At 32.6% G+C, this 72089-nt stretch overlaps 1 protein-coding gene across 1 annotated transcript; it reads left to right on the top strand.

Annotated features, from left to right (window-relative positions):
* The first annotated feature begins 30216 nt into the window (after window positions 1-30216).
* LOC126881080 (protein suex-1-like) lies at window positions 30217-71256 on the top strand. The gene is made up of 4 exons (XM_050645119.1): window positions 30217-30313; window positions 44533-44581; window positions 51285-51455; window positions 71079-71256. Exons 1-4 carry the CDS (start codon window positions 30308-30310, stop codon window positions 71090-71092), a joined length of 240 nt encoding a protein of 79 aa, XP_050501076.1. The 5' UTR covers window positions 30217-30307; the 3' UTR covers window positions 71093-71256.
* Window positions 71257-72089: the final 833 nt, after the last annotated feature.

Raw genomic sequence — 72089 nt, 5'->3', positions numbered from 1 at the left:
TTATTCAACAAATGGCTCATCTGGAAGAAAAGTGTCGCAATTCAAAAAACAATATTTTTCAGGAGAGACAAAAATAGATTTTTGTAGATCCTAATTTTACTGTCAGTTTTAAATGGTAACTGCTAAAATTTTTAAAATAAAAACGAAGTATATGGATAAGTGATTGTTTCTAATTGTGTAAGAAGCAAAACCAAAAAAACTATAACATCAGATTTAACAATGAAAAAAAGGTCAAATTTTGAATTATGTCACTTTTATTTAAAAAATTGGTCACCTTTTTAAATAGTAACGAGGCATTTCTAGGACACTTCTCGAAATACAACGGTTTTCGTGATGAATAACTGAATAACGATATGTTGACGTCGAACGTCAGAGCATAACCTCAAAAGTGTCATTATTCCGGAATAAAAGTATTTATTTTACCACCAAAGGAATAATGACACCACCGCCATCTTTTAAAGTTGGAAGTAAACATATACAGTATGTCCCTGTAAGTTGTATCCATATGGAAAACTTTTTTATTATTAATTTTACTCCAAAACCTAAGATTTAACCATCAAATATCAAATTTTTTGAATATTATACGAGGTATGTCAAAAAGTTTGAATTTCACTCAAGAGTAAAGTAGCTTTATTTTTCACAATATTGAAAATTGCTATTATAAAAAGTTGTTTAAAATTAAAAACTGTATTCTAATATGCAACTATGCACTTCCATCTTTCTAACTGAAATTTTTTTTTGAAAAATTATGGATAACTAACATTATTTTCAGTTATTTCAATTCAGATAACTCTTTTATTATTTAAAATTAACATGAAGTAAAACTCCCTAGTGTAGTTGGTATATTTAATAAAAATTCTAAAAATTTTTAAAAATCCAAACGGATTACGTTCAAAACGTTTTCGGACTTATCAGTCCATCATCAGTGAACCTAAAAGTAAGTAATCTCACTTAGTAGTAAAACATTTTGGAAAAGATCAACGAACGAAGTAAAGACCCAAGCGGCGAATAGACAAATAGATAAGGTCAATGATTTATGAAGAGAAAAGTAGGGTGAGAAAATGGCAAAGGGTGAATTAGTTGTGTTGGTGTTACTGGGGGTTGTAGAGTAAATGATTAGTATGAAAGGAGATTTTGGAAATAGAAGGAAGTGAAGTATGAAAAAGAATGAAAAAGAAGGTTAAGTTAAAGGTTTTATGGGTGAGGTCAGGAAAGTTGCTAAGTGTGAAGGATAAATTGAAAAAACAAGGAATTTAGGAAAAAAGTTGACGGTGAATGGGAGTAAAATTGCGATTAAGGGAGGTTTGTCTATTCACACAATTGGGACTGGACCTCAAGTCTCGGATAATCTCCAAATCCTCATACAAGTTCAATCGGAGTGTGTTTTTCTGCTGTATATTGTGCACCAACTGGACACCCTCAGGAATCTTAAGTTCATGTCTATTGACTTTAAGGTGATGTGAGAAAGAGGAAGTAGTATCTCTCTTACTATGTTCTAGGGATCTGGTGGCAAGAGATCTACAAGTTCTACCGATGTAGGTAGCATCACAATCTGAGCAAGAGAGTTTATATACACCACTACGGTTCATGTAGTTGATTGGATCCTTAGTATTGGTCAAACTCTTGTTAAGGGTGTTATTAACTTTAAAAGAAATTTTTAAATTATTACAGGAGTTGGTAATAATGTATTTAACTCTTTCAGATAGATTAGGGTTATGGAAAGGCAATGAAGCATAAATCGGAGTTGTTGTAGATGAAGTAGAAGAAAAAGCTGACTGTTGAAGTAATCTGAGCTCTCTTTTATGTTGGAGTTTATTGATGATATCAGGGTCATAACCATTGTTTATAGCAATCTGTTTAATGATGTTTAATTCTTTGTTAAATTCTGTAGATGAAAGAGGAATATAATTTAATCTGTGGGTAAAACTACGGAATGAAGAAAGTTTGTGGGAAAGAGGATGATTACATGATGAATGAATTACCTGATCTGTTTGAGTGGGTTTACGGTAGATCCCAAAGCTGAAATGGTCATCTAGTCTGGTGATAGAAAGGTCTAAGAAATTAATGGAGTTAGAAGTTTCTAGTTCCATAGTGAAAGTGATTTTTGGATGAATTTGATTTATTTTATGAAGTAAATTCTGTGCTAAGTTGGAATCGCCTGAGATCAGAAGTAAACAATCATCTACATAACGGAACCAGTGTAAAATCTCAGTATTTTTTATGATATAGTTGGATTCTATAGTTTGTCTATTCGCCGCTTGGGTCTTTACTTCGTTCGTTGATCTTTTCCAAAAATTTTTACTACGCTATTCATTTAATTCTCCTTTTTCATACAGGTCCTTTTTCCTTTTTATTTTATTTTTCTCTGTCTTTTTCTTTTTATTTTTCAATTTTAAAAAAAATTTTTTCTTAAAAATTCAAAAATTTTTTAATATGTTGCATTTAACTTTCTAGCCACTCTAATCTCTAACTTTACAACTTTATTCTTATTTTACTATTTTTAACTTTTAATTATTTTCCAAATACAGTTTGTGTCTTGTGCATCCGGTTGACGCACTTCTTTTGAATCTTTTGTTCATTTACACATTTTATCAACTTAGTTTTAATTTAACAATCAAATAATTCCATTTTCTTTTATATGCATAATGTTATAATACTTCCTATATTTTTGACTATAACTAACACATTTTCACATTCCGTCTATTATTTATATTTTTCACTTAACAATCTTATATCAGTTACCTCAATTCTCACCAATTTTTTTAATTAGTTAATTTCATACAGAATCAATATCTTACTAGACTTATACAACCAACATTACATTTAACAAATTTATATTTCTATACACACTAAACAACTGTTGTATCACTTCAACGTTTTAACTTTCACCCACAAGGCTATTTTAGGCCAAAAAAAAATTATTAACTTTCATTAACCAATAATTCTATCTTACATTTTGTTTTCATTACCATATTATGACAATAAGTTCGATCAAATTTAATTTTATAGTCAAGTTTATAGTAATGGTTGTAATATTTTTATAAAAATAGTAAATTTAAATTCTAATATTAAAAATTAAAATTCCAACACAGTCTTAAACTTAAATTTCCGTAACCACATTGGATCTTGACCTTGGTTAATACCTTAAAAATTCCCTTTCCTGGATGTCAATGTTACTGACATTTGAAGTATTTCAACTTCCTTCTAAATCATTGACAGACTAAACGTAGTTCAATGTAGACCTAATAATTAAAAAAATCTCTTAATTAATGGAGTAGAGCATCATGTTCCTAGTACTAATCCGTTGGCATCCAATGTAAGCCAAATTGTAGATCAGATTTCACCATGTAGTTAGAACATACATCTTGACCAGTGTTTGGCATTGTGGCTATTTAGCAAGGACAGAGAGTAAGTAATCGTAACCACACTTTTCAATTTTTAACATTCAAAATTTCACCCTTTTCAATTTTACTAAGTGAGATTACTTACTTTTAGGTTCACTGATGATGGACTGATAAGTCCGAAAACGTTTTGAACGTAATCCGTTTGGATTTTTAAAAATTTTTAGAATTTTTATTAAATATACCAACTACACTAGGGAGTTTTACTTCATGTTAATTTTATTTAACTAGATGGTATACAGCCAACCTTCGGGTATTATCCCGTTTTATTTTTCTTTTATTATTAATTTTACAAAAAAAGCGATTCTTAATAAAAAGTTCTGCATGGTATAAAACCTAAAATACAACCACCTTATGTCAAATTCTATCAATTTTATACGAGGTATGTCAAAAAATATGAATTTCGCTCAAGAGTAAAATACGTTTATTTTTCGCAATATCAAAAATTGTTATTATGAAAAGTTATTTAGAATTAAAAACTATGTTTCAGTATGTAATTACATCCTTCTAATTGAAATATTCTGAACTATAAAGGTACTTGACTTTTGATCTAAATTTATCCTTTTTGACATACCTCGTATAAAATTGTTAAAATTTGATATAAGATGGTTGTATTTTAGGTTTTAGACCATCCAGAACTTACTAATTAAGAATCACTTTTTTTCGTAAAATTAATAACAAAATAGTTATTAAAATTGAAATAACTGAAAATGTTAGTTATCCATAATTTAAGAAATTTTTTTTTCAATTAGAAGGATGTAACTGCATATTAGAATATAGTTTTTAATTACAAACAACTTTCCATAATAGCAATTTTCAATATTGTGAAAAATAAAGCTACTTTACTCTTGAGTGAAATTCAAACTTTTTGACATACCTCGTATAACATTCATAAAATTTGTAATCTGATGGCTGAATCTTGGGACCATGTAAAACTTTTTATAAAGAATAACTTTTTTTCGTAAAATTAACCATAAAAAAGTTTTCCATATGGATACAACTTACAGGGACATACTGTATATGTGACATTTTTCCTGGTGAAACTATATGGTATCTGGAGGCATTTCGCTTTCCAACCGTTTCCTAAGAATCTTCAACTAACTAAAATCACAATCAAGATGCACTAGAAATAAACAAACCACGACACTTCAATGTTACCAGGAGCATTCCCGAATCATTATTTACAATGCATAAACTTTGTAAATCATGATTTGGGATTTATACAATGTATACACATTGTAAATCATGATTTGGGAGTGCTCCTTTTAACATTCAACGTGTCTTGGTTTGTTTATTTCTAGTACCTCTTGAAATAAACTGAACTATATACGTATGCAAACCAGTTGTTATACTACCTAACGGAATATTTCTTCTTCTTTAAGTACCGTGCCCAAATTTTTAGGCGTGGGTAGCTTCCATAACAATTTGCCGATATCGTTCTCGATCTTGTGCGGCATGTAACAATTGATCTGCTGATAAGCCAGTCCATTGACGAAGGTTTCGGAGCCATGAATATTTCTTTCGACCAATTCCCCTTTTTCCGTCGATCTTTCCATTGAGTATTAACTGCAGCATCCTCTATCTGCTACCTCTCATTATATGCCCCAGATATTCAAGTTTTCTCTTTTTTTATCATCTTCATTAAGTCACCTTCTCCTTGACCTACTCTGTTTAAGACTTCTCTGTTTGAAATGCGTTGAACCCAAGATATTTTGAGCATTCTACGATACGACCACATCTCAAAGGCTTCTAATTTGTTCATCATGTTAACCTTCATGATCCAGGAATATTTACTGCTCATTTTTCTTCTAATTCTATGTTGTTAAAACGATTGTTTTCTTGTAGTTCGAGTAAATATATTTTTTTTGTATCTCTTCTAATCCAATGGTTGGCATATAAAAGAGACGCTGCAGTGCTGTTCAGTGCAGTGCTGTTCAGTTTGTATTCACAAATCTTTCTGATAAGTGGTGAACCATGAAATACGTAGGTATAGGATAATGGTAATACTCGAATTGAAAAAACCGTATATACAGAGGTTCAAAATTATGGAATAAACTCATTTTTTCTAGAATCGATTACTTTGGAGAAAAATCCGGAGATACGTCAATTTTTATTTTTAAATTAGGATATTTTGGCATATAATATGTCATACTAGTGAAGTCATCCATCTGGGCGTGATGACGTAATCGATGATTTTTTTAAATGAGTATAAGGGCCGTATGCTAGCTCATTAGAAAGGTTATTTAATTATCTTTTCAGTAATATAAACATTAATATATTTATTGTACAGTGTGTCCAAAAAGTTTTTTTATATTAAAATAATTGACACAATAAGAAGAGGAACTACCGCAGAATATATACATATATACACCGTTCTTAGGCATCAACGCCCTTCGGTAGGGATCTATGGAGGAGTATCACCAAGCCGAAAGCCCTTATCCCTTGCCATACCGCTCCTCCATAGGCCGATCAGACGCCAGTTATTCCAGACCAAGTCGTAGATTCTATTGAATTTTCTACTACGGCGTTGGCCTCTTATTAATTTCATGACCTGGCTGAGGCTCGAACCATCGATCGCAAATCCACTAAACTTGTCGACCGACTGCGCCTCTGCCAACTGGACTGTCTAGACCGACACTACCGGAGAATAACACTCCTAAATACCACCTACAAACTCCTTGCTACATCATGCTAGAGAGAACCAAAACTTGCACAGAAGAAATCGTTGGGGATTATCAATGCGGACTTTGTAGAACGGGCCGCTCTACTATTGACCAGATATTCACAATATAACAGATAATGAAAAAATGAAAAAATGCAGTGAGTTTGAACGTGAGTTTCATCCAATCTTCATAGATTTTAAACAAACATTTAATAGAGAATGCGGGGCTAGACTGTGGACAGCGATCCAGGAACTTGGCTTTCCAAAAAAACTAGTCACTTTGATATGGATGTGTATGGAACGGTTACGATGTAAGGTTAGAGTTGGACAACAACACTCGGCAACATTCGGAATTAACAATGGACTAAAACAGGGAGATGCATTTTCACCACAACTCTTCAACTTAGCTCTGGAACACATAATCAGAAGTGCAAGAATCGAAAGAATCGAGAAGGAGCAAACCTACTGTTGGAATTTGCAGACGATATCTATTTAATAGGAAACACTAGATTAAGGATGAAAGAGACTTTTATCAGGTTCGAGAAGGAAGCAGAGAAGATGGGATTCCTGATCAATGAATGTAAAACGAAATATACAGGGTGAGTCATGAGGAACTGTACATACTCCTACCTCGTATAGAGGCCCCTATGGGGAATAACAAATTATCGTTAACAGTGTCTTCTCCCATTGTTTAATAATATACAGGGCGAGTTTTGCATTTTGACAGAAATTTATATTTGTCATAATTTTTGAACGGTCAGATCGATGTGTATCTTGTTTTGGTCAATCGTTACATTATTACCACCTAATCAACTGATTTATTCAAACTAGAAAAAAATCAGGTCCGGCTTTAAAAAATTAGTTCGTTTGGGCCTTAGAAAAAATTTCACCCTGTATACGCTTTTTGCAAACTCTAATATTAATTTTATAAATTAGACCATAGTTCATAACCATACAGTTCACAAAGTGAACCATAGATTTAAAAAAATTAACTTTTATTACAAAAATTAATTTTTTTTAACAAATATTTGATTTATGTTACCACCCAATCAACTGATTTATTCAAACTAGAAAAAAATCAGGTCCGGCTTTAAAAAATTAGTTCGTTTGGGTCTTAGAAAAAAATTTCACCCTGTATACGCTTTTTGAAAACTCTAATATGAATTTTACAAATTAGACAAATAGGCAATTAAAATGGCATATTTTTTTCCCACACGACTACTTAATTTTTTATTAAAAAATCAATTTTGTCAAAATCGAAATTTTACCATAAAAATAAAAAAAATTAAACAACGTTTTTCTTAAAATTAAAATTTTCACCATTTTTTTTTTCTATAACACGTCTAGATCTAAAACTCCCCATAACACTTCTCTTTGGACTCTATAGTTTATCATAGACATGATCAAATAGATACATTTTAAATTTTTTCACTTAATTTTTGCGATTTAACTTTGCAGTTCACGAAGCTGCACCTTTTATTTTTAAAAATTCATAACTTTTACGAGAAGACTGAAAGTCTACAACAATTGTCATAGTCTTCACAATGGTAAGAGATATGTGCTGTAAAAATTTCAGAAAAATTTTTTTAAATGGAACGTTATAGCGAGTTAAACCGTGATTTCATCTTTTTTTTTTTCATTTTTAGGTTAAAATTCCGATTTTCACAAATTTCATTTTTTAATAAAAAATTAAGTAATCGTGTGGGGAAAAAATAAATATGCCATTTTAATTGCCTATTTGTCTAATTTGTAAAATTCATATCAGAGTTTTCAAAAAGCGTATACAGGGTGAAATTTGTTCTAAGACCAAAACGAAATAATTTTTTAAATCCGGGCCTGATTTTTTTCTAATTTGAATAAATCAGTTGATTGGGTAATAATAATAATAATAAGGAGTTTATTTTATTTTACATTTACATTTTTTTTTACATATGCATGAATATGTTGGATAACATAATTAAAGAAGTTTATCTTTACATTAATTATAATATTACAATAATCAAAAATAAAAGTCTGTCTTATATTACAACCAAAAGTTATATAGCATTTACAAAGTAAAAAAGAATATGAAATTATTAATTATTTTAAATAAATATATGTATGTATACACCGTTCTTAGGCGTCAACGCCCTTCGGTAGGGATCTATGGAGGAGTATCACCAAGCCGCAAGCCCTTATCTCTTGCCGTACCGCTCCTCCATAGGCCGATCCGACGCCAGATTATCCAGACCAAGCCGTAGACTCTATTGAGTTTTATACTACGGCGTTGGCCTTTTATAAATTTCATGACCTAGCTGAGGCTCGAACCAGCGACCGCAAATCGCAAATCCACTAAACTTGTCGATCGACTGAGCTCCATCTAACTGGACCGTCAAGACCGATAAATAAATATAACTTATGGAAAATTTTATTAGTAACTTTGTCCTAATATTTATATATTTTTTACAATTCATACATGTCACATTAATGCTTTTTCAAAATAAACAAAAAATCCCATTTATGTCCCGTAGGATGCGCATGGGGTATTTTTTGTTCAACAGATTATATTGTAATGGTTTCTACAATATGTATATTATTAATATTCTTTTTACCAAACTCTATTAATTAAAAAAAAAAAAAAGAAAAACGAAGGAATTGCGTAAATTAAAAAAAAAAAACAAGTAAAATTTAAAACAGTTATAACTACTATAAAATATTAGGTTGAAATTACTTTAATTTGCATCTCTTTCAATTAGAGAATGAATAACAGACCTCTCAGTGTTTAAAATGAATGATTTAATAAATGACTTAAAAAGACCTTATGAGTTAATGGTCGTTAAATACATTTTTGCACGATTTATCATTTTTGACTGTTTACCGTGACAGATTTTACGTCAGTAGGTGACATTTACTAGCAACTCGACGGTAAGTAATCCAACTCGACGGTAAGTACTCCAACTCGACGGTAAGTAATTCACTTACCGTCGAGTTAAAAAATCTCTTAATTTTAATTTATTTTCTGAAAGAATAAAGAAAACTAACGAATTATTGATTAATATTGAAACTTATGGTACAATTTGTTAAATTATTTAATGAAATCCCCCAAATCCCACTTGTTTGGGCTGTGGTTTCACTTCTAACAGAAACTCCTGCAGAATCGCATACATTAGTAGTATCCAACATTTTTTCTCTTCAAATACGCGATCAAAGTTGAAAACTTGGAAATATCAATGCCATCATAAAGAAAAACGGTGGATTTAATCATTGAATATTCTGCCCAGAGGCTTCCAGGAGCTTTCAACTGCATATGTCTTTGAACGAAATATGCCAATAGAGTCTTTTCGTCGATTCTTAAATTCTTGCCTTCGCACCATTTTTTAAAACTTTGGTAGGAATTTGATAACGGATTTTGGATTTTTCGGGAATAATTGCGGAACACCCTTCTTCCCAAGCCCGTTCAATTTCTTCAAATTCACTTTCGCTCATATTTTAATTTATAATAATCAAAATTGTACTTAAAATTATTGACAACTAAATAAAAACTCAATTCTCCATTGTTGTTATGCACCCTAGTTACTACCTAACAACCAAAGTATCTATCTTGATAAAATGAATGAAACTAGTCAATATGACGAAAATGTTTAATTTTATAATTTATAATGGTATGAATCGTGCAAAAAACGTTATAAGCATGTCGAACGTTAAGGGTAACCGATCTCAGACAATAATTGGAGTCGTCGCTCCGCTCCTCCTCCAAACAATTGTCTTCGATCGGTATAAAACCCTTACCGTTCTCCATACTTAATATACTATTTATATGTAACTGGCAAAAAATTGAAAATTATGATACTTAGAAAGCTTAATGATCTTTGTCCTATGGTCTTATTTTTTAAAGCAATTTGTATGTTATCGTCAAGTTTATATTTTGTATTATAGTTATGTTGAGTTGAATGAATTATGGAGTTATTCTTATAAATATGTAAAACGACATTAAGAAAATATGTTTGCCTGATATCCAAAAGTGTTGTTTCTTTAAATAGGGAGTCTGATGGGTAAGTGTTGTTTTTATTATAAATTATTTTTAGGATTTTTTTGCATTATTTCTAATTTTTTTAGATGAGTTTTCAAGGCAGAACCCCATGAGGTGATTGCATAATTGACTCTGGATTCAACGAGTGCCTGGTATACAATTTTAAGGTGAGTTGTTTTTAAAATAGTTTTCATATACTTTAATTTATACAATAATGGCCTTAAATTATTCGTTACGTTATTTATATGCATATCCCATTTAAGGTGAGAATCAATAATTATGCCCAAGTATTTAATATGATTTTTTAATTTTATTATTTTATTTCCTATTTTATCGGTCTGAAGAACTGTAAATTCGGGTAAAGTATTTTTATAGCTGCAGAAGGGAATAAAAAAGGTTTTTTCATAATTAATTGTGAGTTTTTTGTAGTCGAACCAGCCAGAAATGTTTTTAAAATCGTCCTCTATTAATTCTTTTAACTGTTGCCACGTATCGCCTTTGTAAAATATTGCTGTATCATCAGCAAATCCAATGATGTTTCCTTTAGTTTTTAAGTAAAATAAATTATTAATATATATATATATATATATATATATATATATATATATATATATATATATATATATATATATATATATATATATATATATATAGAGAGAGAGAGAACAAGATTGGCCCTAGAACGGTACGCTGAGGCACTCCAAAATTAATTTTGTTATTGTTACTCACCGAATTTCCTATTCTCACAGCTTGTTCTCTGTCGTTTAAGTAACTTTTAAACAGGTTTAAAGGTACTCCGCAAATTCCTATATCCTCCAAGGTCCCCAACAGCTGACAGTGTCGAAGGCCTTGGCAAGATCCAGAAATATACATATATATGGTTTGGCTGAGTCTATTGAATCGTAAATTTGGTTTACCAAAGTAATTATAGCATCATTCGTAGAAAAATTCTCTCGAAAGCCAAACTGAGATTTTGACAAAATATTATATTTATTTAAATAAGCGGATAATCGTGTTTTTACACTTTTTTCAAAGTGTTGGGTGGTAACGTAAATTAAATATTTGTTAAAAAAATTAATTTTTGTAATAAAAGTAAATTTTTTTTAAATCTATGGTTCACTTTACCAAACTTTTAATTATTATTCATAGTCAAATTTGATTTTTTTATAAAAAATTAAGTAATCATGTGGGGAAAAAATAAATATGCCATTTTAATTGCCTATTTGTCTAATTTGTAAAATTCATATTAAAGTTTTTAGAAAGCGTATACAGGGTGAAATTTTTTCTAAGTCCCAAACGAACTAATTTTTTAAAGCCGGACCTGATTTTTTTCTAGTTTGAATAAATCAGTTAATTCGGTGGTAACATAAATCAAATATTTGTTAAAAAAAAATAATTTTTGTAATAAAAGTTAATTTTTTCAAAATCTATGGTTTACTTTACCAAACTTTTAATTCATAGTCAAATTTGATTTTTTATAAAAAATTAAGTAATCGTGTGGGGAAAAAATAAATATGCATTTTAATTGCCTATTTGTCTAATTTGTAAAATTCATATTAGAGTTTTCAAAAAGCTTATACAGTGTGAAATTTTATCTAAGACCCAAACGAACTAATTTTTTAAAGCCGGACCTGATTTTTAGTTTGAATAAATCAGTTGATTAGGTGGTAATAGTGTAATGATTGACCAAAATAAGAGACATATCGATCTGACCGTTCAAAAATTATGACGAAGATAAATTTCTGTCAAAATGCGAAACTCGCCCTGTATATTATTAAACAAGGGGAGCAGACACTTTTTAATGGTCATTTGTTATTCCCCATAGGAGCCTCTATACGAGATGTACAGTTCCTCATCATGACTCACCCTGTAGGTATATGAGCCGCACTAACCACGGCAGAGACATAATCGGCCAGAACATCACCATCGATGACCTTATCTTTGAACGCGTTAGAGAATTTAGGTATCTTGGAACAACGATAATTGAAAACAAAAACGGATCACCAGAAATAAATTATAGGATACAAGCCGACAACAGATGTCTTTATACCCTTTAAAACCTATAAAATCAAAACAACTAACAAGACGTATAAAGATACAAGTATATAAAAGGGTCATTCCATTTCAAATCACTCAATTTTATATAGGAAATAAGCCACAATAGGACTTTTCATTCACAGCCATTTGTTTCGAGCTTCTGTCATAAGTTGTATAATCTGTATATAATATTCGTATACACAGATTATACAACATATGACATAAGCTCGAAACAAATGACAATCGATGAAAAGACCTATTAAGAAAAAAATAATTTTATTAACGTTTCGACGCCCAAATCGGGTGCCGTTGTCAAAATACAAAATATTACTAGAATAAACAAAAGTGTTGTTGCCAATAAATTATTTTTTTAATTATTTAATAAATTAATAATAAAATTATTTTTTTCATTTTAATTGTGGCTTATTTCCCATATAAATAATTAATCATAAAAATGCCACAAGGAAATAGCTTCAGAACAACACTCAATTTTGGAGCAAAAAAAATTTTGGACCTCCGATTTGTCTGAAAATTGGTATATAGCCTCTGCGGGACGTACAAATAAGATATTTAAGGTCAAAAAATCTTCTTCTTCTTTTTTTTCTCAAAATGTTATTTTATGCGATTTTACAGTGATTTGGTGTTTATTTATACAAATTTGCATTTTCTATCGTAAAGTATCAATGAAAAACATAATATTTTAATAGAAAGGACTCAAAAATGTCATTATATGGCATTATAACAAGTTACTTTGATTTAAAACAAGCTTTTGAAGAAGCAATACTAAATGTCGTCCTGAAAATAAACGGAGAAAAAACTAAATGCATGGTCGGATCAAGAAAGGAACGGCAGCGAATAAGACAAAACATTACTATAAATGTCCATAATTTTGAGGTGGTTGTAACGGTTCGATACGTTACGAGAGTATTTTTGAACTCTTAAATTATTTTTATAATTTATTTTTGTTAATCTCTTTTAAATTCTCTAAGTTTCTCGTAAATAACCATTTACGTGACGTCACACTTCGTCGTCTACGGAACATACTGGTTGAATCGTTCCTTGACCTTTAATTCGTGTTCCGTGATCGTTTGACCTTCTCCTCTTTGGACGAGAGAGGAATGATCGGCACTTGGCTCGTGGCTGTGAGGTTGGTACCATAAAATGGCGGATGATTTCCATTTAAATTATTTTATTCAACATCAAGAAATTTTAAAGTGAAAAGTTACCACCAATGGTTGTCTGGAGTAAGGAAATATGTGTGTAACACAACTCCTCTTGAAACCTGGATAAAAAAACCCGATAAAAATTCTATTTTTCCTAATAATTTTTTTAGTTGATGTTTTTTTATGGAAAATGTTAAATATTGGTTTCATTGTTGAATTTCCTTAGTCAACCTATTAGATGAAGTTTATGTAGATTATTTAGATCTTTATTTAATATTCATTAGGCAGGATTAGTAATAAATATGGATAAGTCAGAATACTTTATAGTGAGAAACGAAGACATTGAAAACCTACCATTGGAACAAGGACATATTGTTGATGTGAAACAATGCAAATATTTGGGAGCTATATTTAACAAACGAGGAAATAGTGAAGATGAAATACAACACAGGATCAATAAAGGTAGAAGCATCACTAGATCCCTCAATTCAATTTTATGGGACAAAGATATCAGGAAGGAAACAAAGAGAAGAATATATGAAAGTATAATGAAGAGCGCTACAATCTGCGATGCAGAAGTTTGGGACATAAGTGCAAGAAATAAAAAGAAGCTACAGTCGGAAAAATGAAAGAATACCCATGAACAAACATATAAAACACGCTGTATTTCCCTGTCACCGTGTCACAAAGAAAATTGCCCAGCGCAAGTACATGTAATAATAATTATTACATGTATTTGCGCTGGCCAATTTTTTGTGTGACACGGTGACAGGAAAATACAGCGTGTTTTATATGTTCATTCATGGGTATTCTTTCATTTTTCCGACTGTACTTAGTACAGAAATGGACTTTTGGAGGAGAAGTTGTCAGGTTTCGAGATTAGAACATGTAAGAAATGAAACAATTAGAGAACGTATGAAGGTGGAAAAAACTATAATAGACGATATTGAAAAGAGACAGCTGACATGGTTCGGTCACTTTAAAAGAATGAATGAGACTCGCTGGCCGAGAAAAATATTAGAGTGGGTCCCACCGGAGAGAAGAAGAGGAGGACGACCACGGAGAAGCTGGAGGGACAATATTCAGGAGGCAATGGATTCGAGGCATTTAGATGAAGATATGTGTTACGATAGAAAAAATTGGAAGCTGGGTATGGAGAGGCGGCGACAGCCGTAGAAATCCATTATAAGATATATTTAATATTCATTCAAGGTAAATTATAGGTATATTAATGTGTTTTTTGGTTTTACATAACCAAACATTTTTGAAGTCCTCAAATTAATATTGATAATAATTATCATTACTTCTCTGTACGTTTTAAACTGATTGAACATCCAAAATCTATAAATTGTCAAGTAACTATCTTTGCCTGGTTCCATACCATTTCATTAATATAAGGTATATAATATGTATGTAGATGGCTATTATTACAATAATATAATTTTCTCTCAGATAAATCATATTCTATATCCAAATTTCAAAGTCATTATACCTGTTCATATCTTCACACTTACATGTTCAAGGTTAGTTGAAATTAGTTTTTGTCCCAGTTAATGGTCGCTTTTTTAGTATTATTTCTTAAAAAAAAATTTCTTATTTATTTCTTCTTCTCTTTACTTTTTGCTCACATGTTTATATGGTAAATAAAACTAGGGATCCGTTTTTAGCCATTTGGAAGAAATATGTAAAGTCGTAGCCCTTTGAACATCTAGAGAAGCCCTATGACAGCTACAGTCAAGTCATCTGGGAATATGTCGATTTGGGAACAAACTATTGGAGCGTTCCAGCTCTATTTTCGTCTTGGTACCTGGGCATACAAGAGGCATGGGGTGGCACCATCCTGGTGCTCATTTTCGAGGATGCAACCGCAACCTCTTTAGGAGTCGGTTGGGTTTGTTTTGGGAACATTTAGTGTTGTTCCTTGAGTAACTATTGTAACTAATATCACAGGCATTTGGTTAATGCATTACGTTTAATAATTATTTTTCTTAAGATTTAGCTTGAATTTATTTGGTTTTTAATATAGGTACATATTATAAGTTTAGTAAGTTCCCAAACTCATGTGTAATTTTGCGGTACTGTACGTTGAGCTCAGCGTATCTGCCAAAAAGGTATTACTTTTATATTTTATTGTTAATTTAGGTCTATTTCATGTCATTATGTAAATTTAGTTTGTATTAGTTGCTTGTTTCCCAGATATTTCGTTGATCTATTTGCTTTACTTCATTTTTTCGGTTAATTCAGGTCGTTGTATAGGTGTTTATCTTAACTTCAATTTATTTTACGTTCATTTGCACATTAATATTGCTTAATTCATTATTGTATTTTCTCTTAGTCAGCCTTTTGCCTAGTTATTTATATTATTTTCATATTTGTCGGTTTAATTTAGTTGTACGTAGCAAGCGTACTCTATTTGGTAAAGGGTCTCATGTGAGTTGTACCCTATATAGAGGGTGTAACAAAAATACAGGTCATAAATTAAATCACATATTCTGGGATCAAAAATAGATCGATTGGACCTAACTTACCTTAATACAAATGTGCACATAAAAAAAGTTATAGCTGTTTGAAGTTATAAAATGAAAATCGATTTTTTCCAATATATCGAAAACTATTCGAGATTTTTTATTGAAAATGGACGTGTGGCATTCTTATGTCAAGAACATCTTAAAGAAAAATTATAGTGAAATTTTTGCACCCCATCAAAATTTTATGGGGGTTTTGTTCCCTTAAACCCCCCAAACTTTTATGTACGTTCCAATTAAATTATTATTTTGGTACCATTAGTTAAACTCACTATTTTTAAAACTTTTTTGCCTGTTAGTATTTTTTCGATAAGGCAGTTTTTATCGAGTTGTGGCTTCTTTTTTAATATGTTTACATAAAAATTTTATGGGGATTTTGTTCCTTTACACCCCCCAAATGTTTGTATACGTTCCAATTAAACTATTACTGTGGTATCATTAGTTAAATACAATATTTCTAAAACTTTTTTGTCTCTTAGTATTTTTTCGGTAAGGGACCTTTTATCAAGATGTGGCTTCTTTTTTAATATGGTTCAAAATATGCCTAAAAATGTAAATCATAAATAAATTTTCATACGATTACCAAGTCTCCATAATTGTACTTAACCATTTAAAAATATGTGGTGGATTTGACTAATATTCAAAATATCTCAATAAAAACTGACTTTTAGAAAAAGTACTAAGAGGCAAAAAAGTTTTATAAACATTGTGTTTAACTAATGGTACCACAATAATAATTTAATTGGAACGTACACAAAAGTTTGGGGAGTTTAAAGGAACAGAACCCCCATAGAATTTTTATGGGGTGTCAAAATTTTACTATAATTTTTTTTGTAAGATGCTCCTGCCATAAAAGTACCACATGTCTAGTTTCAAAAAAAAATCTCTAGGAATTTTCGATATATTGGAAAAAATCGATTTTCATTTTGTAACTTCAAAGGGCTGTAACTTTTTTTATGTGCATATTTATACTAAGGTAAGTTAGGTTCAATCGAACTATTTTTGGTCCCAGAATATGCAATTAAATTTATGACCTGTATTTTTGTTACACCCTGTATAAGTAAGAGGTATATAATTTTGTAACATACATATAACAGGACTGTTGTTATATTGTACATCATGTTTACCGATAACTTTTGTCATGTTAAAGTCACTTAATAATTCAATTTGGTTCAACTCAGAGATTGTCAAACATCTAGTAGTTATTTTTAATAAATATTTATTTATTTAGTATATCATTTATTCTTGTTTCCTTATACTTATATTTACTGAATTAATATATTTGACAGCAGTGTGAGATACCTGGGAAAATGATCGACTATCATTTTCTTTGCGCCCATGATTTGTTAGTGTTATTTAATTTGTTATTCTTTATCAATTATTCTTCTTTATTTACTTTCGGTACATGATTCTTATTGTAGTATTTACCTTTTCTAGTCATCATCACTATCTATTTTGATCTACTGTTCTTTGACAGGCATGCAAAATTGGGCGTATCCATCCTTGAGTGTCAACTAGTCGTTCTCTTGCATCTCTTGCTAGCCAACTCCATTTAGTTTGCTTATGTCTATTCATATACCTATTATTTATTCATTACTCCATTAATCTTATCATTTTACCTCTACTAGTACTACTGCAAAAGTAGTATTTTTATTACTTCGACTTCTTCAACGGAGAAGCCCCTTCATTTTGTTAATTTAGCTATTTTAGATAAACTTTATTTTTCTTTTCCTTACTTCTGTTGGAGTTTATTCTTCTCTTTACTTTTACTCCAACAGAAGTTGTCTTTTTTGTTGCATGGTCAAGAACTCAAATACCTAGGAACAACAATTACCAATGACAACACAGGAGAACGGGAGGTTGAAATACGAACACTGGCGGGGAATAAATCTTTCTTTGCCATTTAACAGCTAATGAGGTCAAAACTTCTCTTAAGACGTGCCAAAATCCAAATGTACAAAACCATAATACGACCAGCAGTTACATACGGAAGTGAAACATGGACATTGAGAAAGAAATAAATAAAAAAAACTATTAGTACAGAAAAGCAATATCCTGCAAGTTATATAATATGGCCTTTGTAGGGACAGCGTGCAGCGCAGGGAAACATCGTGAGATACATAAAAGCCAATGGACTAAGATGAGCAGGCCACGTGGTCCGGAGTGATGACAACAGACGGATTAGCAATCTGTTTGGGAAACAGCAGACAGTAGAAGATCGGCAGGACGGCCTACAAAAAAGTGGAAAGATGTAGTCAAAGAAGACCCGAAGAAGATGGAAGTGAGACTATGGGAAATAGTAGCACAGGATCGGAACCAATGGAAGACAATAGTAAGCGTAGCAAAGACTCACGAAGAGCTGTAAAAGCCAAAGATGATGATAGATGACCCTTTGAGACTTAGTCAAAAATAAATAAAAAAAGAGATACATGTAATTCTTCTTTATTTTCAAAACATATAAATATTACTCCAATATCAGCCTGAATTTATGAAACTTTCTTTTGAATTTTTATTATTTTTGCATTTAGCATGTTCTGCAAGAATTATGCACTTTGGAATGACTATTTTAATTTATATTTGAAGAATTCATTAGAAAGTGGTAAATACTACCTTTCCAGGTCTATTGCGGTCCTCTGGTCCTAAATTACATTCTCTAGCCTGACTCTTTTTAAAAGATCTAGTAGCTTCGAGACTGAATCTTCTATGTAGCTCTTTGCCGGTGGATTTTTTTCTCCTAATGCAAAGTGCCGCACATTTGCCAGGCAAATAGAATATGCTCTGATGTTTCTTCTTCCAGGTGACAGAATCTGCACAGGTCATTATCGGACCATCCCATCATATTTAAGTGCCTATTCAGCTTACAGTGCCCTGTTAGCAGACCTACTATGGCTTTGACTGTTTTCCTGTCTTTGCTTATTAGGTCTGACATAAATTTTGGAGGATGTTCTGTACGAGTAATGAACTGTGTCGTCAGTTTTTGTCCTGGTGAATTCCTCCACCATTCCAAAGATTTGTGACCTATTTAGGACATACACACTGTCCCATACTAGCTTAGAATTGACCGCTACAGAGTTAAGTGCTTTAAGCGCTGACTGACTCTCTGTGAAGATGGCAACTGAATGGAACGTTCTTTCCTGCCTTTCTATTTCTTCTACGCAGTGATGTATTGCCGTTATTTCCGTCTGGAAAACTGTGACATCCTTAAACTTACCGGGAAATGTAGCCATTAAATTGTCGCTTTTATGCCGGTTTCAACACCTTCCGATATTTTTAAGTCATCAGTGTACCAGGAAGCAGCTTGTATGGGTACACCTTCATTCCAGTCTTCTATGCCTAATATATTAATTGTGAACTTATTGTCAAAGCTATATCTCGTATCTGTTGAATCGATAGGCTGCCCCATCACAATATCTGTTTTTATCTCCTCGATTAGCTTTCTATTGTCAGTACCATGCATCTGGCTTATCTGTCGCTGACTACGCATTAATCTGTGCATCACTGATCTGGCTTCACCCTGTATAAAATATGAAGGGGTGGTAGATTCAGTAAGGATTCCAACGCTGCAATAGGAGTTGTTTTTATGGCCACCTAATACACAGTCATGCTAGCCTATGTGTATTACCCAGCAGCCTTACTGCTGCGCCTTTGTCCATCACGTCACCGACACATAGGTTATCAGTTATCTAGTAACCCTTTTATTATTTTTGTCAGATAAAAAAATAACCGAGATAGAAATGCTTAAAACCTAAACTTTACTGATAAAACCATGTAACAGGGTCCTTTAACCTTTTATATTTAAAAATAAAGTTATTCTAAAAAATCAATAACATTTTTTTGAAAAAACTTTTGGAGCATAAATTTTTAAAAAATTTTGAAGCACAAGTTTTGATGCTATCAACTTCTTCTGGAGCTCACTTGATAGGTATTTCTGAGTACTTTGTACTCACTATTATACAAGCATTTAGCAAGTATATGTTATAAAATGCGTTTTCCTGTTTTAAGCTTGAATACTTTGATTTGAGCCTTCTTCTTCTTCTTCGTCTAGCCATTCACGCAGTGGCGTAGCAAGCCCCACAGAAGCCCCATCTCAAAGTTTGGCGCGGGGCCCTTTTCCACCACTGATTTGGCATAGTGCTAAAAAATGTTCAACAAAAGAAGTAAAAACACTTGTATAGAATACACTGCCAGGCATAAGTTAGAGATATAGAAAATTATGTTCATTTTCAAAGTTGATTTTTTCGTGAACAGATTAACGGACTCCGCTAATTTTTGGTTTATTTTTAAAATTTTCTTTAATATTTAAGCAGTTGTGCAAAGGTTTACTCAAACTTCGTTTTTGCACTTATACTGGGTGGAAAAAAATGAAATGATTTTCTTATGTTAAGTTTGAGACACCCTGTAGGGAGGACGAGGTACAAATATGAGTATACATCGGATCGCAATGTCGTTATGTTTTGAGAACATTTTGTTTTTTGAATCTCCCTGATATATTTAGAAACAAAGAAAATATGTGGTTTTACTCTTTAACATGTGTTTTAACTGAAACAAAACTAAATTAACAATAAAAAATAACAGTTAACAAAACTTTAAAAACAGAAAGGCACATAACGTAAACAGTTGTTCTCGACACTTATAAGAGTTATTTGTCGACCAGGTAAGCGGTATGCACAGCGCAATATAAGATAGACGAGATTGTTTAATGGAGGCTCTCTGATGTTTTGGGGTGGAATTTCCTTGACAGTGAGTCCGGATTTGGTATCTAGGTGGAGGCTATTTAAATAGGGAGAGGTAGATTACACATTTTTTTATTTGAACACTCTGTTTCTTTCGCACTCTATATGAGAAATAATTTCAAGTTAGTGGTATGCTAAGAAATGGCCATCTCACTTATCGAATGTCATCAAGTTAAAACACATATTAAAGAGTTAAACCGTTTGTTTCTCTGTTATTAAAGATATAAGAGAAATTAAAAGAATAAAATGTTCACAAGATGTGAGACTGCAACAAAATATCGATGTATCTTTGTACCTTTTCCTCCCTACAGTATGTCTCAAACTTTTGTTTCGGCGAACACACATGTTAAACTACAAAACCGCATATTTTCTTTGTTTCTAAAGATATCAGAAACATTCAAACGCCAAAATGTTCACAAAACATAAGATTACAATTTATGTTTCCGATATATACTGGCATTTGTTCCTCGTTCTTCCTACAGGGTATCTCAAACTTCACATAAGAAAAACACTTCTTTTCTTCCACCCGGTATAAGTAAAAAAAAGAAGTTTGAGTAAACCGTTGCACAACTGTCTAAATAATAAAGAAAAATCTAAAATGATAAAAAAAATTAGCAGGATCCGTTAAATATGTTCAAGAAAAAATCAACTATGAAAATTAACATATTAATTTTCCATATCCCTAACTTATGCCTCGCAGTATAGAATAGAAAGTATGTTTTATTGTCGCTGAAAATTTTACAATTTTATGGATAAAGCTTACAGAGGATAGGAAAAAACAATAACAAATACAGTTTACTGAAATTTTATAAATCGTCAATAATATTACAAAATAAAAAATAATAAAATAAAACAAAACAATACAGGGTGTTTCATTTATAATTGGAAATATTTTAACTGTAGATACCTGGGCTCAAAATGTTAAGGTTAAACCCAAATCACCTACTCAGAAAATGCTCTTTTAATTAGTTTTTTTTAAATACCTCTAGTACACTTCTATTTAGAAAAACGAAAACTGGTACGTCTATTTATCTTCCAGAGGCAAATCGACTTCATAAATTGCGAATTTCTAGTACCGGCCATATGTGTCCCCTTTGGGTAGGTAGGGCAACGGTTATTTTATCGCATAACTTTTTTGTCTTTAACTTTTAGGCATTTTTGACACTGGATTATTAAATTGTAAGGCATTATAGTATTAAAAGTTACTCTTATAAGTCGGTAGGATACACCGTTTTCTAGAACAATCGATTTGAAAATTTCAAAACTTTTTTCAAAAAAAAACAGTGTATTTTACCGACTTCACTACACAATTTCATAATCCAACTGTCAAAAAGACTTACAAGTTAAAGACAAAAAAGTTATGCCATAAAATTACCGTTGCCCTACCCGAACCGGACGCCTATGGGCAGTACTAGAAATTCGCAATTTATGGAATCGATTTATCTCTGGAAGATAAATAGGCATACTAGTTTTCGTTTCTCTAAACAGAAGGGTTCTGGTCTCTGGAGGTATTTAAAGAAACTAATTACAAGACACTTTCTTCAAAGAGCTCTAGCTCCTTTAGGAAGCATTTTCGAACTAGGTGATTTGGGTTAAACCTTAATATTTTGAGCCCAGGTATCTACAGTTAAAATATTTCCAATTATTAATGAAACACCCTGTATATTGCAAAATTTAAATAACTTGCAAATTGCATAATACAAGCTTAGGAACTAATAAGTTCTGCGTATAACACCCAAATATAGATAAAAATAATAAACCTAATAAACTCTAATAAACCAAAGTCGAAAAATAGATTTGAATTGTTGAGACTCATTGTTTGAAAACAGATTCAGTTTTTTCAAGCTAAGGGTGAATAGACATTGAAAATGAGTATAAACAAAGAAGCTCTGTTTTTTAACGGCGAGCGACCGGCAAATAGATATACCTAAACACAATAATTTTTAGATAAAGAAGAGATTACACAGAAATATACGCAAACAATACAGTGTTTCAAATATTCAAAGGTACAGCGATTACAAATATTGCAATTTGGCATTATACATTATACAATATGACATACAGCCAACGGTGAATAGACAATAAAAAGGAGCTTGATAACAAAAAAGCTCTGTTGTTATAGAACGGCGAGGGGCAGAAAATATATAATAGATAGGCAGCTGTACATAAATATAATAGTTTATATATTGATAAAGAATCCATTACACGAAAGTGTGGATATCGAAACAATATACACTGTTTCAAAGCGTTTTAATAGTGAAATACCTAATTTTAGAATATTTTTTCAATTTTTTAAATGGAATTTTGTTTCGACGTGCCACCTTGGGGCCCCCGAATGTCGGGGGCCCCGTATAATTGGTACGGCTGATACGGCGGTAACTACACCTCTGCATTCACGTCCACATCTGAACATAAGCCTCCTCAAGTCTTCCTTTCTATTGTTTTTTATTGTACACTACTTGTAGCCAATTTTTCCCGGTAGTCCGTTTCAGATCATTATCTGTCCATCTCATAGGAGGTCTGCCTCTAGGTCTATTGTGTTGGTATGGTCTTCAGGTTTGAATTATTGTTCTGTGCCATTTGTTTAGATCGCTCCTAGCTTCATGTCCAGCGTATTTCCATTTCAATTTCAATGATTTTTGTACCACATGAGTGACTTTGGTTTTCTGTCTTATTCATGTGTTTGTTTTCCTGTCCTTAAATTTATGCTCTTTCCATCGCGTGTTGAGCGACTCTCAGTATTTTCATATTCTTTTTTGTGATTGTTCATGTTTGTTGTTCTGAAGCTATTTTCTTGTGGCATTTTTACAATTTTAACTATTTAATGGGAAATAAGCCACAATATTATTAAAAAATGATTTTTATTAACGTTTCGACGCCCAAATCGGGTGCCGTTGTCAAAATACAAAATACTACTAACATAAAGAATAATAATAAATTATTAGAAGAATTTTTTTACTAAGCAACAACATTTTTGTTTATGTTAGTAGTATTTTGTATTTTGACAACGGCACCCGATTTGGGCGTCGAAACGTTAATAAAAATCATTTTTTAATGATATTGTGGTTTATTTCTCATTAAATAGTTAAAGTTCATGTTTGTGCCCCATATGTCAATATCGGAATAATGCATGCACAAAAAACTTTAGATCTAAGATCTAAAGTTGTATCGAAGAGTTAAAGCCCATATCAGACATAGTAACATATCACATAGATTTGAGAACCCGCCAAAAAAATACATTCAATTAACTATAACTCACTTTGAATTAACATTAGAAGGATTTTCGAGTAAAAAATTTGTTTAATTTTTTATTCTCATTAATTTTGGTAATAATAACTTTTTTGTAAAAACCTATAGTTTTTGAGATATTTATGAGAAATCGCTGTAAAACATGCATTTTTTCACGAAAAATTAAAATCATTTATCTTGAATAACTCAAATAACTCAAAAAGTATATAAAAGTATTTGTTTAAGTATATATATAATTTCTGAGGTTATTTTTATTAAGAAGAAGACGCATTTCCTGGTTTCAAAATTTACGAAAGTGGTATAACACCACTACCACTGAACTGTTCCGCGCTGCGGTAAACAAAGTCAAGATAGCCATGATGATAGCCAACATCCGGAACGATATATGCACTTTAAGGAGAACCTTTTTATTAAAATAATTTTCACCAACGACAAGGGGTGACATCCATCCCCAGGGTAAAAGCACAAGTTTCTTGAGGTATTTACTAACCACTCGCCAATTTTTATGAAAATCGATGGAGGTTCGCTGAAATCGGAGGTAGTAGCTCATATCCACCTTCAGTGACTGCACTAATAAGTAAGAATGGGAAAAAGCCAATTTAGGCTATTGATTATGTTCAAAATAAGAGAGCTAAAAGGAACTACAACGTTAATGTGATTTTATTATCTCGTATGGTCAATGGACCTCTAAATATGAAAAACCCGTGGACTGCTACCATTTAAATGGGTGCGTTTTTGAGAAAGGGGTGAATTAGTCCCTAGACACAGGATGAATTAGGCACTTTTTTAATGCACTTTTTTTACCAACACGTCTACAGGAAAATTGTTTCGGGTTAAATTTGCTTCGAAATATCACATTTTAATCAAATATATATTTTTTTACAAAAATATACTCAAAAGAATAACGAGAAAAAAACACAAAAGAAAGCAATTTTGTTTTTTGCCCCATAACTTTTTCCACAGGGATGTAGGTATAGGCATTGCTTCAGCAAAAAATAACTACCGTCCTTCCTCTTTAAAATGACGTTTGGTATAGAGGTCTCTCGGATTTATAGTTTCCCAAATAGAATTTTTCAAAGTTCGCCGCTTACAGCATTTTTGGGCCATTTTCCCCATTATTTCGCAAACATTGTTCTGTAACTTTTTTCTACGCATTTATAGGTATATACAATGGTACCCTTAGTAGAAAGAGAAGTAAATTACCTTTAAAATGGTCTATTGTATAAGGTTGTACGACTATTTTAAAGCAGGTTATGCTTTTTCAAGGTCTTATATTTTTATGATTTTTGATATTTTTTATGATTATTTTTAGAATTTTTCATTATGACTTTTTTTCTTGTACATTCAGGTATATACATTGTGAAATAAAAAAAGCATATTTCCTCTACTGTAAAATGGTGTATTGCAAAAAATTCTAGGACTGTTTTTCAACAAGATATTCGTAGGATATCCAAGGGTATCCGTAATTTGAGAAAAATTTTAAATTTTTTTTTCAATTATAAGAGTATAATGGCATATTATAACATAATTTTTAATTCCAAATAACTTTTTTTAATAACATTTTTCGATATTTTGAAATATAAAGCTACTTTACTCTTGAGCGAAATGCATATTTTTAACATACCTCGTACAATATTGATACAATTTTATATCGAATGATCGCATCTTAGCTGTTAGTCTATGCAGAGCATTTTATAAGGAATAACTTTTTTTCATAAAGTTAATAATAAAAAAGTTTTCCATATGGTTCCAACTTAGTGGGACCTATTGTCTTGTGTATGTGACATTTTGAAATAGCATATCTTGTTACTGAAAGATAACAAAACAGAATACAAAGAAAAACAGATACTGATTAAACAAAAGATAAAGGTAGCTAAAGAAAAATGGATGGAGGATAAATGCAAGGAATTAGAAAAGTTGAATGAAAAACATGATACGTTTAATATGTTTAAAAAAGTTAGAGAAGTAGCTGGCCTTTATCATAAGAAAACTCCACATACTATAACCGATTCGTCGGGAAAAATGATAATAGACGAACACGAAATTCGAACTACCTGGTATAATTATATAAATGAACTGTATAATGATGATAGACCCGAAGAACTGGAGACTTTAGATGAAGGTGAAGGACCAAAAATACTGAAATCAGAAATACTACATGCTATAAAATTGGCAAAAAACAAGAAAGCCTACAGACAAAAAACAAAAAAGTCCCGACAACATACCTACAGAAATGTTAAAGCTCATAAATGAGGAAAACATTGGAATACTAGTCAAACTTTTCAATGATGTTTATTCGACTGGTGATATCCCTGAAGATTGGTTAAAGTCCGAATTCATAACCCTACCAAAAAAACAACGTCCAAAAAACTGTAGCGATTATAGAATGATAAGCCTTAAGAGCCACACTTTGAAAATTTCTACGTATCATTCACAGTAGAATCAGAGATAAATGTGAAGAAGACCAGGATGAAACACAATTTGGCTTCAGAAATGGACTGGGAACCCGGGACGCACTCTTTGCACTAAATGTGTTATTGCAGAAATGCCGAGATCAAAGGAAAGGTGTCTTTGCTGTATTTATTGACTATGAGAAGGCTTTTGATCGAGTACAACATCACAAATTAATTAAAATATTAAAGGATAAAGGAGTTGATAGTCAAGATGTACGAATCATAGAAAAATTATACTGGCGTCAAACAGCGACAGCTTGCATAAATCGAAAATCAACAGAAATATGCAAAATACAAAGAGGTGTCAGACAGGGTTGTATAGTGTCCCCACTGTTATTCAATTTATATTCAGATATAATATTTAAGGAAGCGCTGCATAGTTTGGAATGGGGTGTGAAAGTTAATGAAATTCTGATAAATAAAATTAGATATGCAGACGATACAGTTATTTTAAGTGATGATATAAATGGATTACAACACCTTTTAAATGCCATTGACACAGTGGGAAGAGAGTTTGGCCTAAATATAAACTGTTCAAAAACAAAATACATGGTATTTAGCCGTTTGGCCCATCAAGATTCACGGTTATATGTTGATGGTCATATAATTCAAAGAGTACCCAGTTTTAAATATCTTTGTTGCCATATTACTGAACAACTAGATCCAGATAAAGAGATAAAATGTAGAATCGAGATAGCCCGCACGACATTTTTAAAAATGAGCTCATTCTTCTCTAATGATACCTTGCAACTTCAACTTCGAAAGCGCATGATTAAATGCTACATTTGGTAAGTCCTCTTGTATGGTGTCGAAGCATGGACATTAAAAATATCCACCATTAACCGTTTGGAGGCCTTTGAAATGTGGCTGCACAGACGTATACTGAAAATACCATGGACGGCTATGCTGACAAATGTGGCAGTCCTTAAGAGAGCAAATGCTACCCGCGAGCTGCTTGATAATATCAAATATAGAAAGATGGCCTATTTTGGACACGTAGTAAGGGGAGACCGGTATAATATTCTTCAACTTATTATGATGTGTAAAATCGAAGGACGCAGAGGAATTGGTAGAAAGCAGGCTTCTTGGTTGAAGAATATCCGTGAGTGGACAGGAATAAAGAAAGCAGAATACCTATTTAGAATAGCTCGAGATAGAGACAGTTTCGCCATGTTAATCGCCAACGTCAAGGGGACTTGATAGGGCACGTTAAGAAGAAGATATCTTGTTTAAAAATGGTCCTAGAGATTTTTACAATACGCCATTTTAACGTAAAGAAAATAAGCTTTCTTTCTTATTGGACAACGTATATACCTAAATATTCGATAAAAAAAGGTATACATAATGAGAAATTTAAAAACAATCGTAAAATATATCAAAAATCATTAAAAGTATACAAATTTGAAAAATCATATCTTGCTTAACAATAGTCATACAGCCTTTTACGATAGACTATTTTAAAGATAATTGACTTTTATTCCTATTAAATTAGTCGGAGAAATAGAAGCGGATTATGTGCGTGATAAGTAATATGAAAAAACTATACGGGAATATGTTGAATTAGTTGTGTACATGACTTTCACCAACGGCCGGAAACCAGAGTGGGGGTCGAGGGTAGTTATAAGGGGTCAAAATCGCGGTTTTTATTATATTTCTTTGTGACGCTCATGATCGAGAGTGTGCCCCAAAATTTGGGAATAAGTAGGTCATGACGTAACTAAGTAAAATCTCTAGGGGCGGAACGCTGCGTGGCCGACAAAGGGGTGGTGGTAGGGGTGAATATAAAAAATATAAAGGGTTTTTTGCGACGTTCGTGAATGAAATAGTGGACCAAAATTTGGAAATAAGTAGACCATGACATTACTAAGTAAAATCCCCAGAGCCGGAAACCAGAGTGGGGTACGAGGGTAGTTATAAGGAATCAAAGTCGCCGTTTTTATTATTATTTTTTGTGACGCTCATGATCGAGATAGTGCACCAAAATTTGGGAATAAGTAGGTCATGAAGTAGCTAAGTAAAATCTCCAGGGGTAGCACGCTGCCTGGCCGACAAAGGGGTGGGGCAGGGGTGAATACAAAAAATATAATGGGTTTTTTGCGACGTTCGTGATTGAGAGAGTGCACCAAAACCAGGGAATAAGTAGACCATGACATAACTAAGTAAAATCCTCAGAGCCGGAAACCCGAGGTGGGGGACGAGGGTAGTTATAAGGGGTCAAAGTCGCCGTTTTTATTATTTTTTTTGTGACGCCCATGATCGAGATAGTGCACCAAAATTTGGGAATAAGTAGGTCATGAAGTAACTAAGTATAATCTCCAGGGGTGGAACGATGCGTGGCCGATAAAGGGGGGGGGGTAGGTGTAAATATAAAAAATATAAGGTGTTTTTTGCGACGTTCTAGATTGAGATAGTGCACCAAAATTTGGGAATAAGTAGAAAATGACTTAGCTAAGTAAAATCCCCAGAGCCGAAAACCAGAGTTGGGGATGAGGGTAGTTTTAAGGGGTCAAAATCGCAGAGTGTATTATTTTTGTGACCTGCACAACATTTGTCCCCCACGCAGCGTTCCGCCCCTGGAGATTTTACTTAGTAATGCCATGATCTATTTATTCCCAAATTTTGGTGCATCTCGATCACTAACGGCAAAAAACCCCCATATATTTTTATACGCACCCCTGTCTACCACCCCTTTGTACCCTAAGCAGAGTTCCGCCCCTGGAGATTTTACTGAGTTACATAATAACCTACTTACTCCCAAATTTTGGTGCACTATCTCTATCATGAGCGCCACAAAAAAAAATAATAAAAACCGCGAATTTTACCCCTTATAACTACCCTCGTCCGCCACTCTGGTTTCCGCCTCTGGGGATATTACTTAGTTATGTCATGGTCTACGTATTCCCAAATTTTGGTGCACTATCTCAGTCACGAACGTCGCAAGAAACCCCTTACATTTTTTTATATTCACCCCTGCCTCACTTCTTTGTCGGCCACGCATCGCTCCACTCCTGAAGAGTTTACTTATTTACGTCATGACCTACTTATTCCCAAATTTTGGTGCACTATTTCGATCATGAGCGTCATAAAAAAAAAAATAATAAAAACCGCGACTTTGACCCCTTTTAACTACCCTCGGCCCCCACTCTGGTTTCCGGCCGTTGGTGAAAGTCATGTACACAATCAATTCAACATATCCACGTATAGTTTTTCCATATTACTTATCACGCACAAAATCCGCTCCCAGCTCTTAGACTAAATGTAACACTGCATAAACCTAAAGCTGTGTAGAAAAAAGTTACAGAACAATGTTTGCGAAGTAACAAGGAAAAAGTCCCAAAATAGCTGTGAGTTTGAAAGGCGAAGTTTGAAAAATCATAATTTGGAAACTATAAATCGTAGGGACTTATACCAAACGTCATTTTAAAGAAAACGGATGGAAGTTTTTTCTCTGAAGCAATGCATATAATTATATCTCCATCGCAAAAGACGTGTTTGCACCAAATGTGCATAGAACTCACCCTAATTCGCCCTGTGCCAAGGGACTATTTCTCAAAAACGCACCCCTTTAAATGGTAGCACTCCGTCGTTTTTTCATATTGAGAGGTTCATTGACTATATGAAACAATAAAACCCCATTAACGTTGTAGTTCCTTTCTAAAATACATAATGAATAACCTAATTGTTATTGATAAAAGTATAATATAATCAAATTATTTCACTTTAATTATAGCAACATTAAAGAAAATTAAATATTTAAGAAAATTGTAAAAAACCAATAGAAACTTTATTTTTGCAGCACATCGGGTATGAATTCACCAAAATAAAAAAATAAAACTGAACTGAAAATGCAAGTCAACTTGCAAGTGTTCGCATATATCACTTTTTTATTAAACGAGTTGTACATATTACCTAATAAGTGATATATAGGCGAAACCACTTTTATTGGCTTGATGGCGAATTCAAGGAATTAAGAATTCTTCGGTTGATCACAAAACGCAATATTGCAAGGTCCAAGTTCAGCTATATAACATTTTTCAGGCCGCGCAAAATTCAGTTCAACTTTAGTGAAAACGCAATGAAGGTAGGTGTGTTTTATTGGTAGTAAACTGCATCTGTCGACTACTAATAGCTTCTTTAGAATAATTTATTTAAATATATTTAATAACAATGTTAAACTAGAACGGATATTTGTTTGAATCTAAAAATTGACCCTAAACTAACTACATACAATACATATCCAAAGTTTTTCTGCAGGTGCTTCTCATATTTTGCCGTGAAGCTAATAATCTAGTTTCTGAAATACTTATGTTTTTATGTTGGTATAAACTATTTGCATTTTCTTATAGAAAATTTCTCATATATATTTTTAAATTACAAAAAAGAGCAATAAGATATCTGTTTGGCCTCAGAAGAACAACATATTGCAGAAGTTATTTCAAACATCACGAAATATTAACCCTTCGATCCTTACATACTTTAGAAACTGTTTGCTTAATTCGTAAACACTTGCATGTCTTTCCAGCAAGGCCTCATCATCACTACTCCACCAGAGATTCATCTTTTGATATCTATTTACCGATCCCGTCCTCTGAATTAGTAAAGAGGTTATTCAATAGAGGAATTTCTTAATGACTAACTAAGAAATTATAGTAATGTACAAGTAACTAAAGTATATATTATTATTTATCTATATTTAGGTGTCATATACAGCAGCTTAAACTTATTAGTTTCTATGTTTGTATTTTATTAAGTTATATGTTCAATTTGCAATTTATATTAATTTTGCAATATATTGGTTTTAATTTTGTTTTACTTTATTAACTTGTATTTTTTAAATTGACGATTTATCTAATTTCGAAAAATTGTATTTTTTATTGTTATTTTTTTGACTCTGTCCATAAAATTGTAAAATTTTCAGTGACAATGAAGCATATTTCTATCTATCGTGTTAGGTACGTCTATGTTATAAAAAGTGTAAGACTTAAGCGATTTTACTTACTCGATTTTCTACTGCAAAAAACTTTTATGAATATCTTTTTTATAACACGATTAAAATTGTTTTTATTGTACTAATAAATAATTCCATTTTTCATCTTCATATCTGATGTTGTTTATTGTTTTTATTTCCTTTTCGACATGTCATACTTTAGTTTTTTCTCTAATCCACTGAAATGTCTTCTTATCCTTTATATATAATTTAGAGTATTATATTTTTTTAGTTTTTATATCTAATGTCGTTTTGTTGAATATCTACTTTAGTTTTGCTTTTCTTCTCTTCCGACACTCCATACCACACCTCGTTTTTTTTTCTATAATTCATTTACTTGTCATTTACTTTTCTTGTAAAAGTCTATATAGACCAGGGCGCATCTCTAAAAATATTAGTACATTTGGACGTTGAGAGGTGACTCAATTTTTTTTGCAGAAATTGCTTAAAAATAAATCAAATAATAATATTTGAGTTATCCTCCCTCTCAAAAAGGTCCGAAACATTGTTTAAATAATCAAAATGTCAAAAAATCAAGGAAAAATTCGATTTTTTTCTTCGTTTTTTGATTATAACTTTAAAAGTATTCATTTCCGAGAAAAGTTGTACTAATATAAAAGTTGCGTATATAAATTTCCTACAATATAGAATTAGTTAAAAATTTAAAAAATAGTCACCCTTGTTACAAAATAGCAATGATTGCGAAAAAACCATACAAAAACAAGTATTCGCATTTTATGTTTCTAAACCATTTATGCTACACTTAGGACCTTCATATTTCACCCAGAAAAACTTTATGATACAGTAAAATAATACGATAAATTTCATTAAGATGAGTTCAATAAGTTTTGCAAAATAAATTTCGCAATCCAGCTTTCGCAAAAAAAATCATTTTTTCAAAATATTACAGGATTGAAAATAAAGCAGATAGCAAGTTGAATTTTTTTGCTTATAGAAATGTACTGTACCTTTCATTTGCAATTTTGCAGAATTAAAATCGATTAACACCACGACGTCAGGAATTTTTTTAAATAAACATTAATTATTGGTGCTACGCGCAGGACAGCGGATAGTTTGCTCTCATTGGTCATTCTAATGACCTTTGATAATGATTGATACATTTTAATTTTTATTACATTTCGATGTAAATAAATAAATTTGTTTATTGCAAAATAAAAACACATACTTTATCCTTGAAATAACACTTTTATTAGCAAAAACTTTCTTTGTTCATATATTTTAACTTAGAGAATAAAAGTTTATTATTTTTAAATATATGCAATTGTTTAAACAATATTTCACAAACAATAATACAATTAGTTTGATTTGTGTGGAATTAAAATATTAAAATACAACAAAATATAGAGTAAGAAAATAATATATTAGATAAAGATTGGAAGAAATTTTGGTGGAAATCAACTTGTGTGAATCGAACACCGCTGTCCTGAGCGTAGCACCAAAAATTAATGTTTATTTAAAAAATTTCCTGACGCCGTGGTAATTAATCGATTTTAATTTTGCAAATTGCAAATGAAAGTTACAGTACACTTTTATAAGCAAAAAATTCAACTTGTTATCTGCTTTATTTTCGGTCTTGTAACATTTTGAAAAAAATGAATTTTTTTTGCGAAAGCTGGATTGCGAAATTTATTTTGCAAAATATATTAAACCGATCTTAATGAAATTTACAGTATTGTTTTACTGTATCATAAAGTTTTTCTGAGTGAAATATGAAGGTCCTAAGTGTAGCATAAATGGTTGAAAAACGTAAAATGCCAATACTTGATTTTGTATGTTTTTTTCGCAATTATTGCTATTTTGCAACTAGGGTGATTATTTTTAAAACTTTTAACTAATTCTATATTGTAGGAAATTTAATTACGCAACTTTTACGTTAGTACAACTTTTCTCGGAAATGAATACTTTTAAAGTTATAATCAAAAAACGAAGAATAAAATCGAATTTTTCCTTCATTTTTTGACATTTTGATTATTTAAACAATGTTCCGGAGCTTTTTGAGAGGGAGGATAACTCAAATATTATTATTTGATTTATTTTCAAGCAATTTCTGCAAAAAAATTTGAGTCACCTCTCAACGTCCATCTCAAAACAGATGCGCCCTGGACTAATATATTCGTAGTACATTATTTCACGGTTTTTGCTCTAAATTTTAAAGAACCACTTGGATTGACATGAAATTTGGCATACGCATAGCTTTCATATCAAAGAAAAAAAGTGATATTGTACCAATGTGTGCTTTTGCCCTGGGGGTGACTTTCACCCCCTCTTGGGGGTGAAAACATATGTCCAAAGTAAGTCCGGAAATGGATAAACTGACTAATTTTAAGTAACTTTTGTGCTATAGATCTTTTTCGCCAAGTCAACACTTTCGAGTTATTTGCGAGTCAATATGTGCACAACAAAATAACTAGATTTTTAGACGGTTTCTCGCAAATAACTCAAAAACTAAGTGTTTTGTCGAAAAAAACGTTCTTAGCAAAAATATAGCCTGTAAAAAAGTAAAAAAAAAATGGTGTACGCGTTAGGTCTCTGAATCTTGTAGAACCAGAGTTATAGCCAATGAAAAGTAGATTCATATTCACCAAATTTCAAATAGACTATTTCGAAGTGAGATATCCAAAAAATTAAGCACTTTTTGGAGAAAACCCATTATAACTTTTTTAAAGTATTTAAAAAACCTTTATTTCTGTTTTTATAAAAAGTTCCTAGCATTAAATTTAAGCAAGTTACTCTCAAAATAATGTTGGTCCCTTTTGTTTTGGCAAAAAAAATCGGGAAGACCACCCCCTAATTAGCAAGTGAAATTAATCGTTACCGCTCCACAAATTATTTTACTAATTTTGTGTTTATATGATCTGTAAGTTTCATCGATTCAAAGTGCTTATTTTTGAAAAAATTTGGTTTTAAAGTAAAATTTTTAAAAATTTTAATTTTGAAAAATATGTTTTTTTTCAAAATAACTTAAAAATTGTTAGAGATACCAAAAATCTCGGAAAACAAAAAAGTCAACATTGCTTTTCTGAATATCATGTATTTTTTTGTTTTTTTTTTAGACAAAAATTGATTAAGATTTGGTGTTTCTAAATTTACATACATTCGTGATCAGTGACTTGTTCAACCCCTTTCAACTACAGCCCTTTCAAAAATAAGGACTTTGAACCGATGAAACTTACAGATCATATAAACAATATATACACGAGTCCAGAAACTTGTGAAGTCCTAACGATTAAGTTCATTTGAGATACTAATTAGGGGTGATTTTCCCAATTTTTTTACCAAAAAAAAAGGACTAACTTTATTTTGAGCGTAACTTGTTTACTTTTGAAACTAGAAATTTTTTTTATAAAACAAAAATGAAGCTTTTTTTAAACACTTTAAATGAGGTGAAATGAGTTTTTCCCAAAATGTTCTTCATTTTTGGTTATTTCACGTTAAAGTATTCCATTTGGAATTTAACGAATATGAACCTATTTTTAATTAGCTATAACTCTGCTTGTACTAGGTATGGAGCCGTGATATATACACCATTTTTTAAAATTTTTTACAGGCTATATTTTTGCTAATAACGTTTTTTCGACAAAATACTTACTATTTGAGTTATTTGCGAAAAACCGTCTAAAAGCTTGGTTATTTTGTTAAAAAAATGAACATATTCACTGGCAAATATCTCGAACAGTATTGACTTAGTGAAAAAACTCTATAGAACAAAAGTTACTTAAAATTAGTCAGTTTATCCATTTCCGGACTTACTTTGGACGAATATTTTTTCACCCCCAAGAAGGGGTGAAAAACACCCCTGGGGCAAGAGCACATATCGGCACAATATCACTTTTTTTCTTTGACTTGTTAGCTATGTGTATGCCAAATTTCATGTTAATCCAAGCGGTTCTTTAAAATTTAGAGGTTTTGCAATATTTTACCGGTAAATTTCCTACTAATATGACGTGTACAGTGTACATACTTCTAAATAGGTCAAACAGGCAACAGGCGTATGTTCTCAAAAACTGATGTGTGTAAAAAATATTTATTAAGAGCAGCTAAGTACTTTCGGCATAGCACAGGCCATCATCAGAGCTTTTTATAAAAAACATTAAGTTACGAGATTTTTTTATGAAAATACAATGATAGAAAAAACTTTCTTCTTATAGGTATAAAAACCTCATAAAAAGTAATTGTTGACAAACAAACTATTAAAATTAAATTGATACAAGACTATGCCTCTGCTCTAGGGTTAAAAACACTTATAAGTATTAAATTTCACATCAGATGTGCTTTAACACATTTAAGGATTTAAGGGTTTTAATTTTAATACACATATGTTGTTTGTCAACAATTACTCTTCTATGAGGCTTTAATACCTATAATACGTAAGTTTTTTGTATCATTGCATTTTTATAAAAAATCTCTTCACTTAATGTTTTTTATAGGAAGCTCTGGTGATAGCATGTGCTATGCCGAAAGTGCTTAGCTGGTTTTAATAAATATTTTTTACACACTATCAGTTTTTGGGAACATACACCTGTTGCCGGTTTGACCTATTTCCTTTTCTATTTAGCATTAAACTTGCCGTAGAACTTTGTACTTTCTTTACTCTATCAACATTTGCCTTTGTAAAAGTCCATATTTTTTATCACTTATCACAATTTAATAAGAAATCTTCTACATTCTACAGTAAAAAACGTGCATGATTGTCTTGTTTTTATTCTACTAATAAATTAATCCTTTTTTCATCTTCATATTTGATGCTGCGCTCTCCTTTAGTGCTTCTCTTTAATGTATCTCATACCGTAGTTTTTTCTTAATGCACTAAAGTGTCTTCTAATCTTTTAGGTTTGTTTTCTATACCAATCTTCCACATTACAATCAGATCATTCCACTTTTAATCTTCATATTATTGTTGTTTTCTTGAATTTTTTGTTTGTTCATCTTTCGATTTTTCTATAATTCATTTATTTGTCTTTTTATCATTTATTTTGTCTTTTTATCACTTTATGCTTACTTTATTCTATTTTCATTTGCCGTTATAAAAGTTCATACTTATCAATTATCTATACGTAATAATCGGAAAAAAGGTTTGTTAATAACTTTTTCTATGGATGCTATAAAATATGCCACTTCTCTCACTACTTACGTACATTCAAAACGAAATATTTCTCACGCAGTGAAAAAAGTCGGCCATTGCCTTTTTTCCATACACATGATCGCCGTTTCCATGGTAACATGCACAATACAAACACAATTTTTTTGTCAAACAACATGTGTTAAAGGAAAACTTACCAAGAATGACCTTTTAAAACTTTTGTAAATAACTATTTTTAATGGGAAATAAGCCACAATTTAACTAAAAAAATGATTTTATTAACGTTTCGACATCCTAATCGTATGCCGTTGTCAAAATACAAAAAATATTAATGAATTAAATAAAAATGTTGTTGCTTAGTAAAAATTCTTCTAATAATTTATTTAATCTGACTCATTTATTATATCGGCAATTCAGACATATATTATACATTTTAAAGTAGAAGACTTTAAAATCATATTGCCAATATTTATGAGTTGCGTTCCTTTAAAATTTTAAATTTACCTCCCACCCCTCTCCGTGGAGAGTCGTGTTTGGTAGTATTCGATAGATTTTTGAAAAATATTGAACACGTATTTTTTAGTTTTTAGATCTGACGTACATTGCGCCAAATATTCGCTTTTTTGTGTGAAAATTTGTGACTCACACATTTCCTTACTCAAATCGTCACATTTTTGAAATATACACTGTTTTGCATGTACTTATTGCAGGTAAGTTACCTTATTTAATCTGGCGATTTCCAGTTTTTCTAAGAACAGATTTTTTTTCGGACCCCCCCTTAACGAATTCCCCTGTATTAAGAGCCAATATATGGTAGAGGTACATTCACAGGGTACAAGGTTTCTCCCCATGTGATAATCTGACGCGCTCGAGTAACTGCAAAAATCCTCGCTTGGGCTCCCCTACCATAAAACTTTTTATAATTTGTTAAGGATATTAATGTCCTTTGGATAGTTAGATAAGTTTTTAAAATAGCAATTAGGTCCTAAAATTGTGATATATTGCCAGGTATTGAGTGTTTGTGTCTTTAGTTAATGTTGTTATGGTAGGGGAGCCCAAGCGGGGATTTTTGCAGTTACTCGAGCGCGTCAGATTATCATATGGGGAGAAACCTAGTACCCTGCAGATGTATCTCTACCATATATTAGCTCTTAACACAGGGGAGTTCGTTAAGAGGAGTCCGAAAAAAAATCTATCCTTAAAAATACTCGAAATTGTCAGATTAAGATAAGGTAAGTTAAGTACATGCAAAAGAGTGTATATTTAAAAAATCTGACGATTGAGCCGGGCGTAAGGAAATGGGTGAGGCCCAAAGTTTCACAAGAAAAAAGCGAATATTTCGCTAAATGAGTGACAGATCGAAATACTAAAAAACATGTGCTCAATATTTTTTAAAAAGCTATCGAATGATACTAAACACGACTTTCCACGGAGAGGGGTGGGGGGTAAATTTAATATTTTAAATACGAATCCCGCGATATTTCGCTAAATGAACATCAGATCGGAAAACTGTAAAATACATTTATTCAATATTTTTGAAAAATCTATCGAATGGCACCAAACATGACCCCCACGAAGGTGGGGTGGGGGGTGACTTAAAAATCTTAAATAGGAGCCCTCATTTTTATTGCAGATTTGGATTCCTTACGTAAAAATAAGTAACTTTTATTCGAAACATTTTTTCGAATTATGGATAGATGGCGTTATAATCGGAAAAAACGATTGTTGGAAATGGAAAATTAAATTAAAAAATGGCAAGCGCCCACTAAAATGGAAAACTTTACTTAACTTTTTTTGGTTTTAGGACCTACTCTTCACAACCCAATAGGTCCCCAAAGCGCTCGAGTGACTGCACATTTAGCATACTTTGCTCCCCTACCATTAGGACAATCTACAATAAGTCTGCAGATATTTCTACTTCTTCGATCATTTCAAGAATTCCGTTAATGTTGTTGATGATAATACTATAAGTTATTTCTTGCCATAAATAAATTTATGTTTGTCCTCAAATGTTAATGCATTTTTGTTCTACTTTTTCCGCTATATCGTTCAAATGCGTATGAAAAAAGTGGTGGAAATATCGTATCTTTCTCTCTTAACTTACTTGTTTCAGAAACTGTTGTGATATTTCTATACTTTGTCACAAGTTCAGTGTATTATGGTCTAGTCACTCTACTCTGACTTTATTTAGTCTTTGTTTTAAGCGTCCAGTTTTCTATGCTACCAAACGCTTTCTCGAAGTTTTTTTTAGTCTAAGATACGATATTAGGTCGATTTGCACCGATCTGTTTAATGGATAAAAATTATTGGATATGTAATTTGGCATGTTAACAATTACAAAAAACAAGGGTTGCCCGATCTAATCTTGTTCTAACTATAATTAATCAATAATTAAAAACTGACATTTTTTATAAATTTTAAACAAAAATTTTCGACCCAAGCAGATAATATTTCAGATTTTTTGGGTCATTCTAAATAAAAAAGTTGTTTTGTAGTTTTTCTCTAAAGTTGATCGTTTTCTAGTTATAAACAAATTAAAACTGAAAAAAGAACGAAAGATGACGATTTTCAAGGCTCAAAAACATAAGTATAAAATTTCATTTTTGAAATTTAATTACGAAGTACCTAAAGTCAAGTTCAAACCTTATTCTATCAGTTCTTGATAAGTCTTTTGGACTTATTTCATTCTGAAACATTGTTTTTTAGTTGTTAATGCCCGTCTTCCCATAAGAAACCTTCCTCAATAACAATTAAAAAAATATGTTTTAGAATAAAACATGACTAAAATTCTTATCGAGACGTGATAAAAAAGGTTTGAATTTGAATTTATGTACTTGATGATTACAAAAATGATATTTTTTACTTGTGTTTTTGAGCCTTGAAAATTTTCATCTTTCGTTCTTTTTTCAGTTTTAAATTGTTTATAATTCGAAAACGATCAACTTTAGAAAAAAATTACAAAAGACCTTTTTTGTTTAGAATGACCTAAAAAATAATAAGATATAATATCTGCCCCGGACGAACTTTGTTTTTAAATTCATAAATAAATGTCATTTTTTAATTATTAATTAATTATAGTTAGCACAAGATTAGATCGGGCAACCCTTGTTTTTTTGTAATTGTTAACATGCTAAATTACATATCCAATATTTTTTATTCATTAAACAGATCGGTGCAAATCGACCTTATATCGGATCCTCTACTATTTTAATTATTATCATCATCATCATCATCATAAGTGACTCTACAATCCATTGTGGATCTTGGCCTGCTCGCAAAGAAGTCGCCACTCCTGTCGATTCCTGGCAACTACCCTCCATCATCTGAACCCTAGAATCTTTAGGTCTTCTTCCACACCATCAATCCATCTTCTTCGTAGTCGTCCTCTATTTCTTGTGCCCTTTGGTTTTGAAAAAGTTAATTTCTTAATGTGTTCGTGATCTGGCATTTTAGCAATGTGTCCAGCCCATCTAAGTCTCTGCACTTTAACGAATTTCACAATATCTGGATCGGTGATACAGTTAAAGTTGCATCTTCGACGCCATAGCCCATTTTCATTTATGGCCCCAAAAATATTTCTAAGAATTTCTAAGAATTATAACATATGGGCCATTCCACGAACATACGCCTGTTTTGGATTACTCCGACAACGAATATTTTACTGTGCAACATAAGAAGTACGAAAGTAAATGGCGCTAATAATTATTCAAATAAACAACCATGTAATTTGCAATTTACTTTCGTTCTTCTTATTTTGCACAGTAAAATATTCGTTGTCGAAGTAATCCAAAACAGGCGTATGTTCGTGGAATAGGGTGTAATATATAACCATAATTATTTTTTTAATTATAATTTTTAATAATTAGTTACTTGTACTAAATCTTTCTCTGAAGTCGGTTTCTTCTTGACATTAGTATCTGTCTGAAAGTGATACTGATCTGTTCGTTAGTATTTTTGAAAGTAATCTCTAGATAATGTTAAGAAGATTTATCGTAGTCGAGGAAATGAAGCATTTTGGCTCGCAATTTTTTCGTCCAGCATGGATTTACTTGAAATTTTTACAGAAGGTAGGGAATGGTCCAAGGATAATTTTCTATATCATGCCGCTGTACGCTAAAACCTTGGGGGTGGTTGCCACCTTATCTCAGGGGCGGGAGTTTTTTATTACATTTTAACCATGTCAATCAGTGTAAAAAGTAATTCTAAGAAAAAAATGTTTGTGACATTTTCTTAGTAAAACTAATATTTTTCGAGTTATTCGCGCTTGAAAGTAAGTTTTTCGACGAAAAAATCGACTTTTTTAGAGGGTTATTTAAAAAATATGCATTTAATCAAAAAAACTGTAGATATAAAAATTGTATCTTTTAGTTAGTAACAAAAATCAAATTATTTTTCTGAACACAAACCGAGATACGGCATGTTAAAAGTTAGCTTTTTTCGTCAAATGCATAATTTGAAATATTTAAAGCCAAATAACAGAAAAACTTTGCATTTTTCGAGGAAAACTTAAATAATATTTTTTCAAGCATATAGTTAGACCTTAGAAAATAATAATAAAAAGTTTCCAGCATGAAACTTAAGCGACTTATGATCAAAAGGTCGGTACCTGCTTTTCTCTATGAAAAAATCAGAGAAAAAACCCCCTAACTACTCTCCTAATTAAAAATTGGCCTTCACCTTTCTGTAATTCCTTTTATACTTTGTATTATCAATACACTCAAAAAGTTTGACCTATTTAAAAGGCCTAATTTTAGAAAAATTGGAGTTTAAAGGAAAATTGATTTTTGCAATTTCCTATTTTTCACCTTTTACTTCAAAATATCTCTGAAAACACTGTAGATACGAAAAAATGATGAACTACTAAATTATAGCTTCTTTAATAAATAAAATTTACGTGTACATAGATTTTCATTACTGTGAATAGTTAGCGAGATATAGCTGTTTAAAACGTCTATTTACGAGCAAACACCCCCTTATTCGAGCCCTTTAAACCCACCCCAATCAAAATCTAAAGGATATTACGGAATTTAGTTTACACAGTCTTATAGCTCTCCAAAAATCCTACAAAATCATTTTGAAAAAACTTTTTATCGCCAAAAATGAAGGAGTCATGTTAATGTAATAAAACGATTTTTTTTTTCGAGAAATTCGAATAGTCCGCTTATGGATTATTTTCAATGTATGTATAATACCACAGAACAGGTTCGTATACTGGAAGATGACTAAAAAACTATTTGTATTTGTATTTGTACATATTTGTAAATTCGTATTTTTTTGGGAAATAAATGCTTTGTAATTCTTTTATTCTACTTTTTTTTTCTGTATAGATCTATTAAATTATCTACTTATAAAAATTGTAATGTTATTAACGGTGGTTTTTAAGGGTTGAAATATTATATTATATCCTAAAGCATAAAACAATCATTATTTAACCAATCAAAACCAAGTTTTACCCATATTAAAGTTTACAGTGTTTTTATATAATTTTTGACAATAAGGGGTAGTTTACACCCCTAAAAATAATCAACCCCCTTAAGCATGGTATAGAATATGAAGGGTGAGATTATCCTAATCCCAAATTTTTATGTAAATCGAAGCAAGCCGAAATTATTCTTTTAGGATAAGTAAATTTTTTATATATAGCTCCAACAAGGGTGGTTTTAAGGGCTAAACTATTATGATAGTATATCTTAAAGCATAAAACAATCATTATGTAACTAATAAGAACCAAATGTTGACAATATTATAGTTTAAAATCTTATTTTTTAATTTTTTACAATTAGGGGTAGTTTTCACCCTTAAAAAGCCAAAAGCGTACAACGGCTCACTATAGTAAATGAACTAGAGGGTGTAATGAGCCTAATCCCAAATTTTTGTACAAATCGATGCTGGACGAAAAAATTGCGAGGTTTTGCCATTTTTTCAGTTTCATTTCCTCGACTATCGGTATTTACTTTTTATGAGGGTTATTTGGAACATTTTTCTCTTGTAAATAGAGTGGGAAGTATTCGTAGCAGGCTTTTCCCCGTTCTCAAGCATTTCCTAGGGAGCTTTATTATTTTGTGTTTATTTAGGGATCTCAATGTTTTTCATTTTATGTTGGAGTTTTAAGAAAATGTTCTTCAGTTTCATTTTAAGTTGTATTTTTTCTGAAATGCCTTTATCGTTTTTTCTTGCTCTTTTCTCACTTTTGGTTTTATCAAGTTTTGGTGTCAGACATTTCATATTCCTATTATCATCGATAATCGCTTCTATTTTTGACTTCTATTTTTATCTCTTTGTTTTTATTCTTTTTTCTGTAAAGACATGACTCTGTCTGTTTTTTTCAAAAGCCTCCAGTAAGTTGTCATTGTATCTTTTTCGTGGTCTTCGCTCTGATCGTCTTCCTATTGAGAAACCGTCTCTGGCCGTTCTTACTACTCTATTTGTTGTCATTCGGCTTATGTTTATTATTGTTTAAATATTGTTTTTATTACGTAGCAAAAGCGTGTAATATATGTCTATAATATTATAATGAAGAATCTAAATGCATATTCATTTTAGGTTTAGGAGAGGTGTTTAGCTCTTTAGGATTAGGTTTAGGCTTTTGGTCCACCCTAAAAAATATCTGTAGAGAGAAATACAGAGCCGGTATTTAATTTTGTAGTAAACGATAAAGTATTTAGGTATCTCCCAGAAGCCTTAGTTATATATGTTGAAATATCATCTTATTTTTGTGTAGAAATGACTCTGTCTGTTTTTCAATGTGCTTCCAGTAAGTTGTCATTCCATCGTTTTCGTGGTCTTCCCATTCATCCTCTTCCTATTGGGGAATCGTCTTTCGCCCTTACTACTCTTTTTGTTGTCATTTGACTTATGTGGTCATTCCATTCTATGTACTCTTCTGTCTCTCACCCAGTTATTAATTTTCCCCACCTTGCATCTCCGTCGTATATCTGTACGTCTAGCTCTATCCCATAGTGCCTTACTACTGATTTTTCGAAGGGTTTTCATCTCACCTGTATCGAGCAATATTTTTGTCTCTGTCAGGTCGTGTTTCTGCCGCGTATGTCAGTATTGGTCTTATGACTGTTTATAAATGCTACCTATCATTTCTTTTTCGATATTTTTAATTCTCCATATTGTGTGAATCAGGCAATCTGCGGCTCTGTTTGCTCTATTCACTTGATCTTCCACTTCTGTTTCCAGGTTTTCGTAGCTAGATAGTGTGATCAGAGCCGGATTTAAGGCAGTGAGGGCCCCTGGGCAGGATTGGTTTGGGTTTTTTAACTCCTACCATTAAGAAAATTGTTAATATAGCTATGGTATACAGCGGACTACAGGCTTTTCCCTTTTAGAAATAAAAAAAATGTTGATCTACTTTTATAAATATACCTATTTTTAAATAATAAAAAATACAAGAGTTGCATATTGTTACAGTGAAATATTAAAAATAAACATGGTAAAATATATGGTTAAAGTCCGGATACCTTTCGAGATTTTTTAATTGATAATTCCTTGATTATGTCGGACATGTCTATGCACTTGTTTTAAGACATCGTATTCAATGCTCATTATAGAAAGATGATTCAAACGCTGTTGGCCCATCATAGACCGAAGTCGATTTTTAATTAACTTAAATTTTGAGATTGATCTCTCTCCACTGCATTTACTTAGCATCAGAAGTTTGTCACCACAACGTGCGTCGTTAGGAAACGCATCACTCACATTCGTATCTTTAGCAGTCAGTATATTTGAAGTTCTTTACTTATATCCGATGAGCCGATTTCCTCTTTAAATGAATGATTGAAAAATTCTACAAATTATACCCAATAGATCCCCATAATGCTCGAGTAACTGCAAATTTGGCATACTTTCCTCCCCTACTATAAGGTAGATTTTGCAATTGGCAATTTATTTAAATTTTGCAAGAGATTGTTTTTGTTATACTTCATTAGTTTTTATTTATATTGACGATTTATGTAATTTTAGTAAATTGTGTTTGTTATTTTTTTGTTTTTATGACCCTTTGTAAGCTTTGTCGATAAAATTGTACAATTTTAAATGACAATAAAGCATATTTCTTATTCTATTCTATTCTTACTGCTCATCAGTTTACATTAGTCTTTCTCATGTTTTTCAGTTTTCTTAATTATTATCTCTGGATGTATTTTATATACACTGTTAAATTTTTCATATTTTACTAACGCATATTCATGTCTTTATGTTACAGGTCACCACATCTATTTTATTTTTGGTAGCTGTCCTAGGCTTCTGTCAGGGTAAGTAATATAGGAGAGTAGACCATATTTACGTTTTCATTTAGTTTTTTTTATTTAACGTTTAGCTCTCTCTTAGTCTAGGTAATATTGTTTTCTTCTTCTTCTTCTTCTTCTTCTTCTTCTTCTTCTTCTTCTTCTTCTTCTTCTTGTTCTAATAGGACTATGTCCTGTTTCTTCGTTACAGTCTCTGATGCGATCCGGAGCTCCAGCTCTCGTGTCATCGTTTTTTGGGTCTTCCTATTGGTCATTTGGTGTTGGGCTTCTGTGTCTTCGCCTATTTCGCTATACGTCCAGGGTCCTCCGATCTACGTGGTCTCTCCACATGCATCGTCGTACGCTTGTCCAATCACTACGTCTTGAACGCCTAGCTTTCTCAGTGTGTCTTCGTTTCGTATTCTATCTCTGAGTGGTATACCTCTTATGGATCTTAGGGTCTTCATATATGTTGTTCCCATTATTTGTTTGGTCTTTCTTGTCTCGGCCCTTGTCTTAGCTGCGTATGTCAGTACGGCTCTAATACATGTCTTATAAATGCGGACTTTGCTTTCGGTGCTCATATATTTATTCAGACAGATTATTTCCCTCAGGAAACCAGATATTCTCGCTGCTTTCATTGCCTGCTGTTTTGTTTCTTGCCACAGATGCCCGTCGCTAGATATTTAAACACCCAAGTATCTACAATCCATTACTTGTTCGATTATATGGTCGTCCACTACTAATTTACATCTAATTGGGTTCTTGGATATTACTATCGATTGGGTTTTCTCTGTTGATAGTGTCAGGATATAACTACTTCTCGACGGTAATTTTAACTTTATTGTTTCAAAATATTGTTTCCAATATGACCAAATATCATCTTCTTATTTTTGTATAGAAATGACTCTGTCTGTTTTTTCAATCTGCCTCCAGTAAGTTGTAATGTATTTCGTATTGTAATGTATTTTGTAAATCGTGGTCTTCCCACTAATCGTCTTCCTATTGGTCACTCGCCGTCCTTACTACTATATTTGTTGTCATTCGGCTTATGTGGCTGTTCCATTATATTTTTCTACTTCTTATATATATATAATGTTCTTGAACGCGCCATCGGGCTCTATTTTGCGCTAGGGCCTTCACCTCATTCCAAGACTTTCCTTGACTTCTTATCTCGTCCATGATGGATCTTCTCCAAGTTTGTGCTGGGCGACCTCTTTTTCTCTTTTCTTGGGGATTCCACTCTAGGGCATTTTTTGCAATACTGGAACTATGTATCTTTTCGGAGTGTGTGACCTATCCACCCCCACTTTCTGTATTTTATTTCATTTTCTACCCTCTTTTGTTGGGTCAGGTGTAGCAGATCTTCGTTTCTGATGGTGTTTGGCCAGAAAATACGAACAATTCTTCGTAGACATTTGTTAACAAAGACCTGCAATTTGTCTGTAAAGTATTTTGTCACTTTCCAGGTTTCACATCCATAGAGTAGAACAGACATAACATTTGACTGGAATATTCGGATCTTTGTCCTTGTAGTATATTCTCCAGACCTCCAAACAGGGTTAAGCATGCTGAAAGCTTGTTGAGCTTTTCGTATCCTCATACGAATATCGTCTTCTGTACCTCCGCTTTCTGTTATGACACTTCCAAGGTACGTGAAGTTCTCCACATTTTCAATCTGCTTGTTGTCGATATTAAATAGCGTGTTGTTCCTTGCATTTATTCTCATCGACTTGGTTTTACCAATATTGATTTTTAAACCTATTTTATTGGCCTCAGTGGATAGTGTTTCCAATTGGTCGGCCACATCCTGGAAACTTTTTCCTAACAGGCAGATATCGTCGACGTATTCCAGATCACTTAGGCGTGTGGTTAACGTCCATTGTATCCCTTTTGTGTCGAAGTCTAGTTTGGAGAGAACATAGTCCAGAGCTATGTTAAACAGAAACGGAGAAAGCACACATCCCTGTCTGACTCCAGTAAGTACGTCAAATTCGTCACTGTTGACCCCATTGTGTGTCACGCTGCACGTCGCCTCAGTGTACAGTGACTTTATAATGGAAATTATTTTATGAGGAATGTCTCTTAGCTCTAAAATTTTCCATATAGCAGCATGAGACAGGCTGTCAAAGGCACGTTCGAAATCGACAAAGACCATATATAGAGGTGTGTTCCATTCAACCGATTGTTCCATTATTACCCTCACTGTATTAATGTGATCTATGCAGGAAGATTCTGGTCTAAAACCTGCTTGATTCGCTCGAAATTCAACCTTGTTTGTTAATCTTTTATGTATGATGATCGTAAAAATTTTATTTATGACGGTAAGCAAGGTTATTCCTCTCCAATTTTTGCACAGTGTGAGGTTGCCCTTTTTTGGAAGCTTAATAATATTACCTTTTTTCCAGCCCGCTGGAATGCGGTTTGTTTCCCACACCTCTCGGATTATGGGGAGCAAAAGTTAAGCGGTTAGATGCGGGTCAGTTTTAAGTAGTTCGGCAGCAATGTTATCGATTCCCGGGGAACTGTTATTTCTCAGAGATTTGATAGCTGTTATTATCTCGATTTTGGAAGGGGACTCGCAAGATATATGCAAGTCTACATTCTGCGGGTTTTCGACAATTTCATCCGCGTTATCCCTGGGCGTGCCTAGCATCTCCTGAAAGTGCTCTTTCCATCTCTCTACTTGATCATCCGTTGTAGTAAGTAATTCACCTGTCTTGGATCTTACAATGTTCGAACAGTTGGGCCCATTTTTTGTTAATCGTCTGGTAATTTGGTACAGCTCTCTAGTCCTGTTGTGTTGTGCAGCTGTTTCTGCTTGTTTTGCCAGTTCTTCAGCCCACCTTCTTTTGTCTCTTCTTGCATTCCTTTTAACTGCTTTATTTAGTGTTTCATATTCTTGTTGTCGGTTCGTTCTTCCTTCTACAGTTCTTGCTTGCAAGATATCTTTTTTTCGTTGTTTTCTTTCCTCGATAAGATTCCAAGTTTCATCTGATATCCATTCCTTTCTATCTTTCTCTTTTTTACCCAGTTTGTCTTCAGCTATTTCTGTCAGAACATTTGCCAAATCTTCCCAGCTATTTACTTCACGTTCTCTTGTTTTTACTTGAAGCTCCTCCCTAAACATGTGTTTTTCTGGAAGAGTTTTTAATTTGTTCAGGTTATATGTGGGTCTGTTGGTCTTTCTTGTGATTTTGTTTTTGTTTTTTGCCATCTTGATTTTAATGGTACCAATTAACAGATGGTGGTCACTTGCGATGTCTGCTCCTCTTTTATTTCGTACATCAAGAAGAGATGATCTCCATCTTTTTGATATGGCGATGTGATCTATTTGGTTTTCTCTGGTATGACCAGGGGCAGTCCATGTTACCTTGTGAATATTTTTATGTGGGAAGATGGTTCCACCAATAACTAAACGGTAATTGGAGCAAAAATTTGTAAAGCGCTCTCCATTTTCATTCATCACTCCCAGGCCATGTTTGCCCATTACGGTTTCTAAATTAATATTATCTTCTCCAACTTTGGCGTTCATATCGCCCATCACTATTAGGATATCGCCTTTGTTTACTTGTTGGGTTGTTTGTTCTAGTTGTTCGTAGAAAATGTCTTTATCTTCGAGGAGAGATGTGTTCGTAGGAGCATAGCACTGAATAACTGTTATCTTACGGTATCTGGTATAAAATCTGACAGTCATAATTCTGTCATTAATGGGTTTCCATAAAATGAGGCTTTTTTTGGCTTGTTTACTGAGTAGAAGACCCACTCCGCTCTCGTGACTTCCATTTTCTTTACCACTATATAATAGAAGTTCTCCTGTTTGGGTATGGTGTTCACCATTGCCCAACCATCTTACTTCCGATAGACCAACAAAGCTTAATTTATATCTGTTTAATTGTTTTACTGCTTGAGCCAGTTTAGAAATCTCATACAGTGTTTTTACATTCCAGCAACCAAATCGTGTCCGTGTTTTCGGTGATGCCAAAGTCGTCAACATTTGATCCGTCCGGTTTGTTTCTACCAAAGTTTCAGTAATAATATAAAATTTAAGATGGGTAGGTTATTGGCCTTCCGCACCCGAGTCTGGTGCCGGGGCTGCCGACTGTAGCTTCCAGACAAGCCTCAGGGGGTAGTGGTCCTGGAGGTGGCAACGACATTTCCTTCGTGCGAGTGCGTGTTTATTATAGGAGTGCGTGTCTGGTTTGGACGTTCTGAACGCAGTTTGATAGGTTGCGCGACATATACATGCCCCGCTTCCCCCACGTCCAGACGGCCCTTGCCATTCACCCACGGGCAAAAGGACTCCAATCTCACGCGGGGTGAGTTGGAGGTGGGTATCGGGGTTTGGTCGTTGAGGGTTAGGTGTCGACAGGATTTCAAGGAAGAGGACAGCGGAATGATGCTCCTATTAGTCGCCTTCTACGATCAAGTCAGGAGATACTGTGGGTGAATTCTACTTGGGCGGCCCGCATCGCACACGGGGTATTCTTCTACTTCTTATCCAGTTATTATTGTTGTCCACCTTCAATCCCCTTCTTATATGTACACTTCTAGCTCGGAATGGGACGTTTCGATACCGCCGGTTCATCGCCGGCCGTTTCGATGCCGCCGGTTCATCGCCAGTCCATTTCATCGCCGTCATATCTCGCATTTCCTAGAATTCCTAATTAATACTAAAAATAACTAATAATTGTAACTGTCGAAAATTCGGAAATATGTCAGATAGCGATTAATTGACTGGCGATGAATCGGCCGGCATCGGCATCGAACTGGCGGCATCGAAACGGCGGCGATGAAACGTCCTAGACCCTTCTAGCTCTATCCCACATTGTTTTGTCATCGATTTTTAGAGGTGTTTGCCTGTTTATCTAATGTTTCTAGCATTTTTTTTGTCCTTCTGTATCAGGTCGTGTTTCTGCCGAGTATGTCATTATTGGTCTGATGACTGTTTTGTAAATTTTGCCTTCTATTTCTTTTCTGGTATTTTTATTTCTCCATATTGTTTAATTCAGACAACCTGCGCCTGTGTTTGCTTTATTCACTTGATCTTCCACTTCTGTTTCGAAATTTCCGTGGATATATAGTGTGATGCCTAGATATTTAAACTCTATGACTTGTTCTATTTTCTGACCCTCTAGCTCTAATTTACATCTTAGTAGATTTACCGTGTCGGTGTATGATCTTCCGACCTAAAACCTTATTGTTCTTCTGCTAATGTTATGATTTTATTCAGTTGGTTTATTACTTTGGTTGTTAATTTTAATGTTGTGCTTAATAAATGAATTACTCTGTAATTATTCGGGTTCGTTCAGGTCGGTTTGTCTCACAATTTGAAGAGGACTATTAGGATGCTTGATGTCCATTCTTGTTGTATTCTGTTTTGTTCTATTAGATTTTGGATTAGTTTTAATAGTTGTGTCAGATCTTGTTCTCCGAACTGTAGGAGTTTATTATCACCACTTTTAATTCACCAATGGCATAACACAGAGGAAGAATTCAAGGAGAAAAGTAGGATTGGTGGAAGGCGAGCAATAAAGGAGAAGAGGAGTAATTGTTTTGAATCTCGAAGAGATTGGTAGTAGAGCAGTCATTAAGTTCTTGACTTCGAGAAGAAGTACAGTGCCAATATTTAATTTGTTTTGTTAGTGAATTTCATCAAAACTAATTTTCCCGAGCGTGGTAAGAGAACTGAGAGCGAAGAGATTTTGAAGAGAACTATTAATTTCCTGCTTGCTTTTTTATTCTTGGGAGTGCTAGAGTGTTTTGTGCTTGGGAGTGCTTTTTTCTTGGCCCCAAGTAAATAGAAAGAAAAGACGTGGGAGCTGTGAACTCTGCTGTGCCCAAATTCCCTGTTTGTTTTGATCAACAAAGTAATTAATATTCACCTTTAGAAAATTAATTACAAAAGGGAATAATAGAACAAAGAGGTGTAGATTGCGTTTGAAATAGACTATTAAAATTGAAAACAGTAGTAAATTCGGATTAAATATCTTCTCCAAGAAATTAAGGAATTTAATATTCACCTTCGGTGAATATTACCCGCGCATACGCGTAATATGACCATTATGTGCGCCAATGGTGAACACAAAACGCTTAATTGTATGTCAAAAAATGCACAATAACTACCTCTTAAAACACACCAAATTTCATTTGCATATCTCAACCTGTTTTAGAGCAATAAATAAATAGTCAGTTTGTAAGAAAAATTTCAACACCACGTATCTCGGATACGAAGCATTTGCAGACATACGTTTATAAAGCGCACTGTCATAATTTTTTTATGCAGAATTACCTCTTAAAGTTTGCGATACGTATATATAAAAACCCTGCATTGATGAAAAATGAGGCTAGTAGTTAAAGTACCTAACTTTTTTATTATCCTATATAAGCAAATGAATCAAAAAACAGAATGTTAAGAAAACATGAGGCTACAGTTGGGTTTCAGTATTTTCTATCTAGCAAGAATATTATTACAGAAATCTTGTTAAAGGCTATAACATATTAAAAAAAATCACTTGAATCGGACAACAGGTTTAGGAAATTCGAGACATTAAAAATGACCAATTTTTAAGATGGTTCGTTAATTTCTTGGAGAAGTGCATTTTCGACAAAACATTCCAGATAAAGACAAATATATCATTTTGTATTTGGTAAGTTTATGTTACTTGTTTCAAATTCCATTTGACTGTTCTTTAAGTGCTTTTGATATATTTTCGTATTTATTTTTTAGCTGGAATATGGGGAGGTTATGGTGGATATAGTAGCGGCTGGGGTGGTGGATGGAACAGCGGATGGGGTGGCAGTGGCTACAGGACTGTGAAAGTTGTAAGAGTAGTCCCAAGTTATAGTTCTGGATATTATTCTAGTCCATGGAGAAGTGGATGGAATTCAGGATGGAGAAGTAAGTAGTTTAAAACTAATTATTTAACTATTTTAGTTGTGATTTACAGTAACAATAATTTTAAAAGTTTGATTAATAAATTAACTTAGAGTTTAAAAGCCAATACAAAAAATTGAATTTTGAAGAGAAGGGATTTTTTTCTCTGGAAGCCATTTATTATACACTGGACATAGTGAAGTCAATTGACGTATTGTACATCTTTAATTAACTATTATACAAGGCTCTTGAGAATTTGTATAATAGTTATATAAACACCCGCAGACATTTAATATACCCTATATTTGGCACTAGTATATCCAGGAAACTTGTATCAAGGTCATCGAACCTTTTTACAACCTTTCTATAGGAAAAGTAAGTTCTGCCGAAGGTGCCCTAGTGTGCTAAAGGCTTGGGTGTCCCTGATTAGGGTCATCGAGTCATATTTAAATATGACAGAGAGAGAAAGAGAGTTCGCGGCAGCAGTCTCCTCTCTACTTATTGCATTATATTTTCATTTGTAGATTAAGAACAGTAACTGATTTCTGAGTTATCTTCTTGGTCATCTCTTTTTGTCTCTTTTCACATTTCATTTCCCACCAGTTGACACAAAATTCTGTTTATAGTGTCTATCCCCTATTTGCCAGCTCTCTGGGGGATATTATCTTAAACTATCTTTCTTATTTATTTTAAATGATTTCTTCTTTAGTTACAAGTTTGCAATTTATTATTTTTCGATCCTGCAATGATTATTCGGTGTAGGACCTTTAAACTTTTATTTTAATCAATGTCTTCAACCATGTGGCCGGTATTGTAATTTTTGATATACTGATTTCGGGATATCCCAATAAATATTTTTGTATATTTATTTAAATTCGCTTTTTTATTTATAAGAGCTCTCGTAGCTTGGCTAAGTTTACCCTGTTGGTTTTATCTTCTTTCTTTATATTTTCTGTGATCGTTTCCAATAGTAATATTTACCTATTTGCATGTTTGTCACCTCTCTATGTGTACTTCATTTTCATTCAGATGCTCTACTTCTTTAAATTCTGATTGTAAAGTTCTGATAAGCTATTGTATGTTTTATCGATGTCTTAAATTGTCCAGTCGTGGGCGCATACACTTGCAAAATTTTAATAGATTGCACATATTATATACATTTTCTATTTTTATAATTTTATCTCGGTTTTTTTCTGCACGATAAGCCGAATGCGCCCAACTGATTTAAACTTCGGATGACCAAGGGAGGTAAATTTTGATAGTTTAAGTTTTAGATAAGTTTTTATTTAATAAATTCAGAAATATTTTAAATTTTAAACTCATTTTTTTTTATTTGACTTTAATATCTTCTAGACAGCCTCATATTTTGCAATAAAAAAATTCCCTATATTTTACGAAAAATTTTTTTTTTCTGAATTTGGGGTCACAGACGAACTCCCTTTACTTTCCATATTTCAATTTCATATTAAGTAAATACCGTCTATAATGTGGAATTGTTTGTAAGAAACATTCCAATATTAAAAAAACTGTTTGTTAAAACTGTGACGACATAAATTAGTGTGTATTTTAAAATTTCTTTAGTTCTATGGTCAGAATGGTGATTCCTGTTTTTAAACGCTTTTTTTTATTTATTAAACGTTTTTATTTAGTTCAATCGTTTGCGTCAAATCTTTAGACGTTAATTTGACTGCCTTTTCTTCAATGCAAATGAACGAAATTTTGCAGACATATGCATTCGCGGGAACAATACACGAATAGTCGATAAATTTTTTTTTGTGTTTATGAATTGTTTAAATAAAAAAAATTTTTTAATGAAAAATGCTTAAATTCTCATGTTTTTTACAATGTAGAAACTTAAAACTTTTACAGATTGTAATTTTGATGTAACTTTTACTTTACGTTATGCTTTAGACATAAACAATAAAGTTTCAAATTTATTAAGTTTCTGTCCGATTTCTATCCAGTTTTCAGCGAAAAAAGTTATAGTACCGCAGAGAGACGAGTGCTGCCCTTAGTATTGTCGTGGGCTTCGACTGTCCATAAAACGCAAGGTTCGACTGTTGACTACGCTGTCGTGAACTTGAGCCCGAAAGTGTTTGCGTAAGGACAGGCTTAAAAGCCTGCATTGAACCTGCGAAGCTTACGTTGCATTAAGCCTAATGCGATCATTAAGGTACGTATCCATACTAGGGTGAACCCCGCTCGGTGTAGCTGCTCAAATGGATATGGCATGCGCTCCCCTACATATAAACAGCAAACCGGTTGAATCGAAGAGGGTAAGCGCCGAGGGGCGATCGCCGACGTATTCACTATGAGGAACTACTACACCGAGCGAGGTTTACCCTTGTATGAATACGTACCTTTAGACGGATTGCGCATCCAAGAACTGCATTGCGAGAAATTAACAGGGTCTACACCGTGCAATAGTAAAGTATTGGAAGAGATGAAAAGACTGCGAAAACTCTAATAGGTGTAAATAATGATTTTGATGATCAAAAGTTAAAATAAATGCAAAAATTGTATCTGTCATATACTGACATCATTTCTTTAAACATGATGATATATTTTAATGTTTGAAAAGTGTAAGACTAAAAAGTAAAAAATAAAAAAATATGAAAACATTTTTTTTAAATCGCTTTTTTTTAGTTGAGTGACTAAAATTTAAAATATTATAAAAAAATCAACTAAAAAGCAAAAAATAAAAAGAATCAAACTCGAAGGATTATTCGAAAAAATAAACGTTCGTTAACAAAATGTAAAAATCTAACACATTCATTAAAGAAAAGCGTTGGGCGCGTCTTCATCGAATAAACGGTTTGAGGATAGCGCCCCACGCTTTTCTTTAACGAATGTTTTATAGTTTTTCATTTTTGTAATGAATGTTTTTTTCGAATAATTCCGAGTCTGATTTTTTTATTTTTTGCTTTTTACATAGTTGATATTTTTATAATATTTTAAATTTTAGTCGCGTTTCTTAAAAAAATGTTTTAATATTTTTTTATTGTTCAGTTGTATTTAATCTTTATTTATGATATAAGTGTTAAAAGTACACGTTTAAGGCACGCATGTGAAAGTTTGCAGAATGAGCGATAGCGAGTTCTGCAATTCACATGAGTGCCTTAAAAACGTACTTTTTAACACGCATATCATACAATATTTTTTCTACAAACGTAATTACAGGACAATAGCTACAAAAACTTTTACTTGAACTTGACTGACATTCCAATTTTATATTTTTTTGACATTACATCAAAATTGCATATACGGCCAATACGAACTGCAGTGCCTTAAAATTTTTTAAAGCACTAGTGCCTTAAAGTAGCGTTTTTAACGCTCGTATGGAGTGCTAAAAATTGCATTTTTAACACGGTTTTAGAAAAAATATCTTTTACTAATGTTTATTTATCATTTATTGATACAATACTAACATTAAAATCATGAATACATTATTTTATTTCTTAAAACAACTTAATTTTTTTGTCAATTGTCATTTTTGACTTGTGGTCATTTTTAACTCCCGTTGGTCATCCGTGTAACAAAAAAAGGTTGGTCATCGGAAGGTTAACACTTTCTCTAATAAAATATATCAAACGCCGAGATTTTAAGACTATTTGGTTTTGTAATTTGGTTTAATTAATCGAAAAACTCAAAAAATTTCAAAAATATAATTATAAAAAATTACACAACAAAATGAAATTAGATGATTGCATTTCTTTTCAATTCGAGCTCGAACATTCTCTTCCACGCGTTTCGAGTTTTTATCTCTTGCCAGAACGACTTGTAGTAGCTCGAATTGCAATGAAGCTGTTTATCCGGTCTAGGACGTTTCATCGCCGGCAGTTCATCGCCGCCAGTTCATCGCCGGCCGATTCATTGCCAGTTAATTAATCGCTAACTGATTTATTTCCAAATTTCCGACCAATTTTCTACAGGTACATTTATTATTTATTTTTAATATTACATAGGAATTCTAGGAAATGACCTCGATGTCAAAAAAACGTCAAAAGTGAAAACCAATATTTTAAATTTCTCCGAAGAAAATATTAGTTTTTAGCGTTTTTTTTTTCATTAAAGTTCTACTGTAGTTCACCTAGGATTCAGACGTGTTTATCGGCAAGAGTAAAACCAAATTAAACAGTATCCGATTAAAATTTTGTCTTAAAATAGTTGTTCAAATTTGGTGGTATATAAGGAAGTTTGGATAGAGTGTTCAAAACCAATTAAATGGACCTGCAAGTCGGGGGGAAACCCCCTGACCCTGTACCCCCAGATATACCTAAAAAAAAAGATAAGTTTAATTAAAGATGTAAATATGGATATTTATCCAGTCGGACAGGTGACAACCTTTAATAAAAATAACATTTCCAATGAAAATAATCCGGTAAGTACTGATAATAATTTATTAATTAATCAAAATTCGTCAACAAATGATAAAATCGACAATATTATGTCAAAAGAAAGAGAGGAATTTTTGTATGTAAGTACTGATTTAGGGCCATACCATATTTATGTCGAAAATAATACAGCTGAATTCAAAGGCAAATTAAATGCTCTCAAAATCGGAGATATAATTCTCTCTAACTTCCCGCAAATAGATAACAAAATTATTAGTATTGATTCTATAGGTCGGAATAGGATTAGAATCAAGTTAAAAGATTATAAATCAGCGAATTTTCTAATAACTCATAAAAACGATAACATTTTTGTTAAAAATAACTTTGTATTGTACATTCCAAAATTTATTCTTCATAGACAGGGCGTCATTAGAGATATTGAACAGGACTTTTCGGATGCGTATATAAAAGATAAAATAAAACCATTTGATCAACATTGCAATTTTGAAGTTTCTAACGTCAAAAGAATAAACCGTAAAGTAGAAAAAATTACAGATGAAGGTAAGTCAATAGAGTATGTAGCCACTAAGTCTTGCATTGTTACTTTTAAATCTCAAATTTTGCCAAAATATATTTCTATTAATAAGGTTATTAAGGAAGTAGAACCCTACAAACAAAAGGTATTATTATGTTATAACTGCCTCCGTTTAGGCCACCTAGGTAGTCAGTGTAGAAGTAGACCGAGATGTAGTAAATGTCAGGAATCCCACACCACAAAAGATTGTACTAGTACTGACTACCTACCACGTTGCTTTAGCTGTCAAGGAAATCACCTTACAACTAATTTATCTTCTTGTCCAGAATTTAAAAGGCAAAAAATTGTGAAGGAAACCATGAGCTCTTCCAATGTTAATTTCTTTGATGCAAATAAGCATGTCCCAAAAATACATACGCCAACATAGTCGCTCTTAATACCTCTGACATGGAAAATAGTGTAATTTCCCCGACAAATTATCCCCAACGGATTCAATCTGGACTTACCCCATCTAGCATAATACAGTCTCATTCTTCTCAACCCCAATTCTCGCAGACTCAGAATTTACAACCCAAATCGTATAAAAATAATTTTACTAATTACATGTTTTCTTCTCCTACATCTTCAAGCCCAAACAAAAGGCACAGGCCAATTAGCCCTAATCCCATTGAAATTTCAAGACAAGAAATTCTTTCTCAACCAAACTCATCTTTTGTCTCGGGAGGAATTTTTAATAGTCAACATTATTTAAAAAACTCAGTTGGAGTAAAATCACAATCAGAGGAATTAAATTCAACAATAAGTTTAGTTTTAGAAGTAGTTCTCAATATTATAAATAATATAAAACATACAAACAATTTTAATGTATCAGAGTCAGAAATAGTTCAATTAATTAGTAATCATGTAAACCAACCCCTGTCTTCAAATTCGCAGACATCACAAATATGAATATGCTGCAATGGAATTGTCGTTCAGCAGTAGCTAATAAAGTAAATTTAGAATATCTGCTATATCAAAATCAAATTTCCATAGCATTACTCTCAGAAACCTGGTTTAAATCAAAATACTATTATAATTTTAAAGGTTATAATTGCTTTAGATCAGATCGTGCAGACGGGTATGGTGGAACTGCCATTTTATTAAAATCAAACATAAGATGTGAAGAAATAAATCTTAAAAATAGACATCCTTTCACTCATAAATGTATTTCAGTTCAAATTTTTCGAAACAAAAATCCTATTAATATTGTCTCAGTATACATTGAACCAAAAACCCAGATATCTGAAAGACAATGGTTGGAATTCTTTACAGATATTCCTAAGCCTTTTATTATTGGTGGCGATTTTAATGCCCACAGTATCGCATGGGGCTGTGAAATTGAAAACAATTATGGTAAAAAACTTTTAGAAAGTATTGATCATTGTAATTTGATATGTCTGAATGATGGGTCGCCCACATTAGCAACTAGTAACAGTCCATCTGCTATTGACTTAACATTTTGTACTCAAGATATTTCAAATTTTTTAACGTGGAGTGTCTTACAAGATCCTCATGGATCCAATCATCTTCCGATTATCATAAACATGGAAACAGATAATACAACTTCATCTCCAACTGAAATCTTTCACAAGATCTGGAATCTTAACAAGGCCGATTGGGACTTATACACCTCTGTACTAGAAGCTGAAATTTCTCCCGGTAATTATCAACAGTTAATAGCAAACATCAATAAAGCAGCCAATTTAGCAATACCGAAGTTTTCATCTAACGTCATACATAAGAGACAAATTTCAAACCAATGGTGGTGCGAAAGTTGTAAAACTGCTGCTGATAACCGTAAAATTGCATACGGAAAATATAAACAAAACCCTACAAGGAATAATTTATTTGAATTTAAGAGACTTGATGCTGTCGCAAAAAAACTCTTCAAGCAAAAGAAAACACAGAATTGGATAGAGTACTGCGAAAGCCTTAACTCCAAAACAAAAATCAGTGAAGTATGGAAGAAAGTAAACGCCTTTAAAAACCGCAAACAGTCCAACAAGTTTCCAATAAATCCAAATTCAAGCTGGCTAGATGAATTTCATAATAAAATATCTCCTCAGTGGGTACCTTCCCAATATTTTCCAGAATACAGCGAAACAGTTTCAAGGGATAAGTTTGGCTTAGAACAACCATTTAAATTGTGGGAGTTAGATCGAGTACTTAGTCAACAAAATAACAGTGCTCCAGGTAAAGACAATATTTCATATTCCATGATATACCATATACCACTTCAATATAAAATATCATTATTACATATTTTTAATGAAATTTGGAATGACACGTCACAAATTCCAGAGAGTTGGAAGGAATATATTCTAATACCTATTAAAAAACCTGGAAAACCAGAAAATTCTTATAGTTCATATATACCAATATCCCTAGCTTCTTGCTTCCTAAAGACGTTAGAAAGATTAATAAAAAATAGAATTGAACACTGGTTAGAGCAAGAAGATATTTTCCCAAAATCTCAGTATGGATTTCGAAAATCAAAATCAACTCAAGATGCGATAACTTCCTTAGTCTCATCTATACTAATAAACTTTACTGATAATGCGTATACTATGGCTGCTTTTCTAGATGTCTCTTCTGCATTCGATAGCGTTAATTTGGACATTATGTATAAAAAAACTAGTAGACATTGGTTTTCCCATCAACTTAGCTAGATTTCTGAGGACACTGTACACTAATAGATGGACGGTTTTAAAAATCAACAATTCCATCTCCACTCCACGTCTTACAAATATAGGACTACCACAGGGTAGCATATTAAGTCCAATGTTATATATTTTATATAATATTGATTTAGAAAATTGTATTAATAGCACAACAAAGATTATTCAATATGCTGATGATGTAGTAGTTTACACATCCCACAAATCATTAGATATATGTAAAAATAATTTTAATGTCTCAATTAAGGCTGTTCTTAATCACTATCAAAATATTGGATTAGCAATATCAGAATCTAAAACAGAAATTTGCATTTTCTCCAGAAATCGTCAAATTTCACAAGGTCATTTGGCAGTAGGTCAAATTCAATATCCTATTAAAAATTGTATAAAATATCTCGGTACTTATTTGGATAGAAAACTTCTATGGAAGAATCACATGCATCATATCATAAAAAAGTCTGAAATGCAATGAATATTCTAAGAGCCTTTTGTAGAACTAATTGGGGTGCCGATCCAAATATATCACTTTTATTTTACCGTACTATGATTCGTCCTATTTTCGATTACAGTTGTCATCTGTATGGAACTGCTGCAAACACACATTTGAATAAATTAGAAATACAAAAAAAATAAATGTCTTCGACTTTGTCTTGGATAGTTGAAGTCTACACCCGTTAATATAATGGAAGTTGAGGCGATAGAACCACCCCTGGAATTTCGACGACAGTTTTTAAGTGATAAATTTATTACTAGAACCGTAGGAAAAAATACAAACTATCTGCAGGATATACATAAGTTATTAATTTTAGATCTAACTCATAAATATTGGACAAAGAAAAAATGTCCCCTTCTTGTAGATAGTTACTTGAAAATATCTCAATACCGAAGTACTTTCTATACTTATGAAAATCAAGTTTCACCTATGTATTCCCATGTATTAGAAGAAATTTTCTCAAAACAAATTAATACTTTTTTTATGGATATTAATTTAAATCCAGCCGTTTTTCAATCAACTTCATAAATGGCCACATTATCAGTTTTACTATACAGATGGATCCAAAGTACAAAACAAAGTATGATGTGCAATAATCAATATTCAAAGCGGATTTAAAAAATTATTCAAATTGCCTTGTGAATCATCGATATACACCGCTGAAATAATAGCGATACTTTTTGCTTTAAGACACATATTTAGTAACGAACCCTATAGCTGCATAATATTTACAGACAGTAAGAGTGCCGTTGATAGACTAACTAACGTACATAAGTACCAACAACTCAATCATATAGAACTGGAAATTATGACTCTTTATAATAAAATTGCAAATTTAGGAAAAAACATCATTATATCATGGATAAATAGACACGCGGGCATTAGGGGTAACGAAATAGTAGACAGGCTAGCCAAATCCGCCCTAGAAATAGGCGAAGAACTTCCCATGAACTTACTACCCATTTCGGATATTGATATTATTAGTAGACGACACCAAAAAGAAAATTGGCAAAGATATTATCGAAACACGAGAACTGGTAGTAATTACAAACAAATGCGACCTGAAATTCCCATTAAAAGATGGTTTCATTCTGTATCAAATCGCCATTTCATAAGAGTTATAAATAGATTGAGATGTAATCATGCCCTTACCCCCCTTCATATGTACAGTTTGGGTCTCACAGAGTCACCTAACTGTGAGTGTGGAAAAGAAGGTAATCTACTACATATTCTCCTCGAATGTTCATATCAATCAGTAAATATAAACAAATTTTATGATAATCTTAATATATTAAAAATTCCACTTCCCGTCTACCTGAACAATTTGATATTTTCTGAAGATATTAATATATTAAAAACAATTTACGAACATATCAAAAACTGTAAATATAGATTGTAGCAATAAAATTTACCCTGTATTTAAGAAATTTTGTTAAAACAAAGCAGGCATGTTTGTTAAAACAAAACAGACATGTTTGTTTTGTTGTTATTTTGTTTTAAATCCTGTAGATTTAAGTAATTATTGTATATTATAATTGAAAAAAGAAAAGAACAAAAAAAAAAGAGAAAAAGAAAAGAAAAAAAAAGAAAAAAAAAAACAAAAAAAAAATAAAAAAAAGCAAAAAAAAGAAAAAAACTAAGAAGATGTAAACCTCCGCGAGGCTGAATCGGGTTTACGTCTTAGCGTAGTAAAAAAAACAATTTATAAAAAATAACAATAAAAAAATTAATAAAAAACAAATTAACAATATAAAAAATATGCAAAAAAAATACAAAAAAAAAATAAAAATTTACAAAAAAAAATGAACAACCAAAACATAGTTTTATTTAGATAATAATTGTAGATAATAATGTTAGTTTGTTATGTATTTAGGGTTAGAAATACAGAAAAAATTCCTCTGATTGAAAAATCAAATTTTTTTTTGTTTGTTTTTAAAATAACAAAATGTCTGGCTAATTGGCTCGGCCAAGGCCATCAAATTCACGCAAAAAAAATAGGAAATGACCTAGCCTAACCTAACCTGACACTACATAAATTCGAATATATATATTTCTACAAGGCCATTTAACACTACAAATTTAATACTATTTAGTATCAAATGTAGGGGAAGTAGAAATAGGACAGTAAATCAATATAATAATATTTTTTATCTTTATAATTGTCATAAGTTTTGAACTAAATTTTACGTCGTGTCGTGTCATCTACCATAATACAAAATCAACTGACTAACTGGCGATGAAACGGACGGCGATGAAACGGACGGCGATGAAATGGACTGGCGATGAACTGGCGGCGATGAATCGGCGGCAATGAAACGTCCCATTCCGTGTTTATCTGTATGACCGTTATATAGTAACATACCAGGGCAGCGTACCCAGCTACTAGGTATATGAAGCAACAAGAGGCCCGGAGACTTCTCGTCGATGGCGAATTAGGTGAACTGCGAATCAAAACTTTTTAGAAGCTATTGGACGATGTTAGGAATAACGTTTTATTATCATCTAGAGTTTAGCCTTGCAAAACACCGTTTCATTTTAACCCGGCGTTGGTATACTCTAGTATGACATACTCCACATAAAGTTAATGACACAGTGTGAATCTATCCTTAGTGCTTGTTGCACCACTGGTATTCTATCCTCCAGTTATAAATCGTAGATACCGTTAGAGTACAATAAATTGTACGAGGACTTCATTTTTAGCCGTGACTGTGCAGCTAAACTATTGTGGGGTGTGTCATACCCCAGTGACCTACTAACGACGTGACTCAAATCGGTAATATTGTTCTTCGTAAATCAGTAATATTGTACGGCTTCTGAAAGAGTACAATCTGACTGCAGTATGTAATGTGAATAAAAAAAAATAAACGAGAAATGCCTCCAAATATGCTAGCACTTAGAGATACGGAGAAAGAAGTTCGAAGTTCGCTTTTTAAACAGACATTTCTCTTGTCTCTTATATTCTTAAGAAAGGAAAAAAAATGTTCTGCTTTTCTCTACGATAATAAAATAGATATAAATACAGGGGAACTACAAAAGCCTGAAATAATAAGTTTCTATAACTTCACGAAGGCAGGAGTGGACGTTGTTCATGAGCTGTCGGAAACATAATATGTTTCACGAAGCAGTAGAAGATGGCCCCGTACATTGTTTTATTCCCTTCTAAACACCGCTGCTTTAAACGCCTTGGTGATCTGGAGATTAAATGAAACAGGTACAACTATCACCCGTCGAAAATTTTGAAAGAACTGGTAATTTCACTTACAAGTTCCAGAGGCAAGAAAATCCGCGCATTCGAAGAGAAGTTCGTGGAAAAAGCTAGCAGAAACTGGCAGAAGGATCTAAGAAAAGTGTTCAACCTCAAGGTGAAAGTAATATCTATTAAATAGCACAAATTTTCACGACGATGTTATGTGTATTCCAGGAAATCCAACAGGAAGTAATTTTGTCAAACATGCAGTCGTTTTGTTTGCATGGACCATTGTAGCCATATTTACGACGAATATCAGGCCTCCGACAGCACTTAGAATATCTTTTTTCTAAGATTATTGTTAATGTTTTTTTTATTTGAAGCTTTTTTCTTTAGCAGTTTTTTGGTTAAGCTCAATATACAGGGCGAGGCATTAGTGTGACGAAGTCCAATTACTCGTTTGTCGTAATAGATACGAAAAAAAGTTTTTTTTTTTTTTTTTTTTTGGTTTATTGGTTTTGGGAAGAACCCGTTTTGCCACGAAAATTTATAACATTTAAAAGTCTATACATATAACTGAACAAAATTTGGTACAAATACAATTTTTACAAATCTGTACATATAAATACAGTAACTGAATACAATTATTTGGTACAAATACAGTTTTTACAAATCTATACATATATATTTAATACCTAACTGAATACAATTTGGATTGGTTGATACAGACCTAAAAGTTGAGGAAATTATAAGCGTCTCCTCGTACGACCCAAAAAGTTACAAAAAATAGCTCTTACTTCGGGATTATGGATGCACTCCAGCATAATGGAAAGATAATTTTGAGGAAACGGGATTTTTAATTTAGTTAATTCCGCAATAAGGTAAGAGGTGGCATTAGAATTATGACTGCATTGAAAAATCCAGTGATTAAAGTCGTCAAAACTGTCACTGCAGTCACAGAGGGGGGATGTGGCCAATTTCATCTTATAAAGCTTGGAGTTGACTGCTCCGTGTCCAAAGAGGCACCTAATGTATTTGGTGTTAATTTTTCTATTGGGATGGCTTCTTTTAGCAAGCTTTGTAGAAGGAAGTGTTGGAAAAAGCGTGCAGTACTGAAATGCATTGTTAGATCTAATTGTTGTCCATTTGTCTGCCCATTTAGTTCTTAAGTTTTGCTTACATATAGATAATGCGTCTTGTAGCGTTAATTCGGGGGCTTGTTTGCCATCAGTGATAGCTCTTTTTGCCAGTTTGTCAGCTGTTTCGTTTCCCGTTATGGAGGAATGCCCTTTGGCCCATATGAAGAATGTATTTATCTGTTTATAATCTAAGGCTCTTAAGGTTGTCAAAATTTCCACGATTATTGAGTTATTGTATATGGAGGTAACCGGGTACACCAGAGCTGATAAAACAGATTTCGAATCCGATATTATAGCCAAGTTTGACAAGGGTAGCAGTGAATTGTTTGCCCAATCCAAAGCCTTAAATATAGCAAGTGCCTCTGCTGTAAAGGTTGTAGAGTTTTTGTTTAGTTTAAACAACAAACTTTCGTTTGTGTTTTCCCTGTACACTGCACATCCTGTTCCAGTAGGGGATTTGGATCCGTCTGTAAAAAATTTATGTACATTACCTAATTTCTCTAATTCTATTTGCATATATATGTTATTAATTGCTGGGTTATCATTATATTCTGGAAAAATAATATTTGGTTGTGTAAGACATATATCGAATTTAGCCGTGAAGAACGGCAAACCAGAATCATCACGTAGTTCGATGTTTGAGACTGTTGCAAATGCATCAGCTAGAGGGGGACAGTTTCTGTTGTGCCAGTATTTATTAGTGTAGCTATATGCAGTTAAGATGCCTAAATTTTTAATAAGGTCGTTGTGTGTAAATCGTTTTTGTTTAACGACGAATTTTTCAGCTAGTAACTGTCGTCGAAGTTGCATGGGGGGTTCGCCACACTCTGCAAGGAGAGCAGCTGTGGGAGTGGATTTAAATGCACCAAGAACAATGCGTAGAGCCTTGAACTGTACCCTATCTATTTGTGAAAGTCTGGAATTAGTGGCTGATCCATACAAGAAACAACCATAATCTAGGATAGATCGAGTGTACGCTCGGTAGAAAATCAAGTTAATGTTAGGGTCAGCGCCCCAATGATATCTGTTAATTGCTCTTAGGATATTAAGACTTTTTTCACTTTTCTTAATGCATCTTGATATGTGATCGGACCAGGTCAGTTTGCAATCAAATGTGATACCCAAATATGTGTATGTTTTGCAAACAGGTATAGTGTGATTTTGAATTGTAAGGCTATTAAGTTCTGGCAATTGGTGTCTGGTAAAAAATACAATAGCAGATTTATGAGGTGATATTTCAAATCCCTGTTCAGGAAAGTATTTAAAGCAGCAATGTACTATATACTTAAGATTACTAACACATTGAGAGTAGTTTTTATGAGTAGTGTATATAGAAAAATCGTCAGCATATTGTAAAATTCTTGCGTTCATACCAAGGTTGTGAACATCGAGGGTATAGATATTAAATAGAAGCGGGCTCAACACCGACCCCTGTGGCAGACCCGAGTTAACCTCTCTAGGACCTAGAGTATTTGTATTGCATTTTATAAAGATCTGTCGTCTGAGGAACATATTAATAAGAACAAATGCAAATTGTGGTGGTATATGGATGTATGTTAACTTTTCATATAAACAATCCAACAGCACACTTTCATAAGCACTAGAGATATCTAAAAATAAGGCAGCTGAATAATGGTTTTCTGAAAAAGCCAACTGAATTTCCGTTGCAAGATTGGCTGCACAGTCGAGAGTACCTTTACCTCGCCGAAAACCAAACTGGGATTGGGGGAGGATGTTATTATTTTCTAACCACCATTCTAATCTGAGTTTGATAATTCTTTCCAAAGTTTTTAATACACAAGACATTAGAGAAATGGGTCGCAGAGCTTTGTTGTCACTGGCCTTAGGAATAGGAATAATTAGACACTGTTTTAGTGAGGGGTAATCCGTATCTCCTGAAAGTATATTGTTATATATTTTGCAAAGAAAGTGTTTCGCCGAGTCAGGGAGCTTTTTAATCATCATATAATTGATGCCATCTAAGCCTGGAGCAGTAAGTTTTGACGATTTGATATTAAGTTCTAACTCTCTTAGTGTAACTGGGGCTAGAAGAGAATGATCATGATTACTGGTGGGTGTGTAGTGAATGTAAGGACTAACAAAACTTGGAGCCAATTTATGAAAAAGTATTTCCGCCTCATTTTCTTCACATGGTTGGATATCATTTTTCTTCTTTTGAAATCTATTAATCCGGCGCCAAATTTCCGAGGGATTTGAATTCCTATTGAGTTGAGTACAATAGTCTGCCCAAGCCTGTTTGGCTTTAAATTTGAAGGTTCTTTTGCAGAGCGCATCTATTTTTTTTACATTGATATAATTTGAAGTTATCATATTGCGCTTGTACGTTTTGTAAGCTTCCTTCCTTTGGGTAACTAACTGTTGACATTCCTCATCCCACCAAGGGGGATGAGGAGCCTTTTTAGGAGAGAAGGGGTAAGTTTTTTTAAGAGCTGAATCCGCCGAGGATGTCATTGAATTGGTGATAAAGTTAATCATTTCGTTAGTATTGTTGAAAAGCGGAATCTCGGAGAAATCTTTATCAATTTTTGTTTGAAACAATGCCCAATCAGCTTCTCGCATAGACCATTTATGAATGGGGGTAATATTAATATTATCAATTCTGAGTTGTTGTAACACAAATGTGATAGCATAATGGTCAGAGCCATACGTATCTGCTTTAACAGACCAAGAGAATTGTGAGCTAAAGTTGGACGAAATGAGGGTAAGATCAACACATGATGGAGGAGAGCCAGGGGCAGATACTCTGGTAGGAGATCCGTCATTTGCAATGATAAAGTTGTCGAAGTATTCTAAAGCTTCCATGAGTATGTTACCGCTATGATCATTGTTTATAGAGCCCCAGGCTCCATGATGGGCGTTAAAGTCGCCACCAATAATAAAATTATGCGGAATTTGTTGAAAAAGAGAAACATAGTCGTTCACTGTGACTGCAATGCTACCTGGACGATAAATACTAACCACAGATATTTTGGTGCCATTGACATCAATATCAATGCCACAAACTTCAATATTTTTATTAAATGTTTGGTTGAATACTATATTATTGTATTTAATATTATTAGAGATAATTATGCTAACACCTCCACCTCGTTTATTACGTCTATCTTTTCTAACAATATTAAATCCCTGTAAGGACATTTCATACTTAGGTTTGTACCAAGTTTCCGAAATAAGAGCTATATCAAAGTGTTCTTCTGTAAAAAGTTGCGTAATAGAGTTTTTATTAGAGTACGCTGATCTAGCGTTCCACTGGACAATTTTTAAACCGGCCATATCAGGTAAAGAAATGTTTAATCACGCTGTTAATTATATTTTCTACATCTTGTATAGAGGGAACTGAACTATTAATCGCAGGGTTTCGAGCAGGAATGTCTGAAAAGAAATTATTGATTGAATCCTTCAAAGTAGTAGCGAATTCATTTTTAAGATGTTCATCGTTATTTTTAGATACATTTTTATTATAGTTTCCGAACTGGAATACGGGGCTAGCACAAAAGCTAAATTCGCTTGGAGCGGTAATAAGCGTAGGAGACGATGGGTGTATTTTTCGTTTTTTTCTAGTAGAAGCTGCAGTATTTGAAATATTTGCAATGGAAGGCAAATGTTTTGATGAGCTTTGAGCAATATTGGAATAGGTATTTGGCCTGGAAACTAATGAAGGGAATTCAGTAGTGGATGACAGTAACGGAGCAAATCTGTTTTTTTGAACAATACTAGTGTAGGCAGGATTGTCAATAACTTTTTCGGCCTCTTTGAAAGAAATATTAAGGTGTGCCATTGCTTCCTTAGTTCGTTTTTGTTTTTTATACTCTGAACAATCTCGATTTGTCGAGTTGTGTGAATTAGAGTTACAAAAAATGCAGAAGTTATCACATTGAGTGCATTCGTTATCATTTTCTTTGCCGCAGTTTCGGCATTTCTTTTTTCCTTTACATTGAGATGCAGAGTGACCGTAACGAAGACAATTGTAACACTGCATAACAGGATGAACGTACGTGTCTACAGGACATCTCACTTTATTTATATAAATAAATTGGGGAATTTTGTTCCCTGCAAATGTGACAATTATCATTTGACGGGGGATTTTTTCAATCACTCCGTCTTTTATTACTTTTCGAAACATTCTTTGCACCTTACGAACAGAACACTCTGATTTTATAACTTTAACAAGATCATTTTCAGTCAGATATGTATCGACCGATCTCACAATACCTTTTTTTTCAGTTAAATGTGAGGGGATATAAGCTATCAGTTTATTGTCTTTGAATACCGAATTTTCCACTAATTTGTTCGCAACTAACCCTGAATTAACTTCAATTTTAAGTCTATTACGACCCACGCTACTAATTTCTAAGATCGATTTTTCGTATTCCGAAAGTGCTAACAGTTTTTCACCAAGTCTCATTGGATGCAATCTTCCCACATTCAAAACTTCGTGTTCCACAAAAATTAAGTACGGACCTGTATCTCTTGACGTAAATCGATTATTAATGGAAATATCGCGTTTGAAAGACTGGTTTGGCTGGTCTAAATTACTTGCTGTTGTTGTTAATGAGCTTTTATTGTTATCATTATCTGCTGGAAAAACTTGATTTTTGTCCCCTGTTGCAATATTATTCTTATCGGCTTCTGTAAATCCGCGAAAACCATCTTGATTAATATTTACATTTGAATCGTCGAGTTCCATGCCATCCAGAACCCTGATATCCTCGATTCTTATATTTGAAGATCGCGGCGGCTTCCCGCCGCCAGGTGAAGTTCCCGACATCCGTCCCAGACAGATGTCGGATTTTTAAGTATAATTTCCCAGGATAAATTAAGTAATGAATCGACTTACTTGTAGAAATCCAAAAAACTTAACCAAATAAATGAGTAAAAGGTAAACAAACTGTGTATTTTTTGCGGCAATTAGTGAATCGACTTTTAAATCAAACACGTCTAATCACTAAGAGACTTGACAGACAACTGAAAAAAAAAAAAAAAAAAAAAAAAAAAAGTTATAAAGATAAAAATTGGACCCCGGATAGGACCATAATTTAAAAACATTTTCAGATATACAGGTCAACCCGTATTGACAGGGCGACATAAAATTCTGTTTTTTTAAATGGAGCACCCTATATATTTTTACATTTTTGGATTCTCCTCGATCTCTTCTTTCTTAAAATATAGGGTTTTGTAATATTATACGGGGTAACTTAAAAAATAATTACGTCTTTTTGTTAATTTCGTAGCAATATTCACACCCTGTAGAATTGTAGTGATTTGACATCAAAAAAAAATATATTTATGTTCAAAGGATTTTTGACATAGTCTATTGTTTTTAAACAATAATAATATAGCGAAATGTTAAATGGTTAAGATTGTTGGTGCCTAAAATATTAATAAAAACATACAATATTCTACCTAGTTGGCTATGACACTAAATTTGTTTAAACATTTGACATTATACTATTTTTATAGTTCCAGTTGCTTTATTACCATTACTAATATGAATTTTTCTAATGAGGAACTGATCACTATGGTTTTTGTGCTAGTAGAGTATAACAAAAATGAGCTACTAGCAATAAAAATTTATCATCAGCAATTCCCTAACAGACGACAACCACGAAGAGAAACTTTTGAAATTATATTAAAATGGTTTTAACAGACTAGATATTTCGATTATAAGAACGGTCGTACTAATATGCAGATCCTCAGTGCCACTAAGGATTATATTTAATTCCTTTTTTTTTTAATTTACAATAGTTTTTATTCGATCAGATTTATCGTGATCCAAGTGTCCAGTCCATTAAAACTGAAATTTTCAAAAGTTTCTCTTCTGGGTTGTCGTCTATCGGGGAATTGCTAATGAAAAATTCTTATTGCTAATAGAAAATGTTTGTTATACTCCACTAGCACAAAAACCATAGTAATCAGTTCCTCATTAGAAAAATTCATATACGTAATGGTAACAAAGCAAGTGGAACTATAAAAATAGTATAATCTCAAATTTTTAAGCAAATTTAGTGTTATAGCCAACTAGGTAGAATATTGTATGTTTTTATTAATATTTTAGTTTTATATATTATTATAATATTTAATATATATAATTATTTATAATATTTATTATAATATTTATTAATATTAATAAATTAAGGATCGGTCTAGATTAATTTGTATTCATTTAAAAAAATATTTTTGATTTATTATTTTCACGGCCAACCTAATTAAATTTCACGTAATTTTTGTTGGAATTAATATTTGGCTTAAAGAATCACGAATATGTAACTCAAAAATTAAGGCAGATACGTATAGGGAATGCTTAAGAAACAAAAAAGTACCATAATACCATAGTACCATTACAATACTAAAATACAGGGTGTCCCATTTAAGAAAACACAGAAAATACGCATTCTGAGTTTCAACCAACCCTGTATACTACAATTAAACGTTTCGTTATATTAAGAATGTTTAACAATAGTAGACTATATTAAAAATCGTATGAACATAAATAAAAATTTTGATGTCAAATCACTACAATTCTACTGGCTGTGAAAGTTGTTACGAAATTAACAAAAAAACGTAATTATCTTTTAAACTACCTCGTCTAATATTACAAAACCCTATCTTTTATGAAATAAGGCATCAAGGAGAATCCAAAACTGTAGAAATATACAGCGTGTTCTATTAAAAAAAAAAAAAACATAAGTTTGTGTCACCCTGTCAATACGGATGACCCTGTATATTTGAAAATATTTTTTAGTTATGGTTCTGTCTGTACCCCAAATTTTACCCAAATAACTTTTTTTCGTATCTCTTACGACAAACGAGTATTGGACTTTGTCACACTAATGGCTCACCCTGTATAACAAAATATTATGAAATATTATATTTTCAACAATTTTTTATTTTGGGTACGTCATACCCCACAGTAAAAATGATGTCACTGCCCTCCACCGTATACCAGCGCCGCGCGCCGGGTTAATTATTATAACGTCTTATCTCAATGTAAAGAGCTTAAAATATGTTATTTTGTAAGGGTAAACAACTGTAGATGTATTGTCGGAATAAAAGGTTATTTCTTATTTATGTACCGTGGAATAGTTTCCAGTAAGCTTAGATCAGCAGTACCTAATTCACCATCGAAGAGAGGATTTTCCTCCTGATTTCTTGTCGTTTCACAAATAGTTTGTTTTTTACACTTGTAATATACTCTTAATTTATATTTATTTTTATTTACAGGTGGTTGGTGGTGATTACCAAGGCACATTTAGTAAATAGATGTAAATTTGTAAAATATGTACACTTTATATAACTAGTTATATCCAGGCCATATTGATATTAATTAATTTTTAACATAATATATAGTGTGTAATAGACTGTATCTTTAATAATAAAAAACAAAAATTCGAAAATTGTCTTCCTACGTATTTTATTATTTCAGACTCAATTCACCTGCGAGAATGGAGATTGGATTATTATCAATCTGGTGTTTATGAAGTATTATTCAAACGTCTCAGAAAATCGCCAAATGGTCACTTTATTTCTACTATTTCATAATTTAGAGTTGTCTTGAAAGTTGATACTAAAATAACACATAACGAAGAAAAAACAATATTCCTTAAAAAAACAGAGCACTTTAAACCAGATGCCTTTTAAACAAGTGCGGTCTTCCAATCGGAGGTTGGCTAGCATCATCACTATCTTTACTCTATCTACCACTGCTCTGAAGAGTTCTATAGAACTGAATTTAAACCAGTCCTTATATTTTTCAACCATGACACTCTCCTTCTTGTATACCTACTCCTTCCTCCTCTTATCTTTTGCTGTATTATCAGTCTTAGCATTTCATACCGCTGTCCCCTCATTACGTGTCCCAGATATTGTAACATTCTTATAGTCTAAGAGCTAGTGAACCCTCCGACTAACGGTCGTCCTGTAAGGCTAGACATTTTTCTAGTGATAATTCATAGCACACCAAGGCTAAAAACCATGACCTGGCAGGCCTCAGTGGTGCACGTGTATCTACCAGGTGAATCGAAAAGTGCAAATTTAGGGGGTAAAATAAACTTTCTCCTGTAAGGTTTAAATTTAAGTATGTGTTTGAGTAAGTCATTCAGAAGAAATGTGTACAATGACAGGCGATTCTGAAGAGCATAAGACCTTGCCAGGCGAGGGGAAACATTAGGGGTTTTTCCTAAAATTATTCTTTTTGCATCGAACAAATTTGTTTTAGGTTTTTTGAAACATTCC

The sequence above is a fragment of the Diabrotica virgifera genome, chromosome 1, assembly GCF_917563875.1.
Source record: "Diabrotica virgifera virgifera chromosome 1, PGI_DIABVI_V3a".
Lineage (NCBI taxonomy): Eukaryota > Metazoa > Arthropoda > Insecta > Coleoptera > Chrysomelidae > Diabrotica > Diabrotica virgifera.
Note: the sequence above shows the minus strand (reverse complement) of the source record. Positions and strands in the feature narration are given on the sequence as shown.

What these genes read in the sequence shown, in the direction of transcription:
- LOC126881080 (XM_050645119.1), top strand. An exon ending in TGTCCTAGGCTTCTGTCAGG is followed by an intron (nt 44,582 to 51,284) that starts GTAAGTAATATA and finishes TTTATTTTTTAG; the next exon opens with CTGGAATATGGGGAGGTTAT.